This window comes from Rhipicephalus sanguineus, chromosome 7 (assembly GCF_013339695.2).
Source record: "Rhipicephalus sanguineus isolate Rsan-2018 chromosome 7, BIME_Rsan_1.4, whole genome shotgun sequence".
Taxonomy (NCBI): Eukaryota; Metazoa; Arthropoda; class Arachnida; order Ixodida; family Ixodidae; genus Rhipicephalus; species Rhipicephalus sanguineus.
The window spans coordinates 11468820-11540908 of NC_051182.1; the positions used below are offsets into that span (position 1 = coordinate 11468820).

The 72089-nt window shown below is 48.7% G+C and overlaps 1 long non-coding RNA gene across 1 annotated transcript; it reads right to left on the reverse strand.

The window, feature by feature from the left end:
• Positions 1-13399: 13399 nt before the first annotated feature.
• LOC125759234 (uncharacterized) lies at positions 13400-16568 on the reverse strand. The gene is made up of 6 exons (XR_007416810.1): positions 16441-16568; positions 15589-15707; positions 14085-14202; positions 13691-13786; positions 13507-13578; positions 13400-13440 (listed from the first exon to the last, which is right to left on the reverse strand). It is a non-coding gene; the product is annotated as an uncharacterized LOC125759234 (long non-coding RNA).
• Positions 16569-72089: the final 55521 nt, after the last annotated feature.

Sequence of the window (72089 nt, forward strand, 5' to 3'; positions counted from 1 at the left end):
GCTACAGTTTTTGGACATCAAGTTGCTCTTTAAGGCAGATCACGTGTGTTGGCGGTATAGTCCACGAGCCAAGAAACCACTGCTAAATTTCGCGTCTAGTCACTCAAAAGTAATAAAAAATGCGATAGCATCCTCATGCTTAAGATCTTCGTTGTTCCGGTCATGCGTACACGAGGTTGGTTCCAGCTTTCAGGACCAGCTAAGCAGGCTCAGGGCAGCTGGGTACCCAGCCATTTGCTGAACACTATGTGCAAAAAACTCATCCCAGTGATAAAAGGCACGGAAAGAATTCCCAGAAGGTTACAAAATGAAAAAAGGAAGCTTGCAGTTCTCCCATATGTTCATAGGTTGTCCCATGGCTTGAAGAATGTAGCAGCGAGATACGGTGTAACCTCGGTGTTTACAGCACCCAACAAGCTGTCAAAGTTGTGCCCACGACTCCGAAAGATGGTGGAGTCCGGCACTACGCAGAGTAAGAACAGCTGCCAGATGAAACACAGCCACCATTACAGGTCTTGCAAAACAGCAGTGGTATACCAGATTCCGTTCAGCTGTGGCAGATCTTATGTTGGGCAATCTGGAAGATGCATAAACACCAGGTTGAGGGAGCATGACTCTGCATTACGTAGTTCAGGACGAACACATCTGGTGGATCACTGCAGGTCCTGTGGGTGCGCACCAATGTTTACAGACACAAAGATTCTGTCAACTCACAGGAAAAAAATTAACAGGGAGTTGATTGAAGCTTTCCATATAAGAAACATGGGAGAAAAGTGCGTTAGCCAAGCTTCTGTCACAATGTCTGATAAAGAATTCGACTTCTTGAAAGGCACGTGCAACAATCCGTCTACAAATGCGTGAACAAAAAAAGGTTTTTGCTTCTTATCATGACGTAGCGCTGAATAGGTTTTCTTTAGTTTTTTCCGTGTGTTCCTGGGTCCAACGGTGGAGGGCGTTTGTTATACGTGAAGATAAAAGTACAGTTCGTTGTTCAAAATAAATCAGTTGTGAGTTTGCGCCTGTGTTGTCTGCCTCTTTTTTTCCTTGTGTCCGTGTACGTTTTGCGCAAAAGAAGTCATGGACATATACATGCCACAGTCTTGGTGCTCTTACGGTCGTTTCGTTAACTTGATATATACCAAAATTGATACGGCGTGACAAGAGTGTATGACGAACATGACTGACAGGTCCTAACGTGCAAATCATGACACGCATGTCATGTACAGCATGATATACGTGCCACGCTCATGGTGCGCTCGCGGCCGTTTCGCTAGCTTGATATATGCCAACATTGGTACTGTGCGACGTTACTCTGTAAAGAACATACATAACATGAGTTAACATGAAAATCATGACATGCATGTCATGAACGACATGATATTGACGCAACCTACATTCAAAGTACGCGTGCCCGACGTTTCCTACAACCTTTCTAGTTGTGAACGGAAAGAGAAAGAGGATTACCGGTGGATGCCATGGGCTCTGACAACACAGGCGCGTGCGAACGGACGGGATTCGAGAAGAAGAAGAGGTGTGAGACTCTGGTAGAAAAACGGTGTTCTATAGAGACATTCTTGTTGTAACTATTTGTTTGCAGGGCACAAGTTCGCCCGAATTAAAAGTGTTTTCTTAAACTGTGCGTGACAAATCTGGTGGAGGTGCGGGGTATGAACCCAAGCTCTTCTGAAGTTGGAGGAAGCAACCCGGAGCCAAGGAGACTCGGATCCATCGAGCTGACTCCTGTTCACCAGCGCAGCAGTCGTCGCCTACGTGGTGAGGACCCCGAGTTTTCTCCTTTGGATTCTACAAGAACAGCAGCAGCTGTTCACGGAGACGCTACCGAGATGGCTTCTCAGACGATGCCAGCACAGATTGTAGTGGATCCGCCGATGACGCCCGAACCTTTCCACGGTGACGCATACGAAGACGCAGAGGACTGGCTCGGACGCTTTGAGCGCGTCGCGAGGGTCAACGGCTGGGATGAGGAGCGCAAGCTACAACGTGTTTACTTCGCGTTGGAAGATTCCGCCAGAACGTGGTTCGCAAATCACGAGACAGCCATCTTGTCCTGGGATGACTTCCGACGGGAGCTGCTTGCTACGTACCCAAGTACAGATCGCAGGGAGAGAGCCGAAGCCGCTCTCCAAGCAAGAAACCAGCGGAATAATGAAAGTGTGGCCATGTATGTAGAGGACATGTCCCGTTTCTTCCACCGAGCAGATCCCAACATGAGCGAGGACAAAAAGCTTCGTCATCTGATGAGAGGCGTGAAACAGGAACTCTTTGCCGGTTTGGTTCGGAGTCCACCGTCCACCGTCGCTGAGTTCCTTTCTGAGGCGGCCACAATGGAAAGAACACTTCAACAACGAGCGAGGATGTACAATCGGGATCTGGGCATTGCCTCCGTAGACGCAGTGCCGACTGTATTCGGAAACAGCGTGGAGTTCTTACGTGAACTGGTGCGATCTGTAGTGCGAGAGGAGCTCCAGAGGCAGCGGCTCGACCATCGCGCTCCAGCTGTATCGTCACAGGCCGACGTGGTGCGCGAGGAAGTCAGACTGGCGGTTCGAGATCCCCAGCCCATTCGGGAACCTCAGCACTATGCCCAGCCAGAAGCGCCACCACAGCGACCGCAGAGAGTCTCATACGCCGATGCACTACTGCAAGGACCTCCGGTGCGTATGGACGTCGCAGCCACTTCTGTGTACAGCACTACGCCTCCGAACACGCTCCCGCCACCCGATAGGAGACCAAGGAAGACTGATATATGGCGCACTCCTGACAGAGTACCTCTTTGCTACCACTGCGGAGAGGCGGGTCATCTATAGCGAATGTGCCGATATCGCCAAGGAGGGCTTCGTGGTTTCGCGGCAAATGCACCTCGTCCTCGAAACGGTGAGCGTCCCGTCGAAATAGAACAGTATTTGTCATTTTGTCAACTCAACAGTATTTGTCAACTCGTCAAAGCCAGCATGACCTTCAGCAACATCAGCCTCGTTCCACAGCGCTTTTGAGATATCGGTCGCCGACGGTCGGTCATCAGTCTCTCGCACTCCAAGGCGCCGTTCACAAAGCCCGCGTCGGGAAAACTAGTCAGCGACCTTTGGAGGTAAGGCCGCTGCCGACGCTAAAGCAGAAGAACCTCCATCGCTGACTCCGAACGACGACGACGGACTAAAAAGCCGCTACAGTAACTATGATGTCGCTTCCGACTTGGGTGTATTTGTTGACGGCTACGAAGTGATACAGGTGCAGATTACTCAGTAATCAGTAGCGAGCTTGCTAGAACACTGAACAAGGTACTAACTCCTTGGAATAGACCGCAAGTTCGCACCGCAGGGGGACACCTCATCGATCCAAAGGGAATGTGCACTGCTAGAATCGGCATAAGAGGTTTCACATACGTCGCAAGTTTCATTGTACTGCCTGAATGCTCTAGAGACTTGATCATTGGTATGGACTTCCTACAGGCTAACGGCACTGTGATTAACTTGCCGGAAGCATGCGTCTCATTCTCAGCAAGGCTCGCCATCCCAACATACAACACCGAAGAAAAAGTCAACGACCTCTGTATCGCGGACGACGACGTGGTGATACCTCCAAGGTCCAGCATAGCTGTCACAGTAAGCAGCAATGCGTTCAGTGACTATAAAGGGCTTGCAGACAGCAATGCCGGACTCATAGTCGAAAAAGGTATCTGCATGGCGAGAGGCCTTGTCGAGCTTAGTGGCGGATGTGCTAACGTTTTGCTCACCAACTTTGGGAATGAAGTACGACACCTTGCGAAAGGAACCGTCATTGCGAGCATACATGACTTGTGGAGATAGGTTTGCACTAGGCGTACCTACGAGCGCGACCGTGCAGGGACGCGACGTTCTCCACTGCCGCTGCGTGCGACGACGCTGCGGCCGGGTTCGTCGTTTTCTCCGACACGGCGCAGAAACCACGCACGAGGCAGGGTAACAGCAACAACGGGTTTATTAACCCAAGATGCAGCACAGTACGACACTCACGGGCTTGCAGGCCGTATAGGGAACTCCGCAAGACCGAGCAAGTACGCTTGCCAGCGGCGCTAAGACTACCACACAAAGGGCAGCGGTCGAGCACACGAACGAGAAGCCGCCTGCTAGAGCAGCGCGTCAACCTCTCGTGCTAGCCTGAGAGCATCTCTGACGCGGGCAAGCCCGCGCCAGACAGAAGCGAGCTCAAGGGGGAAAGGGGGGTTGTCACTGGCGGCCAATGAGGAACGGCGTTGCGCAGTGACGCAAGCTAGCTTGGTGGCGTGAGCATGTGAGCATGTCGAGGCATGCCCGGACGCGTGCCCGCGCGCCGGGAAGCGACGCATGGCTGGCGCTGCCGCCGCGGTCGCCATACCGCCGATTAACGGCGGTCCCCGGCGCTCGAGCCGCGCGAGCCCAACACACGCGCTAGCTGGGGAACGAGGCGCCAAAGGGGTGGGCGCGCTCGATTCCCACAGACTACACCCACGTTACGGACCTCAACACTTCCGAGGACTCATCACCTGGTTTCCAAGATGAGGAGTCTGTCCTCGGATTCATTGACATCGAGCCAGGACTACTACCAAGCCAGAGGGAACAGATAGAGAACTTTGTAAGGAAATTCGCCGCATGCTTTTCTATGTCATTTAAGGTCCGACGTACGCCTGTTACCAAACATCGTATCATTGTGGACGAATCAGTCAGGCCTATACACCACCACCCTTACAGGGTGTCATAAAAAGAGAGAGAAGCCATCGGGAATCAAGTCAGGGGAAATGCTCAGAGACGACGTAATTCAGCCATCGGCGAGTCCATGGGCGTCGCCTGTGGTGCTTGTAAAGAAAAAAGACCAGTCCTTGCGCTTCTGTATAGATTACCGAAGGTTGAACTCCGTCACTAAGCGCGATGTTTATCCACTTCCAAGAATTGACGACACTTTGGATAGGCTACGAGATGCGAAGTTCTTTTCCTCCCTAGACCTAAAAATTGGGTACTGGCAGATAGAAGTGGACGAACGAGATCGCGAGAAGACGGCATTCGTGACACCTGACGGGCTATATGAATTCAAGGTACTTCCATTCGGCCTTTGTTCAGCTCCCGCAACGTTCCAGCGGATGATGGACAGTGTGCTGTCCGGACTGAAGTGGCAGTCCTGTCTCGTTTATCTTGATGATGTTGTGGTTTTTTCTGCTACGTTCGATCAGCATGTGGAACGACTGCGAGCTGTGCTGAAAGCTATCAGTTCAGCAGATCTGACGATAAAGCCACAGAAATGTCATTTCGGCTTCCACGAGCTCCTTTTCCTCGGACATGTCATTAGTGCTGAAGGCATTCGCCCGGATCCTGAGAAGACAGCCGCAGTAGAAAAATTTCCAAAACCAACGGACAAAAAGGCAGTTAGACGGTTCCTGGGCCTCTGCGCTTATTACAGACGCTCTGTTCAAAATTTCTCGAAGATTGCGGAACCACTAACGCGGCTGACGAAGGAAGACACCCCTTTCATTTGGCTGAAGGAACAAGAGGATGCCTTCAGTGAACTGCGACAGCGTCTTCAGAGTCATCCAGTTCTTGCACATTTTGATGAGGAAGCTGAAACGGATATTCACACAGACGCAAGCAACTTGGGTCTCGGGGCCGTCCTCATTCAATGGCAGGAAGGAGTAGAACGGGTCATTGCATACGCTAGTCGCACACTATCGAAGGCTGAGATAAACTACTCGACGACAGAAAAAGAATGTCTTGCGGTAGTGTGGGCCATCAGTAAATTTCGGCCATACTTATATGGCAGACCTTTTCGAGCCATTAGCGACCACCATTCACTGTGTTGGCTGGCGAATCTCAAAGACCCGTCTGGACGTCTAGCCAGATGGAGCCTACGGCTGCAGGAGTATGATATAACGGTCGTATACAAGTCCGGGCACAAGCACAGTGATGCTGACTGTTTGTCGCGCGCACCGATTGAATCTAGTGGCCCTACTTCCACAGAAAACGAACAAGACTTCCCTTTTTTGGGAGCTGTGACTACGTCGCAGATGGCAAAACATCAGCAATCTGACCCTGAGTTAGTTATGCTAATGAAATACTTAGAGGGACAACCTGTTGATGTTCCACGTGTTTTTTCCCGTGGCTTGTCGTCATTCGTCACCAGAAATGACGTCTTGTACAAACGAAACTTTGAGCACAATACAGAGACATTCCTGCCTGTCGTCCCTTCAGTGTTACGACCCGAGATCTTGGAAGCGTACCACGATGACCCATCAGCAGGACACTTAGGAGTGACCAGAACATTAGCACGCATTCGCACGAAATATTACTGGCCGAAATTACTGAATTCTGTGCAGCACTATGTAAGAACTTGCCGGGATTGCCAAGGGCGTAAAACACCACCGCTGAAACCAGCAGGTCTCCTCCAACCTATAGAGCCACCTGAAGCCCCATTTGCACAAGTGGGAATGGACTTACTCGGCCCATTTCCTACGTCGACGTCAGGGAAGCGATGGATCATCGTCGCCACGGACTATTTAACTCGATATGCCGAGACAGCGTCTCTTGTGAGGGGAACTGCTGCTGAAGTAGCCGAATTCTTCGTGACGAACATTGTACTGCGGCATGGCGCTCCTACAGTGCTGATAACAGACCGAGGAACCGCATTCACGGCTGATTTGACAAAGTCCATTATGAGATTGACGCACACCAGTCACAGAAAAAACAACAGCGTATCATCCCAAGCAAATGGACTGACCGAAACGGCTCAACAGAACGTTGACTGATATGTTGTCGATGTACGGGACATAGAGCATCGAACTTGGGATAAAATATTACCGTATGCAACGTTCGCGTACAATACCGCTGTACAGGAGACGACTCGCATGACACCGTTCAACTTGTTTTTGGCAGAAACTGTTACCACGCCCCTAGATGCAATGCTGCCTGTTGATCAAAATTCTGACAACGACCAAAATACCATTGACTTCACGCAAAGAGCTGAGAAGCAAGACAGCTTGCGCGACATCACATCCAGCAGCAACAAGAAGCCGACGCCCGTCGTTATAATTTACGACGAAGAGACGTCAAGTATGCTCCTGGAGACAAGACAAAGTATGGGTGTGGACTCCAGTACGTGTACGTGGGCTCTCCGAAAAACTACTCAGACGTTATTTTGGCCCCTATAAAGTACTTCGCCAGCTTGGTCCTCTCAACTACGAAGTTGTCCCAGAAGAGCCAGTAGCATCATCGAGGCGGCGGCATCGCACAGAAATTGTGTATCTCGTCCGAATGAAGCCGTACTACGACAGACAGTGATCAATCAGACGCCACTGCTGGACGATGTCTACTTTCGTCAACAGCATCATGAATGCTACCCTGGAAACTACCTCACAGCAAGCATCGGGACGATGCATTCTCAGAAAGGGGGTAATGACGCAACCTACATTCAAAGTACGCGCGCCGGACGTTTCCTACAACCTTTCTAGTTGTCCACGGAAAGAGAAAGAGGATTACCGGTGGATGCCATGGGCTCTGACAACACAGGCGCGTGCGAACGGACGGGACTCGAGAAGAAGTGTGAGACTCTGGTAGAAAAACGGTGTTCTATAGAGACATTCTTGTTGTGACTATATGTTTGCAGGGCACAAGTTCGCCCGAATTAAAAGTGTTTTCTTAAACTGTGCGTGACAATATACATGCCACAGTCTTGGTGCTCTTACGGCCGTTTCGTTAACTTGATATATACCAAAATTGATACGGCGTGACAAGAGTGTATGACGAACATGACTGACAGGTCCTAACGTGCAAATCATGACACGCATGTCATGTACAGCATGATATACGTGCCACGCTCATGGTGCGCTCGCGGCCGTTTCGCTAGCTTGATATATGCCAACATTGGTACTGTGCGACGTTACTGTGTAAAGAACATAAATAACATGAGTTAACATGAAAATCATGACACGCATGTCATGTACAGCATGACTTACGTGCCACGCTCATGGTGCGCTGGCGGCCGTTTCACTAGCTTGATATATACCAAAATTGGTGTCTTGCGACATGACTTATGACGAACATAAAGAGCACAAGTTAACAAGAAAACCATGACACGTATGTCATGTACAGCATGACTTATGTGCCACGCTCATGGTGCGCTGGCGGCCGTTTTGCTGGCTTGATCTACCCCGAAATTGGTATTGCGTGACGTTACCGTGTAACGAACATAAATAACAGGAGTTAACATGAAAGTCATGACACGCATGTCATGTACAGCATGACTTACATGCCACGCTCATGGTGCACTAGCGGCCGTTTCGCTAGCTTGATCTACCCCGGAATTGGTATTGCGCGACGTGACTGTGTGACGAACGTAAATAACACGACTTAACATGATAATCATGAGAAGCATGTCATGTACAGCATGACTTACGTGCCGCGCTCATGGTGCGCTGGCGGCAGTTTCGCTAGCTTTATCTACCCCGAAATTGGTATTGCGCGACGTCACTGTGTGACGAACCTAAATAACCCGACTTAACATGAAAATCATGATACGCATGTCATGTACAGCATGACTTACATGCCGCGCTCATGGTGCGCCGGCAGCCGTTTCGCTAGCTTGATCTACCCCGGAATTGGTATTGCGCGACGTGACTGTGTGACGAACATAAATAACACGAGTTAACATGAAAATCATGACACGCATGTCATGTACAGCATGACTTACGTGCCATGCTCATGGTGCGCTGGCGGCCGTTTCGCTAGCTTGGTCTACCCCAAAATTGGTATTGCGCGACGTTACTGTGTAACGAACATAAATAACATGAGTGGCACGCATTTTCCTCAATGACAGACAAGACGATGTATGCAGCTCTTTGCTGGCTGCTTCGCATTACAACGATTCCCACAATACGTGGGACCTGGCGGCTTTTTTTTATTTCGAGCGATAGTGGTTACGGACACCGACGGCGGCCGACAACTACGGCGCCAAAAACGGCCGCTGAAATGATCTCATAACAGCTTTTGCTGTAATACTGAAGAAAGTGCCGACTCCTTGGAAGGGACCACAAGTTCGTACAGCAGGAGGGCACCTCATCGACCCGACTGGAATATGCACCGAAAGAATAGGAATTCGGGGTTTCACGTACGTTGCCAGCTTTAATGTGCTGACCGAACGCTGAAGAGACTTGATTATCGGCATGGATTTCTTACGAGCCAACGGCGCTGTGATCAACTTGCGAGAATCTTGTGCATAGAGTAATATAGAAAAGGTTAAGAGAGGACACTCCCGTAGGCCCCTGCGGCTGATTTGGGTTCGCAGCGCACCAAACGGAAGTGGGGAATCCTAACAGCCGCCTCAGAGATCGGAAGTCGCAAAAAAATAATTAAAAATGCCGATCTCAGAGGCCATTATTTAGCTATAGGTAAAATTACACGGCCCCCGAGACCACTTTTATTCGTGTGATTGTCTCGGAGGTCATATATATATATATATATATATATATATTTTTTTTTTACGCGTTATTTGCATGCATAAGAAGCTTCGTGTAAGCCACACCGCCAGAGCGGCGAGCACACAATGCCATTGTTTATGCAGACATGACAATCGTTGGGAGAGACGAAACATTTTATTTCAAGTCACATTCTCGGTAAGCACGTACAAAAGATGGGTGCACTACACAAAGCAAGACAGCTGCCACGTGTTGAGAAATTGCACAGTAGGAATAAATAGGCGATGGCGATATTTAGAAAATTCCCACAATACAATAAAAGTGCAGAAGACAGCATTAGCATCACAGAGGACTACAATAAGCTTTCGAAGTCCAACCTTTCTTATTAGGTATACAAGCAGCTATCGCGCACAGTGCAAAACAAATCATTCCGCCCCCCATTTTTTTTTAAGTAGTTTCACATTTTTCACAAAGCAACATGCAATTTCAATGCATCTCGCACAAACATCACACTAGGAGGTTTTCTAAGCCTCACACTTATATCACATAAAACCCACATCCTTTGGTTTAAGACTTAAACTTGTCAAGCTGCAAGCCAGAAACTGAGGACTGAAAGCGAACTTTGTCCAAGTTGCGGTTAACAAATCTGACATGCCAACACAAGCGTATTCGACAGTACATCTTCAGAAACCTAGCATGGCAATCCAGTGAACAAAGGTGGAAATTTGAGGATGACAGTTTAGCAGACAAGATAGAGCAGATGCCATGGCAATGAACCACACTTTCAACAATGGAAAGAAAGGCAGATTCCAATTCCTGGAACATTTCAAACGCTCTGGCAGACGGAACAGTCAAATTTCCAAACAACTTGCCAGGTACATGATAAGCTTTCAGCATCATAAAATACTGGTGTTCCTGCCTCAAATCATTTTCATCATCCTTCAGAAATGCCGAACAATGGCAATTCTCAGGGCACTTTTCAAGAAACTTCTTAATAAGAAACCCTGCGACGTAGTAAGATGCTGCATCATCGACAGCATGCGACTGGTTCAGTGAAGCAAGCAGACTTATATCCTCAAGTGGAGGGAAGTCATCCGAGCAAGGTGGCTGAACATGATCTGCAAGCGATGGCTTGTGGAATGAAAATGGCGAGAGCTCTTGAAGAAGTACACGTCTGTCCTCCTCAACGTTTCCTTTATCTGAAAGTTTCATAATTCTTTGGATCATAATGTGCTTTAGACCACTTATAAAATGGGGAACAGTGGGGTTCATGTTGCATCCTTGCCTTTGTCGAATGCTTCCAAACATGTTTTCTAAAGGGTCCTGTTGTAGCCGCCTGGTGAGGAGGAATCTGAAGTTGTACTTATTCGAGAGCTCTTCCCAGAGCATCAGGATTGCTCTAATAGTGACCTGCCACCCTGTGATCGTATGTGGCTGCCGCCTGCCTTCAAAGTTCCAAGTAGCAACCCATGGAGCAGCTGCCTCAAGGAAGTCGAGCACTTCAGACTGCCCTTTAATAATTGCATACCTCATCTTCTGAGCATTCTTTTTTGGACTCGAACTGTTCAAAGCATCAAACAGCATGTCCATCCTGTCACAAAAATTGGCCGTGGCCAGCGCAGATTCTGGCAGTTCTTTAACGTACACAAGTGCAGTAATTGCAATGGAAACGGATGCACTAAGAACCTGGGTCGCCCGCTTCACTTTCATATTGCTGAATGGTTTCTGATAGATATGTCTTTCCGTTAATTTTGGTGCCAATCGAAGCCTTAGCTCATGGGTTGAATGATACAACTTGGTAATGTGTGCCCAGTCTACAACCTCCTGTCCAATATGAAGTTTGTGCATCTGCAGGTTGTTCCGCGTAGTTTTCACAAGATGTGGTACATCGAAAATGAAAAAGATGCGGTTTCCATCAACAGTGAAAAATGGTTTTGCCACAGATACTCCCAGCTGCCTCGACAAGCTCACATTTGATGCTCCCTGGTCACATATTAAGGCTTTTATCGATATTCCGATTTCTTGCAACTGCTTAATCAGTGACATTAATAGGTTGTGCAAGTGTGAAAATGATGCAGAGGCGTGGGCTACTGTGTAAGCTACTGGCTGAACCCATCTCTTAGAGATTCCAGAAAGCAGGACCACCATAGCCCGGTCTGCGATTGTTGAAGTTCGCTCAACACCATTGTCTGTGAAGCCCTGCACAACATCTTGGGTCACATCATAAGCCAAATTTTTTTTAAGCATCATCTCATCAAAAATTAAAGCGCACACTCTGTCGCGCTTGCTCCACGACTTAGTCGACAACCCAATGGATTGAACTATCCCTGGAATTATTCCCGGCAGCATTCTTACATTTGAGAGCCATCTCCTTATGGAACGTTCACTAGGCAGTGTTAGGAACGATGACAAAAAGCGATACGCTCTTGCACCACAGAAATGCAACTGCAAAGCAAATTTTTTCATCCACCGAGTAAAACGTTTACCCCTGCTTTTTCCTCTCAGCTGAACGTGACTTTTTAAGAGCTGAAACATTTCATCAGTGACAAAAGGTTTGACAACATCGAACGCTTCTTCAGTTGTGCGGGGAGTCTTCACCTGCCGTTTCCGTAGTCGTTCAATAGTCTTCTTGTACTTGCACACCCTCCCTTGAAGCCGCTTGATGATTTCTTTTGGCCGGCGAGACTTTGCCGCAAAGGTGGATGAAGTGCCTGCAGAAGCTAGAAAAAGAAAAAACAGTATTTTACTGCAAAGTAAACTTACATTATTAGAGAATAACTGATGTTGCTTCGTTCACAAAGGGTGCTTATGTTATAAGCAGGCCAATTTTATTTTCTAAAGAAAACCTAGCAGTACAACATTGTACAGTTATTGCTATGAAAAGCCTGCTTTGCTGTAGCTATAAACAGTCAGTGCTTTACGGAACGCATCCTACAAAAGGGACTCTAATTTACTGCAAAGCTGTTTAGGAGAGCCGCCGGCACACAAAAATTATATGTTTAAGATGTACCGTTGGGATAGTTATCAAGATGACATGTATTATCACACATTTGAAACAATAAATCTTGCAACAGTAGGCAAGCACTAAAGTTCAAGTATCCGTGCCGAAGGACAGATCCTTGTTTGTACTCATTCCCAGCTTGTAATGCAACCGTAGAAGTAAGTACAGGTGTCGCAACAGACTTAATATATATGGTCCGTCAGATGGCTCACCCATGAATCTCAAAAGCACAGTGCTGTGTTCACCATAATAGCAAAAAATAATGAATGTCACATCATTGGGCTCTTTTGATTTATAACACTTTTGTAAGCTACTTTCATAACTCACTAGGAGCTGCATTTACGATGCAGCTCCTGGATAAATTAGTGTCGATGGCCACTATGTTAGTTACCTTAACTTTTAGCTGCTTTGTGTGCTGTATATGCAGCAAGGCCAAGCACTCTGCAACACATGCCTTTAGGCTTTTCAATAACAACTGCAGAGATTTTATGCCCCGAAACTATTATGATTATGACGGACACTGCACTTTGCCATATAGCTGCTCAGCCCATGCCCGTGAGGCAAGACTACGTTAGAGATGGTTGCCCAACAAACATAAAAAGAAATAACGCTCTTACTAGGTGGGGCCGAGGAACAAGCGCTCTCCTTTTCGCCGTCACTTTCGTCACTGCTGGTTGGACTTGACTCTGCAAGCAGATTAACAAGGACAGCAATAAGATACTAAGCAATTGGTGCCATTAAACCGCATCTCACCATTGACAGTAGGGCATGGAATCTCCGCAGCACCCTTCACAGGTTGCTTGTGGCTGTCGACTGGGGTCCCTTCTGCAATAACACAAAAGAACGAACTGTTGAACAGAAACACCTTTCCTCTAACCATTTTCCTGCCATCAGATAAAGTCTGAATTAACACAAAAGAGAACGACAGACGACTTACCAGGCAGTGCCAGGGAACAGGAGCTCTCCTTTACACTCTCACTCTTGTCACCACCGACTGGACTTTCTTCTGCAATGACATCAACGAAAGACACCAATGAGATACCGAGCAAACTGTGCCAGAAAAACTCCTTACCATGGGCAGTAGAGCAAGGAGTCTCCGCAGCACCCTTCACAGGTTGCTTGTGGCTGTCGACTAGGGTCCCTTCTGCAATAACACAAAAGAACGAACTGTTGAACAGAAACACCTTTCCTCTAACCATTTTCCTGCCATCAGATAAAGTCTGAATTAACACAAAAGAGAACGACAGACGACTTACCAGGCAGTGCCAGGGAACAGGAGCTCTCCTTTACACTCTCACTCTCGTCACCCCCGACTAGACTGGATGTTCTCCTGGAAGCCGCTTTGGTTACCCCTAAAAAAAACTTTGCATTAATAGAGGCCTCCCATCAATCAAATTAGCACCATAAGACATGCTCATGCACCCACACAAAATAAGGACACCTAGTTCAGATGTGAATTAGTAAGACCAGACTTATGAGCAGCTCTGAAACAGTGGTTTAAGGTAAGGGATACTTCTTACGCAATTGCATTCACTGCATCTGCCACACCGTGCCTACTGGCAGCATGATCAAGCACTACATGCACTTATGGACAAGTTGGATTAGCACTATGCAACTTGACAGCTACCATCAGAAAACGAGAAATGTTACCTTGACCCTGTGAACCATAAGGTGGGAAAGGTTCACTGCAGTCATGAATGAAGGATCTCCGGGTCAGACCTCATGTCAACAAAGCTCTCACATGCCACAAATGGACTGGTAGACTGGGCTGGACAGAATAAATGCCAGCAGTATAGAATAAGGTATAGAATAAAGTAGACGGCACGCAATGGCCATGTATTTGTTTACATGGTTTGAATGCTTAACGAAATGAACACAGCTCACAAATAACAACAAAGTGAGTTAACACAGGACAGACTGCTAGACAATCGCTGAAGGCGATGCATTGAAAAACACAGAGATAAGTACAACACACATAACACACACCTTGCGATTTAGCAACAGTGTTTTATAGAGAAAATAGCCTCTGCCTAAAGTAACCAGAAGGTTACGACACAGTGCACAGAGTTAGTACAAAAAAAACACAACTTTGGACAGTTGTGTGCACACGCATTTCTCAAACAGTTTACCCTGCGCTATCATCATCTGCCAGCGAGTCAATGGGGGGGCAGAAGGAAGAGCGGTTTTTTTAAGCTTTGTTCGCCCAGGGTCCATAAAGCACTGTGGCTCAAAGTGCTCACTGCACAGGCGGTAGACGGCATACAGCTGCGAGGCTGGCTTAGAAAGCAGGTCTTGACGATCAGCATACTGCAACCAGACCTTTGCCCTGGGGGTGGGGGGAGTTCTGCTTAAGAGGGAAGTCCAACTCCAATGCGCACTCATGATGAAAGCACTTAAGGCAACAGATAGAACACCAGCAATGGCCAATAGCTGCAAGTCATGTATATCCAACAGAGTTTAACGCATTGGGAACTACATTTTTTAAAACAAACTCAATTAAGCTGCCACTGACTTGTGCAACATCGTAAAACTTATCATAAACTCTCACTCTCTCTTCGTTCTCTTTACAGTGGAGCTGTTTAAGCTATCATTAAGTTGTGCTCAGTCATGCAAAACTCCTCGGAAGGATAAGCACCACAGGAATCTGGCAAGCTCTACTACCAAATACAACTGGTGCGAGTGTCAAACAAAAACGACCATGTGAAAATGAGATAGAACGCAGACAGGAATGAAAGGAAAAGGCATGAAAAGGTGACAAAGACACAGAGTGAAAAACAAATAAAGAGAAAAAGAAACAGAGGGACAGAGAAAATGAAGAAATACATAGCAAGAATGAGCCCAGAGAGATACAGAAAGGGAAAACTAGGTAGAGAGAGAAAGAGATAGGGACAGAAAAAGATGCAAGAAACAGAAAAAGAAAGGAGAAACGAGGAAGGCCGCCCAGCTCCGCGACACCTCCAGTGCGAAGTTTTCAGAGTTTTGAGAGTGAAAAGGGGCCACTCGATTTAGGCGAATGAAGAATATGCATGTATGACCATCCAAACACTAACTAGCTGAACGGCAAAATAGTGCGAAAGATACAAACATACTTTGATAGTTAGTTAATGACAACCACAACTTCAAAATTACATCTTGGAAATGTGCAAAGGGCTACCTGTCGTCTCGCGGAATCCTGAACCACTTAGTACCACGCTCTCTCCCTGTCCTGCCGTTGTTGTTGCACCACGCAGCGCAGCAGTAGCTGCCGTAGTACTTGACTCCGGACGGCATGACCTGAAAAAAGAGAAAAAGTTGACCGTATTTTCTCTGGCCTTCGCACAAATTGTCTCCGACGCACTTCTCAGCGCCCTTTCGCGAAAAACAGTCCCAGCAGTTGCCGCAGTGAAAACAAAGCAACCTTCGGTACGAGAATATTACGTCGTAGCCACGGCCAACGAACACTGTTCTCATTTCTCAAGTTCTCTCTAATTTGGCTCTTAACATAGGCGTCAAGCAAACTGCGAATACCACAAATAACGATTCAAAGCATAACTGCACTCTTTCACACATTTGCACACCCATGCAGTGAATTAGAACTGCGTGTAACGGCATTGTATGCACAAAGAAAACCTTACGACGCAAGCGGCGACTCATTTTTGGCGCCAAGAAACGATTTCTTCGCTAACGTGCTGCGTAGCATTTCAAGTAGCTATTTCTTAATGCAAAGCAATTCACGAGCACCATACGCGAAGCACAAAGAAGCTTTCGGCGCTAAAACACAAATTGCGTCAAATGTCAACTTAAAGCTGTAGAGACAAATACATTGCAAAGTAATGAAGGGAAAAGCTGCGTAGCATTTCAAGTAGCTATTTCTTAATGCAAAGCAATTCACGAGCACCATACGCGAAGCACAAAGAAGCTTTCGGCGCTAAAACACAAATTGCGTCAAATGTCAACTTAAAGCTGTAGAGACAAATACATTGCAAAGTAATGAAGGGAAAAAAGAACCTAATGAAGGCGTTCTTACCAAGCAGCCGCCAAGCAGAGTAACTTCCCGGCAGACGATCCCAGCGAATTATCCGCGGAGCAGGTAGAGCCAATTTTATATGCGTCGCCGCGTCGTCTTGCCGGCAAATCTGACCATATATGGTCATGACAGCTACCAATCGATGATTTCGAACTGTCCAATCGCAGACGATAAAGACGGATTTAGAGCCGCACTGCGAGCCAGCGGAAGCCACTGCCGCAGCCACATAATCTGACAAAGACAAGTAGATGTATCGTGAACCAGAAAAGGTACTGCAGTAGATAACTAGTACGCGCGTTCTCTTGGAAACAGGGAGTGACGTGCTGCCGTCTAACGGCTGGCGAGAAGCTGCGTAGCTCCGCCGTTTATAGGCTCGTGTGTCCACTCTTGTCATTTTCTGTTACTCTATGTCTTGTGTCTCATTCTCGACTAGGAACGCTATCGCTATCTTGGACACTGAACAAAACGTATATGACCTTTGTATTGCGGATGACGACGTCATGGTACCGCCGAGGTTGAGCATATCTGTCGCAGTAACCAACAAAGCATTCAGTGACTTCGAAGGATTTGCTGATAGCAACACCGCACTGATACTTCAAAAAGGGATCTGCATGGCACGAGGCCTTGTTCAGCTACATGAGGGATGTACCAATGTTCTCCTTACCAACTTTGGAAATGAGGTGCAACACATTGCAAAGGGAACCGTCATCGCCAGTCTGAATGATTTCGTCCAGGTTACGGAGCTGCAGACTTCTGAAACCACGAAATCTGATTTACAAGACGTGGACTCTGTCCTTGCTGCCATCGACATCGAACCAGGACTACTACTTTGTCAAAAAGAGCTAATAGGGAGCCTTGTAAGGGAATTCGCCGAATGTTTCTCGACGTCATCTAAAGTCCGACGAACACCTATCGCCAAACATCGCATCATTGTCGACGAGTCCGTGAGGCCTATATACCAGCATCCCTACCGAGTGTCACCAAAATAACGAGAAGCTGTTGGAAATCAGGTTAAAGAGATGCTCAAGGACGACGTGATCCAGCCGTCGGCAAGTCCCTGGGCGTCGCCTGTTGTCCTTGTGAAGAAAAAAGACCAGACTTTACGTTTCAGCATTGATTTCCGGAAACTGAATGCCGTCACCAAATGGGATGTTTATCCGCTTCCAAGAATCGATGACACTTTCGATAGGCTACGAGATGCCAAGTACGTTTCCTCACTGGACCTTAAAAGTGGATATTGGCAGATAGAAGATGACGAAAGAGATCGCAAAAAGACGGCGTTTGTGACCCCGGACGGTTTATACGATTTCAAGGTACTTCCCTTTGGTCTTTGTTCAGCTCCCGCCACATTCCAGCGAATGATGGACACAGTGCTCTCCGGTCTGAAATAGCAGTCTTGCCTGGTTTATCTTGACGAAGTTGTAGTCTTCTCTGCCACCTTCGAGCAACACATGGAAAGACTGCGGGCTGTGCTCACCGCTATCAAGTCAGCAGATTTGACGATAAAGCCGCAGAAATGTCATTTCGGCTTCCGTGAGCTCCTTTTCCTCGGCCATGTCATCAGTGCGGAAGGCGTCCGCCCAGACCCTGGGAAGACTGAGGCCGTGGCAAAATTTCCGAAGCCAACGGATAAAAAGGCTGTTAGGCGATTTTCGGGTCTCTGCGCCTATTACAGAAGATTCGTCAAAAAAATTTTCACGAATTGCTGAACCGCTAACGCGACTGACGAAAGAAGACATGCCTTTCGTATGGCTTGGCGAACAGGAGGATGCCTTCAGCGAACTACGGAAGTGCCTTCAAAGCCATCCAGTCCTTGCGCATTTTGACGAGAAAGCAGAAACAGATATCCGCACAGACGCAAGCAATTTAGGTCTCGTGGCCGTACTCATCCAATGGCAAAACGGACAAGAACGCGTCATTGCCTACGCCAGTCGCACTCTTTCGAAAGCTGAGATGAACTAATCGGCGACAGAAAAAGAATGCCTCGCCGTGACATGGGCTATCGCCAAGTTTCGGCCATATTTATATGGTAGGCCTTTTCGAGCTATAAGCGACCATCATTCATTATGCTGGCTGGCTAATCTCAAGGACCCATGTGGATGGCTTGCAAGATGGAGCCTGCGATTGCAGGAATACGATGTCACGATTGTGTATAAGTCCGGTCGCAAGCCCAGTGATGCTGATTGCTTGTCACGTGCTCCGATTCAACCCGCTGCCTCTACTTCTACCGAGGACGGACAGGATTTTGCATTCTTGGGAGCTGTGACAACATCAGAGATGGCACATCATCAGAAATCCGACCCGGACTGATCAAGTACTTACATGGGCAGTCTGTCGATGTTCCACGAGCTTTTGCCCGCGGCTTGTCGGCGTTCGTCCTCCGAAACAACGTCCTGTACAAAAGGAAATTTGAAAACAATACAGCGACATTCCTACTCGTCGTGCCTTCACTTCTACGACCAGAGGTTTTGGAGGCTTGCCACGACGGTCCATCCGCAGGGCACTTAGGAGTAAGCAGGACGCTGGCACGCATCCGCACTAAACACTACTGGCCGAAGTTGCTCAGCTCTGTACAACACTATGTTAGAACTTGCCGGGACTGCCAGAGACGTAAAACCCCACCGCTGAAACCAGCAGGTCTTCTACAACCGATAGAACCACCAGAGGCCCCATTCGCGCAAGTGGGAATGGACTTACTTGGCCCATTTCCTACGTCGTCGTCGGGGAAGCGGTGGATCATAGTCGCGACCGACTATCTAACTCGATATGCCGAGACAGCGTCTCTTGTTAGAGGAACCGCCGTTGAAGTCGCCGAATTCTTCGTCAGCAACATCGTACTGCGGCATGGCGCTCCTACAGTGCTAATCACAGACCGAGGAACCGCATTTGCGGCCGATATGACAAAGTCTATTATGAGATTGACGCACACTAGTCATAGGAAAACGACGGCATATCATCCACAAGCGAATGGACTTGCTGAACGACTGAACAGAACGTTGGCTGATGTGTTGTCGATGTACGTGGACATAGAGCACCGTACATGGGATAAAATATTACCCTATGCGACATTCGCCTGTAACACCGCACTGCAAGAGACAACTCGAATGACGCCATTCCAACTTGTGTTTGGCCGGACGGTCACCACACCTTTAGATGCAATGTTACCTATTGATGAGACGTCCTAGAATGACTATGATGTCAACGATTATATACAAAGAGCAGAAGAAGCAAGACAGCTGGCGGGACATCGTATTCACCAACAACAGAAAGCCGACACGCATCGATATATTCTACGACGAAGACACGTCCAGTACGCACCGGGAGACAGAGTATGGGTGTGGATTCGCGTACGGATACGTGGCCTATGGGAAAAGCTGCTTCACCGCTATTTCGGCCCATACAGAGTGCTCCGCCGCCTTGGCTCGTTGAACTACGAAGTTATTCGAGTGGGACAAGAAATGTCAAAACGACGGCGGCATCGCACAGAAATTGTGCATGTCGTCAGGATGAAACCCTTTTACGACAGACAATGAACCATCGAGGACACAACGCTGCTGGACGATAACTGCATCCACGAAGAGGTGTTATGATTGACAGCCTGGCAACCAGTTTGTCGCGAGCATCAGGACGATGCACTCTGGAAAGGGGGGCAATGACACAAGATGACTTCAAGCTACGCGTGCTGGCCGATTCCTACGCCCTCGAAAGTGTTTTCGGCATACGTGCGAGCCAAAGCAAAAGTGTGGCGGAGAGCACGTGCCTGCGACCCAGGGAATAGCCGCTGCGCGCGACCCATGCGGAACACAAGAAGAAGGAGAAGAAGAAAAGGTGGCGATTAAAAAGAAGAAGAGGACTGTTCTTGGGACTGCTAGGAGAATTCCTTTTATTTGTTTCCTTATCGGGCACAAGTTCGGTTACTGGTGGCATCGGTTACTCCTGGCAGAGGAGCCCGTTGGAGTTTACAAACTCCAGGAGGCTGAGGAGGGCTGGAACGTATGGTCGTGCCGGGTCGAGCAGGTCGCTCATGGTGGTGCGCGGAAGTCCGTGGCACCGATAGACAGTGGTGACCGCAGCGCGCTCCTTGTCCAGGGCAGGAGCATAACATGTGGTCCAGTGTCTCTGTGTCTCCGCACCTACTGCAGGCCAGCGAGGAAATGTGGCCCTTGGCATGTAGCCTGGCCGCAGTACACACACATCCTGTGCGAAGACGTAGTAGCGTGGAGCGGTCTCGGGGTGATAGACCTCTCTATGGGAGGGGCCTGGGCGGCCGGTTGGCAACCACCATGGCGTGCTGGTGTGTTGCAGTCAGGAGCTTCTTAAGCCTGGGCTTGGTGTAGTGTGATGCTGCAATCGCCCCTGTGAGAGGGACTGCAGGGTGGTCCCTACTGAAATTGGCCGACGGCCGATGGTTGGCAAACAAATGGGCAGCGCTCGGCAACCGGTATTGTTGGCCGACCAATGGCAGCCCAAAGTGAGGCCCTGATTGGCAATCAATTACGCTGGTTATTAGTTGGCCGAAGACGTTCAGCCAACGGTCGGCAAATGATAGGGAAAGAGTCGGCACCCAATGCTCGGGTGACCAAACGTGGTCCTCCGTAGGGCCTTGCTTTGCTACCTACCACGTTGGCCAGGTACTATGAGCCAGCGACAAGCCGACATTGCTTTATATCTGTGTGCGCAATGTTTTTTTCCTACACCGCGCGCATTATTTCTCAGTCAGCGAAAATATATTGTATGAGCGTTAAGCGTCGCCTGTCACTTTTTGCACTACATTATTCGCACAAAATTATTTGATTCAGCTGTGCACCGTCTGAGGTCTTCAAGGTCGGCCTACGGCCTTGGGCCTATGTTAGCAGCCAATGGTGTAAGGCCATTAACCAATACCAACCTCGCCCCAACTCTGTCGGCCAAACTCGGGCCATGGCCGGCCAGGTCGGCCATGCCCGTTGGGCCAGCATAGAGCCCAGGTCGTTTTTTCAGTTGGGGTGGGCGTCCCTTGCGAGGGCGTCCGCCTCCTCGTTGCCGTCAATCCCCAGATGAGAGGGTAGCCAGTGGAAAGAGATGGACACCCCTGCCGTAGCGAGTGCTGCGTACTTTGTTCTCAGCCGGCTAAATGTGAGGCTCTGAGGTTGAAGGTCTGCCAGGATTTGGAGAGCTGGTCTTTAGTCGCATAGGACTGCCACAGGTGTCTCCGGGAGGTTCTCCGCCAGGAGGTCTGCCGCCAGGTTCAGCCCCACCAGTACGGCTGCTGTGTAGCTCGCCCGGAAAGCTAGTCTGTACTGTCTGCTGCTGCCCCAAGGCCGTATGGTGCAGACAGCCGCTGCAGACACGTCTGACAGCACAGAGCCATCTGTGACGATGAGCAGCCTACCGTCAAGTTGCCCCTCGAGATTGGAGGCAGCCGCTTGTCGTAGCGCCGCCGTTGCTCTGTGGCGCTTAGAGGTCCCACCGAGAGACGTAGGACCTCTGGGGGTGGCTGCACTGGGAGTGGTGTTGGCACTGGGACCGGTTGCTCAGTGATCACCTCCTCGTACAGCTGGCAGTGGACCCCATACGGGACCGCTGCTGGTTACCCAGTCGGGAGAGCAACGCATCACCATGCGGGGCACGGTGGAGACGGTCAATGTGTCCTAGGGCACGCTGTAGCATGAGAAGTTGCAGTGGCCACTCACCCGCCTCTGCCAGTGTAGCTGTGATCGGCAATGTCTTGGGGAGCCCCAGGATGGTTCTCATCGCTCGCCTGTGCGGCATCTCGAGTTGGCGCATCCTGACTAGGGACAGCAGGACCAATGGCAGGGCATGCAGTAGGATTGAGGTTGCTGCTGCCTAGTTCAACCGTAGGGCCCACTTGAATGTGTAGCACTGTCCTCGCTGCTGGAGTCTGGTCACCGCTCGCTGGACCCGGCGGACCTTGGCGGAGATGGCCTTGGCTGCAGGAATCCAAGGAAGAAGGTGGTCGATGGTGATGCAGAGGTAGGTCACCTCCCGCCTCTATGGAATGGTGGTACTGCCGATGTCGAGCTGCTGTACCCGCTTACGCGCCGAGGCCAGTGGGTGAACCATCAGTGCCTCCGTCTTCCCAGGAGACACGGCCAAGCCAATGCCGCCAAGGATAATGAAGACAGCATCCAGGGCCTTTTGCAGCGAGCTTCAGATGGCCACCAAGAATCTTCTTAATCCACTTACCCAGAGTGCCACATCGTCTACATAGATGGAGCACCACACTGGGAAGCGGTCATGACTGGTAGTGCCGCCGTCAGCCCCGCCAGCGCCAGGTTGAAAAAAACATGGTTGATCCCTCCGTCATAGGAATCTCAATAACACGAAAGTAAAGCGTGCCCTTACAGAAGTAACTGAATGCTTACTGTACATTGATATAAGGGGAGCTTCTAAAATGTATTTTGATGTCCGGCAGCTAATGGCACCGTTTAACGTGTATGCACCCACTTTGATGATTGGTGGTATATCTCCATCCCGACGACTAACGTCCATGTTAAATGATTAAACAAAGCCTTGTGGTAGCTGTAGTAGTCAGCGGTGAAAGCGTAATCAAAGAAGGAGGTGTGATAGCCAGAAGAGCGTCGCATATTGGACGCAAAACTTGGTCGCCATCCCGCGGCATGTTAAAATGTGATTGAACATGACCGGAATAGAGAGAAACGCAAAGCGCGTCGTGCCGCCCCGGTAGCCCGGCCGCGACTTTTCTCAGGGCGAGCGCGTCAGCGGGGAACGTGGTGTTAAAGCCAGGTGTGGCAGGCGCGCGTCGCAGAGCTATTTTTGGTTTGGATTAGCGTGATGCTATGAGCGAGGCCGACGCTTTTACCCCACTTGGGCCAATGTCGCCACCTCGCGGTGTGTAAAGGCATTGACAAAATTGAAATTTATTGAAAACGCGCCGAATAGGACGGACGTGTAACGCGTTGCTGGCGCTAATCGCGGAAGCCATAGTAATGACGAATTACTTTACCTTACCGCTCCCAGAGGGCAACACCACCCCGCCGACCGGGAGAGTGGTAGATATAAAAGGCTCGTTTGTAAAGCCTCTATAGTCTGTGACTATGGCGCAGTGGATAGAGTGCCCGGCATCTGTTGTTGCGGATCGAGCAGTCGTGGGTTCGATGCTCGGTGACGGAATCTTTTTTCTTTGCCAGCTATTAGTGTACCTTTTTTCGACGTCATTTCCGTGACGGAAATACGTCACTGAAGTCTTGGTGGACCCCGGCATAAAACACTTTCGTGTTAATAAAGCTGGCTCAGAAGCGCTCCCTGTGAGACTCTGGAGGTGGTGTCTCTGGGTTGGCTGTACACCGTGCCCACTCGTACCTGGAATGAACGGCCCGCCAAGAAAGCCGAGACAAATGACCGGAGGCAGCTCGTGATGCCAAGGCTGTCTAGTGCTGCCTCAACCGCAGAATGGGGCAGCCGGACATCTAGGAGTAGCAGCATGGTGACTTCTCTGCTGTCCCGGGCGTTCTCCAGGGTGGCCACCACGTCTGCAATGGATGTTCGTGGATTGCTGCCATGCCCCTGCCTGCTGGCAGATGGCTCGAAGTGGGTGTTCTGCTGGCAGCATGGCGCTGGCTATCTGCATGGTAAGACAGCTGCTGTCAGCTGGTCTATTGCGGGCTGCGCTGGGGGGGAGGCAGAAGTAGCAGCAGGCTGAGCCTCTGGAACAGCGGCTGCAGGCAGGAGCACAGGAGCGGCGGTAGTGCCAGGCTGGGGCTCGGGGCAGCAGCAGTGAAGATCGCAGGTGCAGTAGGAGGCAGGGCCGTGGCTGCAGGGGGTGGCTCGTAGCGAGTGCGTGGTGCTGGGGTTGGCCTTGCAGGGAGGGTGTGGCCCTTCACCACACTCGCGTATGTGCGGGCCTCCCTGGTCTCAATTTCAATTTATTTCCATAAGAATAGAGGAAGGCCCGAACAAAACGTGGCAATTCCCACTTGACGAAGATTCGGGCGCCCTCTACAAGGCATACAGCACAGAGACATATAATACGCAGATGTACATATAGCGTATTCAGTATCACAGGAAATACAGAGAATTTGAATGTAGAAGTTCAACAATACTGCTATAATCGCTACATATATCAAGAAAGAAAATAAGTACAAATATAGCTTTGAAACATGACAAAACCATTCGTGAAATTGTGCCTCATATCATTTGAAGTTATCTGTGTTACATCAGTAGGTAATAAAGCATTTGATCTTATTATTTTATTACAAACCAATTGCGTAGATCCTTTCTTGTGATGTTAGTAATATTATTTCCTTGTTGAAAGAACATATTTAACAATACGGGAAGTGTATATCGAACGCTTTGCTCACCGTATTTGGTTCTTGAAAAGGGCACTTGCCAGAATTCATTGTTACGCGTAGCATACAGGGGTGTTCTGGTTTTTAATTCCGCTAGGGCAAGTAATACTTGTTAATTATTCCTTAAACACTGTTTGTATCTTGTAGACAGGGTGTACGAGTAAAGGCTCGGCATGGAGATAAAATTGAACCGAATGAACAGTTCCTTTGTATGCGCATCGTATGGTACACCAGCTATTTGTAGAATAGCCTTTTTGAAGTGTATGCGGGTGATTTAAATTAGACGATGTTTTTGTGGCCCAGACTAAAAAGCAGTAGTTTAAGTTGGACATAAATAATGCGTTATAAATTTTAATTTTTATATTTGACGATAGTGTACGTAGTTTTGCCATAAAACCAACGCATTGCGAAAGTTGCTTGGTTACATGATTGACATTATGTCCCAGAGCATATGCTTATGGAAGTATACACCCAATGTTTTTATGCACTCTACAACCTCAATAGCGGACTGTCCAAGAATGATTTCATGTGTCAAGTCGAGATAGTTTCGGTGAAAAACGCACTGCTTTTGTTTTAGTGACATTAATATGTAAAGGAATTAAGATCACTCTATGTGCTTGAAATTTTGAGGCAGTTATTAGCATCTGACTGGAGAGTTTCGAGCTCTGTATTAGTAAACAGAAGAGTTACATCATCTGCATATATAACGTACTTTGATTTGGTACCAACTTTATTACTATCGTTAACGTATAGATTAAACAGGAGTGACCCTAGAATACTCCCCTGAGGTACTCCTGTGCTTGTAGTTTTTAGAGATGACCTGCTATCACCTATCCGCACACACCGTCTGCGGTGCTGCATGTAGGAAGTCAATAGCGAGAGTGGCATACCTCTGATTCCATAGCGATCAAGCTTCTCTAGTAGTGTGGCATAATTTAACCCATCGAACACTTTCAAAAAATCTATGTATACACTAATGACCAACTGCTTCTTATCAAACGCATGTAGAATTATTTTTTTCTGGGTTAAAAGAGCGAGTTCAGTGGATCTTCCTTTGCGGAATACATGCTGACATTTATTAATCAAATCAAATTTATTTACGAAACTTGAAATTCTTGCGTACATGAACTTTTCCAGTCCTTTAGAGAATACTGGGAGTATCGAAATGGGATGATAACTGCTGAGGTTGTTTTTGTCCTCCCCTTTGAAAATGAGCTTGACTTTTTAAAACTGCATTTTTCGTGGAAATGTGCCCGTAGAAAAAGCTAAGTTATAAATATGGGCAAGAGGATGTGCGGTTAAGTCTGCCGTGTGCTTTACCGGCTTTAATTTGTAAGTCGTCAATGTCCTGAGCCGAGCTATTTTTAAACGAAAAAAAAAATATGCATATATGTTTCCTTGGCATTACGAAGAAATGAGGTAGCTTGATTTCTGTGTTGCTTGAATGTCTCCCAGTCTTCAGGGTTACGTGTACTTAAGAATTTTTTAAATAGCCTACCTTTCTTTAAAATTAATTTGAGGCAATGATTCGTAATCCAAGGTTTACGAGGTCGCTTCAATTTTTTATTGTGATGACGGGAAAACATTCATGATATTGTTTCGAGAATAAATGAATGAATCGTATGCTTCGTCAGATGTTGTGGCGTCGTACACTTGATTTCAGTTAACATTTTTTACGTTAGCACGAAAACATTTAAGTGTACCAGGTGTGATATTTTGTATTTTCCGACTATATGGTGTACCTCTGTTGATTCCCTTGTAATCAAATTTACAAAGTAAAAATATAGGCGGATGGTCGCTGACATGTGATGCAACAACTCCGCTTACAGTTGCAAATCAGTTCTGCGGAAACCGCAAGGAGGCGGAAGGGTTAAGAAAGGGAAAATAGACAACCACCCGTTGGTTGGAATCCCTTGCGGGATTCCGCAGAACTGATTTGCAATATGTCTTCAGTTGCTTCGAGTTGTCGATGAATTCACCCTCGCGCTGCCAATTGCTAGCTTCCTCGTTAGCTTAATTGGTAGAGCGACCACCCTGGAAAGGCGTTGGTCCCGGGTTCGAGCCCCGGACCAGGACAAATTTTTTGGCGACTAAGAGGCTAGAACTCCGTATGGATTTCCTTGTGGCTTCGTGCTACCAACGGGCGGTTGCCTATTTTCCCTTTCTTAACTCCGCTTACAGTATCACTAGGAGTGAGATTAGTTATAAAGAGGTCTATTATGGTGCTTGTGTGCATGGTCATACGTGTTGGCGTATTAATAAAGTTATTGAAACCTTGTGAGACTAATACAGTATAAAATTTATGCGACACAGATGGATTTGACATATCGGTGTTGCAGTCGCCACGTAAAATAAGTGTTAGATCATTTTGATTCACATAGTGAAGTAACGCTTCAATATATTCCATGAAACAAGGCATATTTCCGTCTGGAGGGTGGTACATTACATAAAAGACACGAGTTTTAGACTTGACAGCAAGACTTTCTACATGAGACGAAGCAAGAGAAAACTGGGGGTAATATCACATTGAATACCTTTTTTACATGCATCAATAACCCACGACCTGGTCGGCCATCTCCATGTATAAAAAAATGTTGAGTAATTTATGTCTCTATTGGCATCACTTTGAGACGTGAACCATGTCTCTGTCAGCATTATGATATCGAAACAAAATTTAAAGCCCCGCAAGACACTGTGCAACTGCTTTAATATTTTCCGCGCAGACTGCATGTTTAGATGAAAACACAGTCCTTTTATATTCTCAGTGGCATATGTGCGATTCACGTCGTCAAAGTTTAACGCCATTTTAGAATCAGCGTTCCTTAATCGCGTGTAAATCAAGCTTATTCGATCTTTTCTAGGTCATTAGAGGTGCGCACATGTATGACACGCGACTGCTCATCCTTCCGTGCGAATATTTTTCCATCCTTAGTCACCACAAACGTCCATACTGAAGCACGTTTCTTTGAATTGTCATGCCCAGCAAACGCCTCAACGCTGGGCAGAGGTGCTTGTTCAGAAACGCAGGTGTGTTAGATGCATTGCCCAAATCGGATGTTGAAAGACGGGTCTTTTTGGCTTTTAGCAGAAAGGAGTCACGTTTTCCTCGGTTCCTAAACTGAACTACAATGTTTGGGCAGGCCTGATCGTTTCGTGTCCTCACTATGTGTACAGTTTCGATGTCATCTGGTGTCACAGGTTCGCTCACACGTGCTCCTATTTGGCATACAATGTCTTTAAGATTTTCCTTTTCTTTCTCATCAACTCCCTTAATCTCACTATTGTAGTTAGGAGAGTGCTGCTCGCTAGCTGTCAACCTAAGTTCCTATTCCTCAAGCTCTTGTTTCATGCGTTTGCAGTCAGCTGTCAATTCTTCATTTGACTTCTTTAGCCCCTCATTTTCTTTTACAAGAGTAGCATTCTGTTGCATTACGACCTTAGAACCTCTCATTAAAGTCCTCTAGACTTTTTTCAAAGTCCCTCAATTGCTTCCTGATATTGCGTTCAAGTTTCGACTTGAATTCGTTAATTTCCTTCTTCAGTTTTTTCTCTTATATCTGCACCACGAGGAGACATCACAAAATCCACCAAACAGAAATAAACTAACTGACACTTCTTGACAGCAGCATGGCTAAACAAAAATCTAGGGCAGCAAGGCTGCAGCAAAACTTCCGAAATAACCAACCTGCGTAAAAATGCGGAGACAAACTAAGCGTTTGTTCTTCCTGGTCGCCTCGCTGCCGCCAAGTGGCCAGGGCAGGTGGTGGCTCCGGGCTTATAAAGCAGTTTTAGCACCTGCGCTGTGTTTCAGGATACGCCTCTTGCACGACGATGTCGAGAGCAGAGGCACGTGGATAGGCAGATGGACACAGCAGAAATCTGCGCTGCGATGATTCGGTTGGAGGCGCGGATAGTAGACTATCTGCGTAAAAATGCGCAGACAAACTAAGCGTTTGTGCTTCCTGGTCGCCTCGCTGCCGCCAAGTCCCTCCTCCCTCACTGCCGTGGTGATCGCTCGTCTGGAGAGGGCGGTCGTTGTAGAGGTCATGATGGTAACCACCCGCCTCTGCTTCTGCTAACGGGAACAGTCTGGTGTGTCAGTGGGGTGAGGGCTACCGCAGTTGATGCACCGGGGCCGCTGGCACTCTGCCTCTCCCGGGTGGGTCGGGCCGCAGCGGATGCAGCTCTCCGGCCAGCTGCACGTCTCCCGACAAGGCCGTACCGTCCACACTGTCTTGCATTGGAGCGGTCGGCGCCTGGCTGGCCGCACAGGGTAGCGTGCCCTGTAGAGTGTCACCTGTTCTGGGGGAACTGGGCCCTCGAAGCGCAATGTGACTGTACGGCCCTCTCTCATTGCTGACAGTATAGGCACCGCAGACAGGGGGCCGGGCAGCAGACTCTCATCAGCAAGTTACCGTCCACGCCGTGAACGAACCCCACACTGGACCGGTGGTCTGCAGGCTCCCTGGCAGTCACTGGAATGCCCTGTAGCTCCGTGAGAGCCAGGTGTTGTTTCAGACACCCCCTGAAAGTGACGTCCACCGCCACGATGTTGCGGTGTTGGTTGACCCGGATGGCAGCCACACCCGGGCGTGACGAGAGTGCTTGGACCAGGCTGAATCGTGGGAAGCTATGGAAGGAACAGGTAGAGCACCATCCCCACCATCTAAGGGTCCACAGGCAGAGTAGCAGAAGCGAGATCCCTGGCGCGTCTGCGGGTAGCCTTGGTCTGCACTGGTCGGGAGCCCTCTTTGTCTTCTGCCTGGTTCGCAGGCTGAGTGGTAGGTGCCGGCGCCGAGGCTGGTGCAGGCAGTGACCTCCCTGTGCTGGCCGAGCCAGTGGAACGTGCGCGCGGTCCCTCGGAAGGTGAAGAGGCAGCAGAGGTACTATGGGGACGAGTGACAGCCTTTTGCTTACGCCTCTTCTTGTTCTTCCTCAGAGGGTTCGCGGAGGAAGAGATGTATGCCGGGGTCTTCAGGGAGGCACCGAGGGGGTGGGGGGCGCGGTCGTGTCCACAAATGGGAAGACTGACTCAAGAGCGAGGAGTGAGGAGGACGGTTAGTTCCCTTGACAACGGTTTGCACACGGAACGTATATCTCTGCACACGGCCTGCATCTCCCGCGCAGTCGATCCCTTCGTAGACTAACTGGTTTGCACATGGCACGCATCGCTCTGTAGTTGCTCCTCAACGGTCTATCCGTTCATCGCGCGCTTATTGGGCTCCATTACTCCTCTTTCGGGTAATTTTGTACACAGAAAGAAACGCGCATGCGCGTCCACAATTGCAGCACATGCAGCGAAGTATGATCTTCTCAGCTGCGTTGATAGTCTGTAAATAGCGGCACTCGCTGACCCCGAAATAAAGCAAGAGAGATCATAAGTGACGAACACAACGCGCACTCGACGCTCCGGTGAGCGATACTGCAGAAGAAAGGGCGGCTCGGAAGACTGACCCAATAAAAGCGCTGAAACGTCCGTCAGATTTACACGATTGTTACTGCCAGTTAATATCGTGAAGGTTACTGGTTTAGCAAGTTTAAGACCTCATAATTTATTGCACAATATTAGCACCCTCAAATTAACCTTTTCTCGCATTATTTTCTTGATCACAGCAGTAAGCGGGCCGACGCGCCGCCGCTTGTCATCTGTGCAAAATGCGTTCACCGAATTCCTGTCCCCCCTCAGGTCACCGCCGCGTGCAGCCAGCTCCACGACGCAATAGAAAGGGGAGTTTCGGAATAAAGGGGCGCATCTGGGCGAGAGCTAAGCTTAGACCGTTGAAAGAAGCATTCGTGGGATTCACGATCACTGCTTCGCGTACGCTGCTGAACCGTGCTGCAAACAAGGGCCACAGAAAAAACTTATTTTCTTCCTTTCAACCTCCACCCGAGGGAGCAAATGAGCCGTTCGTCCTCCCGTTAGTCTTTTCCGAGGTAGGTCTAGTCCTCCGAATCTGCACGCGACACGTACTTCGCCGCAGGTGGTCTTCTCGCGGACTAACAGTATTTGAGGACTAAAGCTGACGTTACTCGCCCCTTGAGCCGGTTTTTTTTTTCTTAGAGTGTACCATGCCTCCAGGATCGGCCAACCTATGATCAAGTGACAACGTCATGTGGTGACGTCTTTGTGTGACGTCGCGCTAAGTGATGCCACAGTGACCTCACTATGACGCCATTATGACGCCATACATTTTGTGATCTGTGACGTTATTATGAAGTGAATGAATGAATGAGTAAATGTTCCATATTCAATTCAAGTTTGATAAACAATTCAAGTTTGATATTTTCATACATCAAATTATGTTTTTCTACTAACAGTGGGCACTTGAATTCGACTGGAGAAAAAAGAAAGGAAGTACATAACTTGTATTAAACACAGAAATTTGGTTATTAGCGGCATACAGAACTGTAGCATGAATCTTGTGGATGCAAGTATGAAATATAGCTTAATAAAGAGAACAAGGGTATTGCAACATCTTTCAAAGGAAGCACAAAACACAAAGTGCAATATATATACAAGATGGAAAATTACAACCCAAAGGAACAGTCAACTCAAACAGAGAAAAACACTTCAAAGTAGTATTTCTTCAGGGATCTGGAAAAGTTCTGGGTATTCTTTATATAATGCGGTATGCCATTCCAAATTTTCACTCCGTAGGGATCGTAGGGTGACGTCAACACATGATAATTTTTTAGTAATACTATGCAGCCAATTAGGCCTGCACCAGCTACCACTATTGCCAACATTCTTGAGATGGGCGAATGAAGCACACACATAAGCGCTCGACACTCCGTGACTTTTAAATGTTAATGTTGTGGTAAAATCGCATAATCAGTCCACGAGGTACTTTATGGTTCCATACAGTTAATGACAACATTTTCCCAAGAAGACTTTTTAAAGGCTAGTTTGATTGTTTTTGCCTTAAGGGAATGAGAGCTAAAGTAATGTGCGTGTGGTTTGCTGCTACATACGAAATTGTTTTGAGCTAGCTGATAATTACTCTATATCATGTCCCATTTGAAATTACTTGTGCATACTCCTACAAATTATTGTGCGGCACTCGCAGACTTGATGTAAAGATTTAATTTAGCGCGAGCATCTTTATGATGAGAAATCTTCACGCTAGATCTCTCTTAAATAATTAGAAAGAAGCAGTTCTTTATATTTATTTTTGAAAGCATATTTCGTTTCACCCATTTTTATGGTCTTCCTCATTACAGATAATCCGGTGGAGAGTATTGTCAGGATATTGGGATTCACACTGAGCCTCCTCCTATTTCCTTCGATGTTTTATGCGATTGACAGGGTAAGTACAGGTTTCTTGGCTGCTTAGAGGTTATTTGAAGTAGGCAGCTAAAAAAGGGACGTTTTTGCATATATTTTAAATGCAAAGCATTTCTCAGCGAACTTCTGCGAGTTTGAGCGTATCTATCTATCTATCTATCTATCTATCTATCTATCTATCTATCTATCTATCTATCTATCTATCTATCTATCTATCTATCTATCTATCTATCTATCTATCTATCTATCTATCTATCTATCTATCTATCTATCTATCTATCTATCTATATATCTATCTATCTATCTATCTATCTATCTATCTATCTATCTATCTATTATCTATCTAGCTATCTATCTATCTATCTATCTATCTATCTATCTATCTATCTATCTATCTTCTATCTATCTAGCCGCCTACGACTTTGTGCTCTCCTGGGCGTTTCGTTAATCGGATGTATACCAAAATTGGTATGGAATAACATGACCGTATTACGAACATAAATGACAGGTCATAACATGAAAATCATGATATGCATGTCATGAACCGCATGATTTACATTCGACGGCCTTGGGGCTCTTGCGGCCATTCCGTTAGTTTCATATATACCAAAACTGGTATGACGTGACAAGAGTTCATGGCGAACATAATGACAGGTCCTAACGTGCAAATCATGACACGCATGTCATGTGCGGCATGATATACATGACATGGTCTCGGGGCGCTCGCGGCCGTTTAAATGAATGGATATATACGAAAACTGATATGACGCGACATTTCGACATGACGAACATAACTGACTTGTGGTAACATGAAAATCATGACCCGCGCGTCATGCACGTCATGATTTCCATGCCACGCTCATGACGCACTCGCGGCCGTTTCGCTAGGTTGATATACACCAAAATTGGTATTGCGCGATGTGACTGTATGAAGAACATGAATAACAGGTGGTAACATGAAAAACATGACAGGCATGTCATGTAAGTCATGATTTACATGCCACGCTCATGGTGCATTCGCGGCCGTTTCGCTGGCTTGATATACACCAAAATTGGTATTGCGCGACGCGACTGTATGAGGAACGTAAATTAGAGGTGGTAACATGAAAATCATGACACGCGTGTCATGCAGGACATAATTTACGTGCCACGCTCATGACGCACTCGCGGCCGTTTCGCTAGGTTGATATACACCAAAACTGGTATTGCGCGGTGTGACTATATGAAGAACATGAATAACAGGTGGTAATATGAAAACCATGACATGCATGTCATGTATGTCATGATTTACATGCTACGCTCATTGTCCGATCGCGGCCGTTTCGCTAGCTTGATATGCACCAAAATGGGCATTGCGTGACGCGAATGTATGACGAACATAACTGAAAGGTGGTAACATGATAACCATGACATGCATGTCATGTGTGGCATGATTTACATGCCACGCTCATGGTTGACTCGCGGCCATTTCGCTCCTTCGATATACGCCAAAATTGGTATTGTGCGATGTGACTGTATGACGAACATAAATGGCAGGTCCTAAAATGCGAATTACGTTATGCATGTCATGTACGGTATGATTTACATGACACGGTTATGGTGCGCTTCCGGCCGTTTAGATAACTGGATATATACCAAAATTGGTATCGCATGACAGGAGTGCGTGATGAACATAATTGACCGGTCATGCAGTGTATATACCAGAATATACGTTTCATTGGCATGGTATATACCACATTGTACATGCACGCGTGCATGGCAAACATGCAATATATGGTGAACTAGATGCCATGGCATGAATGATTTCATTTGGCTCAAAAATAAACAAAGATGTATGCAGCTCCTTGCTGGCTGCTTCGCATTACATCGATTCCCACAGTGCGTGGGATCTGCCGGATTTTTTGTTATTGTGATGCATCTTGAGTATGCAAGGAGTGCTCACAACAAAGCCTTATGTTCTAAAAGATGAAACATACTGCGTATGCATGTACCCATAACGAACGAACGAACGAACGACCTAGCGACCGACCGACCGGCCGAACGAAAGAACGAACGAGCGAACGAGCGAGCGAGCCAGCGAGCGAACGAACGTACGTACGTACGTACGTTTACTATTTCCGCAGAACTTTACAGAAAAGAGAAGTGAAGGTAGAGCCCATCAAGGCTTCTACCTTCGTAGGAAAGACCGCCTCAGACGGTCTTTCCAGCCATGGATAGTGCTCCCATAGGAGGTGTCCGTGCGCTCACCGGTGGCGCTCAGCCTAGGTCCGCCCATTGAAACATCCGCCGCAGAACAACTTGAACAGCAGCGCGTGCTCGCTCGTGCGGACGCACAAGGGGCATGCCAGCGAGGAGTAGCAAACCCCGGAAGATGGAAGCGCAGAGTTAACAGAAAGATCACACCCCTGCCGGGCTAGAAACGCAACGGGAAACGCGACGTGCGTAGTGTCACCCATCTAGCGCGGCCTCTACATAAAAAGTCAGTTTCACCGCAAAGGCGAAGGAATGAATGCGATAGCAACAAATTGCAGTGTTATACGAAGGGAGGCTGGCAGCTAACTGTTTTGTGTGCGATCTCGCGTAGCTACAAAACGCTCGTGTAAGAGAATACGGCCGCTTCAGGGAGAGATGCTCTGTCCGCATAGGCACTTCGCGTTCAGACCGCAGCACGTAGAAGGGTATACGAGCCGCCCGCTGTGATGGCTGTCGAGATAGCGCGCGCGCCAGCGATCGCGACCGCGCCCTTAGAATCAAAGTTGAAAGTTGCTGGTCGCGCGACAACCCCCACCTCGCGTCTTTTCACGCTCGCAAAAGACGGGCGGGGAGTTTTCTGCCTGCTTCGGCGGCAGGGCACCCGAGCGGGGTGATGTTATCGCATGCACCCTCCGAGCGACGGAAATGGGCCGGCTCGTATGACCTCGGCTTCGGCCGCGTTCGTCGACCCCGCTCGCGAGCTTTTACCCGCGGTAGAACATACGATGCGCGGGGGATCTTATTAATTTGGACTTCATGCGGAACATGACGGCAACGGCAACGGCAAAAACCCGTCGAGAGTGTCCATATAATTGCTATCACAATAAAAAAAAAGACAGGGCCTGCTGCGTCGCGTCGCCATCAATGGGCGAGCGCGTCTCGGCTGAGTTGACAGTTGCGGCCGCTGTTTTCAGTTAGGACGCCACCGCTCTGGTACGCAAGGCAGACGCCGGTTCGTGCTACATTGTGCTCGCCTCAGGATTTATGCGTGTTCGTGTGCTTTTTCGTGTGCTTTCTTTTGTGATCGTGTGTGTGAGCAGCTTGCCTCATGTTTCCTGAGTTTGAGTACGGTTTTTTAGGGGCGAAGCTCCTTAAGGCGGCACCCGTTCGTCCCTCGTAGTCGTCGTCATCGTAGTAGTCCGTAACAAGTCTTACGCTTTGACCTCCAAGGTGGTGCCGGTGGGAGATTTCTCCTGTGCGTTGTTGAACAATAAAAAATTCGCAGCGTGCGCGTTAACTAAAAGCCGAATTCCTCTGTCTCTCATTCCCCATTAGCAGCCATTGGCATGTTCCAGTAGGAAACGTTAGTAGAAGTAGAAGTGTAAGTGTTAGCTAAAAGCCGACTTCTTCTGTCTCTCATTCCCATTAACAGGCATTGTTTACCTCCAAGGTAGTGCGTGGTGAGATTTCTCCTGTGCGTGATTAAACAATAAAATTTTGTTCAAAACGCCGTTGATTGATGAAATAAACCAACGAAAGACGCCAGATGTTTTGTAAAAGCAGAACGAAAGAACGCCAGATGTTTTTCTTAAAGTGTAGTAGTAGTAGTTGTATGTAGCCACCTCGCCCGATCGTCAACGGGCGAGGTGGACCGGCAACGGCGCGAGGACCCCTGCCGTACGAGAGTTAAATCACACTAAAAGACATACTTTGCGGGCGATACACTCTAGTGAGCTTTCAACTTTTCGTCTTAATGTACATGATAAAGAAATTATTTCTACGAAAAACGCAAGGCACACCTTGAGCAATATATTTGGTTTTGGGACGCTAAATGGAACCATGAGGCGATGCGAAGCCGGAGCACTTGCACGATCGCGTTCCGTTGGCTTTCGTTGGGCATGCTACCGACCCTCGCGTCGTGGAACGCGCGTCCTGTCTTCCCTCTAGCCTTGCCTTTAATTCGCACAGGGCGAGCGGGGAATGCGGTCGCTCTTGGCGCTCTTTCGCTCGGGAGCGGACTTCTTCCTTGCATTTCACCGATCACAAGTGATTATGAAGGGACCACGTAACCAACAGTACAATAAAAGTTTGATGTTAATATATACACGATGTTTCGCTCTCTTTATATTATGTACTGGGCGCATTTCACGGAAGAATTTCACGGTTTACAGATGATTCCCTCCGTAGCTTCGCCCCACTCATCATCATTCACCCCGTGGATATGCTGTGATTTTTTTGGTGTGCGCGTGTGTGGCAGACGGTTTTTTTCTAGCGGTGTGATGCCGCGAAGCAATTTTGTGCTGCTGTGCAACTCGAACGCGAGAAGAGACACTGCTCTAAAGTGCCACGAATTCCCCTGCGATCTACATCGTCGGGAAGCGTGCCTGAAGAATATTTCACGCCAAAGACCGTCAGGGAAAGGAAGCAAGTGGGAGCCAAGCGACAAGTCGCTGGTATGTTCATTACATTTAGCAGATAATGACTACGAAAATAACACAAAATTAGGCTCATGCCTCCGACTGCGGTCCCGACTGTTTCCCGGTTGTCCGCATTGAAAGGGAAGGGAAGTGTGCGTGAGGGTTGCCCTTGGTGAGAAAGAAGTTAGATACCTAGATTCAATACTGCCGCGTTAATAGCGTTTAATTTTTGTGGACTGCTATGCAGGTTTTTATATAGATGAGTTGTTCTTTTTATCGGATGTTCTTACAAATGTATTTCTTCAATTTTTTCTTATTCAATTTTTTCTTTTTCTTCAAATTTTTCTTATTTCTTCAATTCGTCATGAATTGTTAGTTGTGGAGATCTGATTTGCTCTGCTACGCAGATCATATGGAGTGTCATGTGACTAGGTCAGCTGTTGTATATATGTGTGCGTAGTCTTTCAATCAATTTCATTTGCGAGTTCAACGCCTGTATCGTGTTTTCTTCCTTAGTGCTTGTCCATTTTTAGCGCTGTTTTTCCTTCACAATGATGAATCACCAACTAGCCCAAGTTTCTCTTCTAGTGTCCGCACTACATGCAAAAAAAGAACACGCAGCCCAGGAAACACCGGCGAACGAATCCAGCTGATGACACAATAGCTTGGGCAGGCGATTGTGAAAGCTCAGGAATACTCAGGATTAGACATGTGCGCCGGACCCAGTATCACCGGCGGCGGCGCGCCGGTGTTTCCACCTCCGGCGGCGGCGCGTGAACGGCGCGAGGTTCATCGGACCGGTGGCGGCACGGCGCGGGGGGAGGGCGAAGCAGTGAATGCGATAAGTACACGCTGTAATGTTACATAAACGAGGGCTAGCAGCCAACTCTCTTTGCTCCGATCTCACTTAACTCTACAAAACGCTGGTGTATGGCAATACGGCCGCTCCTGTGAGAGAAGCGGTTTTCGGTCAGTTTGTCGTATCAGTGGTCCGAGCGCGAAGCAGTGAGATCACAGCGCTCACAGCGCGTAGAAGTTATACGAGCCGTTCGCTGGGCGATGTCTGCCGAAATAGCGCGCGTGCCAGCGCTCTCGACTGCGTCCTTATAGTCAAAGTTCACAGTTGCTGCTCGAGTTACGCAGTCCCTTTCCTCAGACATCCCTTCCTGCTCCTTTGCCCAGCAAATTACGGGCGGGGCGTTTCCTTCTGCTTGAGGAGCAATCGATGGCAGGCCTCGCACGCGGGTTGATGTTATTCCGTGTGACGGAGATGGCCAGCTTGTTTCATCTCTGCTTTAGCCATGTTCCTTGACAACGCTCGCGAGCTTTTACTCGCGGGTAGAACATATATAATGCGCATAGTGATGTTATTGATTTGGAGTTTATACAGAACATGACGGCGACGGCGAAAACCTGTCTTGAGTGTCCATACAATTGATAAAAAAATATACAGAAACCGTCGAATCGGGCTGGCCTTTTTCCTGGAAAGCTGCATGGTCTCCGCTGTAAAGAGTGCGTCCGTTGGAAGAATCATAAAATGCGGCACCTTTTCCATTGGTTTCGTTCTCGCCTTCAATACCCTTCTTACAGGGGACATCTCCTCGCCACTTATTTCTTAATAAAGCACGCGTACAATGTCAGCACTAAGCGTTGAACCTATCATGATTTCGCGCATGTCGGCTACAGTCTGTTACCTCTGCATGCGCGGTCGCAAACCCACAAAATGGAGAGAAATCAGTTAATCGCGCACGGTAGTCGTGCGAGAGAAGCAAGAGCTTTTCTCGCACGACTATCGTGCGTGGGTGCACAGTAAAGCAGTATGAGAGACAATTCACAACTATTATTTCTCGTATATGGACCAATCTAGAGTATGTACCCTGATTATGTGACGTGAATCACTGTTCTGGCATCACGAAGTGCACCAAAAGACAAGGAACGCCAAGAGAGAATAACGCGCTCGTTGTTTTTGTTTTTTGTTGTATTTTCAGAGGCTGTTAGGGGCCCTTTATAAAAACAGGGCGTGCAAACATAGACACAGGAGAGCATTCAAGAAACCAGAAATACCGTTAGCAACTGAAAAATCACACAGCGGCGGAACGGAAGGTAGACACAAATATTTATCTGCGCATTCCATACCTATCAATCAAGTGCGAGTAGTGGTCTACGTGAGAGATAGCTGTTCACTCTCTCGACTTTTCTCTTATGTCCGTGTTTCCACGTCATGTCTTTTTAACATGAATACCTACTAACTAGCTCGGCTATATTCTAAGTTTGCCATTCTCTTTACTTCTGTATTTATTTATCGATTTACTCGAGTAAGAATGAAAGGAAAAAATCCCGCCATCTCCCCGTAAGGGAACCCTGTGTAGTATGCGAAGCAGCCATGAGTCGACTGAGATTTCTGTAAATGTTTTATTTTCTTCACCACTGTTCATCGTCCTTCTATTCGAGGTTCTCCTGATGGTGTTACTCGTCATATATGACTTTAAGCTCAGGGGAACGTTTTCCCTTGAGTATAACGGCTTCATGGTCCGTAAAGTATAAAGTTAATGACTCTTGCTGCAAAGGTTGTAGCTTGAAGTTTGAGAATGCGATGTCAACGCGCCCGTTTCGCTTCGGCTTCGCGAGCAAGCTGTTGTAACTTTGCGTTTCTTTGCCTCCCTTTCTTTTCCCCCCTCCGTTATCGCCGCTGTTTCCTTTCAAATTCAGAAGAGGCGACCAACGCGGCTGCTCCAGAACAGAGCTCTGTAGCTGACGACTCTGTTCGCGTTGACAGATTTATGGACCGAGGGGCGGCGACTCGGGAGAGAGGAGGGAGAGGGAAGGCGCGTACATGAGCGCGAAGAGGCACCCGAGATTTTTGGGGCGGTTGCAATCAGAGGAAAAGACGGCAGGCCTGGTCTTTCTATTCAACGCTGCCCAGCCCCTTTATACTTCTCGTTGAAAGCAGTTTAAAAGCGCCTTTTTGTTTCTCTTGTTCCTGTGAACATAAAATAAACAGTTTTATATTAAGGAACGGCTCATCGACTGTTTTTGTGCGACATGATTTGGTGCCGAAAGCCGGGAATGGACTAATCATCCATCGAACAGCATCGACCGTTCCTGGCAACGACGCAGACAATGATCCCTTGGACAGCTATGGAGATCCTTAAGAAAAAGAGGAAAGTGATGAGGTCGCAAGTGACGCGCTTCACCAACGACGCAGACAAGATCCTGAACAGCGCTTCTGCCGTCGACCTCGAAGAGGTGAGTGTTCTCATAGATCGTCTGCGGTTAGCCGAACGTCAACTCAAAGACGCAGACGCTGCGATACAGCCTCACCTTAGAGAGGAAGACGCAGAAACGGAATTCGAAACTGTTCAAGAATACAGCGATAATCTAGCGACGTACGTCGGGTGACTTGGATATCGAAGGAAATGTGTCCAAAGGGAACCGGTGACCCAGGAGGCCCCAGCCGTTCGAAATCAAAGAACGAAGCTTCCTTGGAACTATTGAAGTTCGACTGCAAGAGGAGGAACTTGCAACCATTTTGGGAACAATTTGATATTGCCATTATTAAGAATCAAGAACTGAGCAACATAGACCGATTCAATTACCTGAAATCGCTGCTCACTGGGGAAGCTGCCGCAGCAATTGCCGGTCTTCAGGCGACTTCGCAGTGCTACGCAGACGCCATCGACATCCTTCAGAAGCGCTTCGGGGACTCCTCCGCCTTGGTTCAAGATCACTTGCAAGGCCTGATCGACATATGTCCGGTGAATTCCGCGAAAAATGTGCGCGAATTGCGGCGTATGCTCGATTCCGTCCAAGTCCACATTCGTGGTTTGAAGGCCTTGGGTGTCGGAGAGGAATCCTACGAGGCAATGCTCTACCCGGTGCTGCTGCGGGCACTGCCAAGGGAGTTGGTGCTCAGCTATCATCGATCTCAGGCGGAGGCGCAGCAGGAACCGGGTACTTCATTCACGGATGGTGGCTCTTCATCAGCCGGATCGGCAACTGAACATCGGACGGTGCTCACCACTTGCTCCGCTTCTTCAGTTTGGAGTTGGACAGCCGGGAAAAGACACGAGATCATCGGCCTGACAGTTCACTGGGTAAGCCTGCATTGTCTTTCGATCGTCAGAATGTAAGGCCCCAGCAAGTGAATTGTCCACCATCGTCCGCTGCGGCTCTGCATGAACCAACCTTTAAAGTCGCATGCGAGATTTGCGGATCCACGGGTCATCAGAGTCAGGACTGCAACTCCAGCTTGGAACTGGCGGAGAAAAAGGCGATTCTTTCCTCTAAAGGAGTGTGCTTCCGCTGCACGAAAAGGGGGCACATTGCAAAACAGTGCAAGGTCAGAATCGTATGCAAAAGGTGCAGCCGCCGACATGCCACGTCAATGTGCAATCCCGCATTTGCAAATGCCCAGAAGGACACGAATGCCAAGAGTATAGCAAATGAGCATGTGAGCCTGCACGCATCAGAAGCGGACGTTATTGACACAACTCAAACGGTATTGATGCCAACTGTCGCAGCATGGAATAAGGGAAAGAAAACGAAGAAAGTTTCGCGGATCCTTCTTGACAGCGGCAGCCAAAGAACGTTTATTACCGAAGAGTGCTCGCGAAAGCTTGGTTGCAGGCTCCTTGGAACAGAAGTTGTCACCATTGGTGTTTTTGGGGGACAACAAAAACAGGACAGTTACCGCAAAGTAGAAGTACGTGTCCTTCCAAATGATGCTACTAAAGAGGAGTACGTATTTGATGCTCTAGAGGTGCCATCAATATGCGAGCAAATCATCCCTTGCCCCGACGAGCAAATGAAGGCGACACTGCGTGAACTGTCACTGCCCCTAGGCGATGATCCGATGGAGCAAGACGTCACAGTCGACGTGCTCATCGGTTCCAATAACTTTTGGGAATGCCTGACAAGAAGAACGAAAAAACTGAGCAGCAAATTGACAGCCATCGAAACGAAACTGTCTTTGGCTGGGCGGTGCAGGGGCCAACCGTGTCGAACTGCAAGGCAGTTAACTGTGCCCAAGCAGTCGTATTAAGAGCTTCGGTGGCTGACCAGCAAACGGAGCCCATCCTCCGACTATTCTGGGAGCTTGAGGGCATTGGCGTGTCTGATAAACCGACAGAGTCCCCAGATATGCACTTGATGGAGGGCTTTACCAAAGACATTAAGATGGTTGACGGGCGATATGAAGTTAAGCTTCCATGGAAAGAGAATGTGGAGTTATCAAATAATTGCTCCGTGGCAGAAAGACGGTTCCGCCTTTTGAGCAAGAGGCTTCCTAAGCCACCCGGCCTTATGGGCGAGTACGACGCTGAAATGCGACGGTTGCTGGCCGAGGGAATAGCAGAGCCAGCTGCGGATGAGTCAGTCAGCGATGGTCATCCCATTTATTAAATGCCCCATCAGCCAGTTCTTCGACAGCGGAGCAGCACAAACTTGAGGATCGTGTTTGATGCCTCGTCACACGGTGTCGACGCAAGGTCACTATACAAAAATTTGGAAAGTGGCCCAAATCTAAATCCCGACCTCGTGAGGCTATTGCTCAACTTTCGATGTCATCGCATAGCGCTGGTCGCCGATATCAAGAAAGCGTTTTTGCAGCTGAGTGTGGCTCCGGAGCACAGGGATGCCTTGCGGTTCTTGTGGTACGCCAGCAGTCCCGAGCAGGGAAACCCTCTGCCAGAGGTTCAAACATTCAGAATGGCTAGAGTCCCATTCGGAATAACATCGAGTCCATTCCTCTTGGCGGCCACTCTACAGTATCACTTGGAAAAAATGAAACAGGATTACCCCGAAACGGCTGACCTCCTAAAGAACAGCATTTATGTAGATGACCTAGCTGATCTGTGGAGCTGAGACTGTCGAGCAGGCGGTAAAAAATTTGCGAGGAAACGAAAGACATTTTCCTTGCTGCATCGATGAGTTTGCACAAATGGGGATCAAATAGCAAAGAAATGATGGAGCTATTCAGTAATGATGACATTCCCGAAAAACCCCTTGGGCAACCAGCAAATCTCCTAAAGGTTCTTGGCCTTACATGGCAAGCGAACGAGGATGTCCTCACCTTTGCTCCTGACGCTGTCATCGACTTCGCGAAAGCAAGGATAAACACTAAGCGTTTTGTCTTGCAAACGACGGCGAGGCTGTACGGTCCTCTTGGATTCCTGTCACCGTACACGATAAGGGCGAAATGTATGTTTCAGGAGATTGGGAGCAGAACATCAAATGGGACCGGTCTTTACCTGATGACGTGCTACCGAATTTGACTAAGTGGTGCGAGGAGCTTCCCGTACTGCAAACAATCAAGATGAACAGAGCTTACGATTCTGAAATTGAGGGAACCCCAGAGCCCAGGACGCTGACCGTGTTTGCTGACGCAAGCACGAAGGCTTACGGAGCTGTGGTGTACTTGTGCAGTGAGAGCACAACCGGACGGCGCACATCCAGCCTCGTCATTTCGAAGTGCAGGGTAGCTCCCGTGAAAACTGTCACATTGGCGCGACTGGAATTAATGGCCACCTTGCTCGCCTCAAGGCTTTTTCAGTTTGTGACCAGTAATCTGAAGATCGAATTTCACGAAGCTCATTTTTGGACGGCCTCCATGATTGCGCTGAGCTGGATCCGAGGGGATGCATCGAGATGGAAAGAGTTCGTCCGAAACCGCGTCACCGAGATTCAACAGAACACCGACAGAGCGGCGTGGCGGCACTGCCCTGGAAAAATGAATCCAGCGGACCTGATGACCCGCGGACTAACAGCTGGTCAACTTAAGTCGAGCCACTGGTGGTGGAACGGTCCACTGTGGATGACGCAAGGACAGGCCGCGTGGCCTATCGAACATCAATCTGGAAGCTTCGCGCCTGAGGAGTTGGAGCAGAAAAAAGAGGTGCAGGTGCTGAATAGTGCGGTCAACGACGAGGACGAATTGCTTGACCTTGCCAGGTTTAGATCTGCAACTAGAGTGGATCGGGTGACCGCGTGGGTTCTGCGGTTTGTGAAGAATCTGCGTTCGAGAATCGAGACATGCGGTCCATTAACAGTCGAGGAGATCGAGCGCGCTCACATTCTTTGGCTAAAGAAAGCGCAAAACTCTGCCTTTTCCAACGAACTTCGGAGCACAGCAAATGGATCCATGCTGCCAAGCAACTCTCTGCTGAAAGACTTCACGCTGTGGACAGACAGAGATGGCCTGCTTCGGATACGAGGACGTCTTTGTTCGCAGAATGTGACACATAACGAGCGACACCCTGTTTTACTGCCGGGGCAACACAGATACACAGTGCTTATTGTGCAGCGCACTCATCATCAACTTCTCCACGCAGGCGTCAGATACTCTAGTGCAGTTGCGTGATAGGTATTGGATCCTTCGTGGACGTCAGATTGTGAAAAGTGTTGTGCGTGCGTGTGTGGTGTGTAGGCGGTGCAGTGCTACTAACATCGAGCCGTCGACGGGTCTTCTTCCACCTGATCGAACGACTCAGGCTGACCCCTTCGAAGTGATCGGTGTTGACTTTGCCGGCCCCCTCTATGTCAAGGAGAGGGCGGTGCAAGTGAAGGCGTACATTGTACTCTTCACGTGCGCGGTGACTAGAGCAGTTCATCTTCAACTCGTGCCGGACATGACTACGGAGAGTTTCTTGTGGGCTTTCCGTCGGTTTTTGGCGCGTAGAGGGCTGTGCAAAATAGTTCACTCAGATAATGCCCTGGCCTTCAAACGCGCGTCGAAAGAACTAGCCGTTCTTTGGAAGACCCTGCGGCACCCTGACACTTTGGCTTGTTTCGCCCGTTCCAACATAGAGTGGAGATTCATTGTCGAGCACGCCCCATGGTGGGGAGGCTTCTATGAACGACTGGTTCGCAGTGTGAAAACGGCGCTCAAGAAAGTAATCGGACGCCGATGTCTCGGCTTCACTGAGCTGTGGACCGTCCTAACAGAAGTTGAAGCGGTCATAAATTCTAGGCCCCTCACCCACGTGCACGACGACCCCAACGACGCCCCCCCCCCCTTACACCGGCCAGCTTCCTGACCGGGAAGCGGCTAACTGTTTTGCCAGCCATTGGTAACCGAGCGCTCGAACCGGACGCGAGTTCTTTGCGAATGCTGTGGAAAAACAGAAAGCAAACACTCAACGCATTCTGGCAGGTCTGGCACAGCGAATATCTGAAACAGCTCCGCTCGGCGTATGCAACGAAGCAGGCAAAGGGGAGGGAGCCGTGGGTCGGCGACGTGGTGCTCGTACAGAATCTCCCGCGACTACTGTGGAATGCCGGTGTCATTGTTTCGCTGTTTCCCGGTCGAGACGGGGCAATACGATCCTGTGAAGTCAGGACGCCGCAGGGCAAGCGTGTAAGGCGCCCCGTTCAGCGACTGTACCCTCTGGAAATGTCCGAACTGTAGAATGAGCAGGCTCATTCGGCGGGGCAGTGTTGTAACTTTGCGTTTCTTTGTCTCCCTTTCTTTTCCCCCCTCCGTTATCGCCGCTGTTTCCTTTCAAATTCAGAAGAGGCGACCAACGCGGCTGCTCCAGAACAGAGCTCTGTAGCTGACGACTCTGTTCGGGTTGACAGATTTATGGACCGAGGGGCGGCGAATCGGGAGAGAGGAGGGGGAGGGAGGGCGCGTACATGAGCGCGAAGAGGCACCTGGGATTTTTGGGGCGGTTGCAATCAGAGGAAAAGACGACAGGCTGGGTCTTTCTATTGAACGCTGCCCAGCCCCTTTATATTCCTCGTTGAAAGCAGTTTAAAAGCGCCTTTTTGTTTCTCTTGTTCCCGTGTACATAAAATAAACAGTTTTATATTAAGGAAGACGCTCATCGACTGTTTTTGTGCGACACACGCCGCGCCGGATCGTCTGGGGCACTGGCTACGTCGACGCGACGCCGGGGAGACAGGCCTCGTTCATAAGCTGCTTCGCATCTAGGGGTACCTTGCATTATTTATGGCGTAGTGGGTACCTTGCATGAATGACGATGATTTATGGCGTATTGGGTACCTTGCATGATTTATGGCGTAGTGGATACCTTGCATGAATGACGATGATTTATGGCGAAGTGGGTACCTTGCACGATTTATGGGGTATACCTTGCATGATTTATACCAGAGCACGCGCCGCAGTGGATCGAGCGCTCTATCGCACGTCCACCTGTCAGACAAATATTCTTTCTGCACACCACGCGCGAGCTCTCCGCTCGTGCGAAAACTTCGTTCTCTTGTCACGTGGTCGTGACGTCGACGAAGACAACAGGCAGCACGTCCGAGATGAAACTGTTTATTTGGCCGAACTTGTGGCCGAGAAACTGAGAACTAAACTACAGCAATACACGCTGTACAATGATAGCGGCGAACAGGGCGTCGTCTGTCGATCAACTGACAAGCGGTCAAGCGCGTCGGCTTTTATACAGGCGCTATGGAACTTTCCAGCAATATCGCTGGTGGTGGCGTTAATAATCGACAAAGCTGGAACATTCGCGTGCGACGCGCAATCTTAACAAAGCGATCTACTAAAATCGTGAAGCTTCTCGAACACCGCTTCGCGGCCAGCGTCGAGCGTTGATAACTGTCCTTGCTGGTCAAACTCGAACACATCAAAATAAAAGAAGAAGCGGGCGTGGCATTGCCCCCCTCTGAAAAAGCATCGTCCCGATGCTTGCAACAGAACATGGAAAGGAAAAAAAAAACAAGTGCATACACAAATAAATTACAATAACAAAGGAAAAAGTAGAGTCCCCAGGTTCGCTAACGCGCAAAAAACGGCTTAAGGCGCACGACATGGACGACTTCAGGTCGTGCGCGGCGTCGCTGGGAGTTCGTAATACCGTCCGGGATGACCTCGTAGTCAAGAGCGCCGAGGCGTCGAAGCACCTTGTATGGGCCGAAGTATCGCCGAAGAAGTTTTTCACTGAGCCCACGTCGGCGTATCGGCGTCCAGACCCACACACAATCACCGGGTTGGTATTCCATGGGGCGTCGTCGAAGATTATAGTGACGGCTGTCGACCCTCTGCTGGTTCTTGATGCGCAGGCGGGCGAGCTGTCGAGCTTCTTCGGCGCGTTGCAAATAGGCGGCAACGTCGAGATCGTCTTCGTCGGTGGCGGTTGGTAGCATGGCGTCGAGCGTCGTTGCCGGGCTCCTTCCGTAGACCAGCTTGTACGGCGTCATTTGCGTCGTTTCTTGCATGGCCGTGTTGTATGCGAAGGTCACATACGGAAGGATGGCATCCCACGTCTTGTGTTCGACGTCGACATACATGGCCAGCATGTCGGCGATGGTCTTGTTTAGCCGCTCGGTGAGGGCATTGGTCTGTGGGTGGTACGCTGTGGTCCGGCGGTGGCTTGTTTGGCTGTATCTCAGTATTGCCTGAGTTAGGTCAGCAGTAAACGCCGTACCTCTATCGGTGATGAGGACCTCTGGGGCGCCATGACGCAGGAGGATGTTCTCAACGAAGAACTTCGCTACCTCGGCGGCACTGCCTCTGGGTAGGGCCCTTGTCTCGGCGTAGCGGGTGAGGTAGTCGGTAGCTACGACGATCCATTTGTTTCCGGTATTGGACGTCGGGAACGGCCCCAGTAAGTCCATCCCAATTTGCTGGAACGGCCGTCGAGGTGGCTCGATAGGCTGCAGAAGTCCGGCTGGCCTAGTCGGCGGTGTCTTGCGTCGCTGACAGTCCCGGCAGGTCTTCACGTAGCGAGTTACGTCGGCGACAAGGCGCGGCCAGTAGTACTTTTCCTGTGTTCTTGCGAGCGTCCGAGAAACACCCAGGTGTCCAGACGTCGGGTCGTCATGCAGAGCCTGGAGGACCTCTGGTCTCAATGTAGAGGGCACTACGAGAAGGGAATCGGCTCGAAGCGGCGAGAAGTTCTTCTTAAGGAGAACACCGTTGCGCAAGAAAAACGACGTCAGTCCTCGCGTGAATACCTTGGGAACAACGGTGGTCCTGCCCTCGAGGTATTCCACAAGGCCCATGAGTTCTGGGTCCGCTCGCTGTCGTTCGGCGAAGTCTTCGGCACTTATGGTTCCCAAGAAGAAGTCATCCTCCATGTCGTCCTGCGGCGGTGGGTCGACGGGGGCGCGGGACAGGCAGTCAGCGTCGGAGTGTTTTCTTCCGGACTTGTAAACGACGGTTATGTCAAATTCTTGAAGTCGTAGGCTCCACCGTGCGAGGCGACCTGAAGGGTCCTTCAAGTTAGCTAGCCAACACAAGGCGTGGTGGTCGCTCACAACTTTGAAGGGCCGGCCGTAGAGGTAGGGGCGAAACTTCGATGTAGCCCAGATGATGGCCAGGCACTCCTTTTCTGTTGTGGAGTAGTTGATTTCTGCCTTTGATAGCGACCGGCTAGCATAACTGATGACCCTTTCGAATCCGTCGGTCTTTTGCACAAGGACGGCGCCGAGTCCTACGCTGCTTGCGTCGGTGTGGATTTCCGTATCGGCGTATTCGTCGAAATGCGCAAGTATGGGAGGCGTCTGCAGGCGTCGTTTCAATTCTTGAAATGCTTGAACTTGCGACGTTTCCCACCTAAATTCGACGTCGGCCTTCGTGAGTTGCGTCAGTGGCTCGGCGATCCGTGAAAATTCCTTGACGAAACGTCTGTAATAGGCGCACAAGCCGAGAAAACGGCGTACGGCCCTCTTGTCGGTGGGCCTCGGGAAGTCAGCGATGGCAGCTGTTTTCCGCGGGTCCGGGCGAACACCATCCTTGCTGATCACGTGACCCAAGAACAAGAGCTCCTCGTACGCGAAGCGGCACTTTTCAGGCTTCAAGGTGAGTCCGGAGGTCTTGATTGCTTGAAGTACAACTTCAAGGCGCCGAAGGTGTTCGTCGAAGTTTGAGGAAAACACAACGACGTCGTCCAAGTACACGAGGCACGTCTGCCACTTCAAGCCGGCCAGTACTGTATCCATAACCCGTTGAAAAGTCGCAGGTGCCGAGCAAAGACCAAATGGCATGACCTTGAACTCGAACAGGCCGTCTGGTGTTATAAAAGCAGTCTTTTCTCGGTCTCTCTCGTCGACTTCTATTTGCCAGTACCCGTCTTGAGGTCCATCGACGAAAAGTACTTTGCGTTGTGTAATCGATCCAGGGTGTCGTCTATCCGGGGAAGGCGATACACGTCCTTCTTCGTGACTTTGTTCAGGCGACGATAATCCACGCAAAAACGTAGAGTCCCATCCTTCTTCTTCACTAGCACCACCGGGGATGCCCACGGACTCTTCGACGGCTGGATGATGTCGTCGCGTAGCATTTCGTCGACCTGTTTCTTCACGGCCTCGCGTTCTCGCGTCGAAACTCTGTACGGGCTCTGACGGAGTGGTCTGGCGCTTTCCTCTGTTATGATGCGATGTTTTGCCACGGGAGTCTGCCTAATTCTTGACGACGACGAAAAGCAGTCCTTGTATTGCAAGAGCAGGGTTTTGAGCTGTTCTTGTTTGTGCTTCTGAAGGCTGGGATTGATGTCGAAAGCTGGTGGCGGCGCTTTATTCGTCGGAGTAGGCTTGGGAGAATCGGTGAGGCCGAAAGCATTGCTCGCTTCTACGATTTCTTCGATGTAGGCGACCGTCGTGCCTTTGCTCACGTGCTTGTACTCGTTGCTGAAATTCGTGAGCATAACTGTTGCTTTCCCTGCCCGCAGCTCTGCTACTCCTCTTGCGACGCAAATCTTGCGGTTAATCAAGTGGTGCTGGTCGCCTTCAACAACGCCTTCGAGGTCTGCTGATTTCTGAGTGCCGACGGAAATGACGCTGGAGCGAGGGGGAATGGTGACCTGGACTTCCAGCACATTCAAGGCGTGCTTTCTTGGCGGAGTGTGCGGCGGTAGTGCCTTTTCCGTGGACAGTGTTATTGACTTAGACCTCAGGTCGATGATTGCACCATGAAGGCCTAAGAAGTCCATACCAAGGATGACATCTCTCGAGCAACGCGGCGGGATAAGTTCGCGGGATAAATCCGGTTGTTAATGGTGAGTCTCGCTGTGCAGATTCCCTCCGGCGTTACGAGGTGACCTCCAGCTGTCCGGATTTCGGGGCCTTCCCAGGCTGTCCTAACTTTCTTCAGCTTCGTGGCGAACGGTCCACTGATGACAGAATAGTCGGCTCCGGTGTCGACGAGGGCTGTGACGCTGTGGCCGTCGATAAGAACGTCGAGGTCGCTAGTTCGTCGTCTTGCGTTGCAGTTAGGTCGTGGCGTCGGGTCACGGCTACGTCGGTTTGTTCCGCTGTTTCCACGTTGCGTCGTCAGGTCTACTTCGGTCCGCGAGGTTTCGTCGTCAGGGGTTCGCGTCGTGTCCTGAAGCCTTCGTCGTGGCGGCGGCGTCGGCGGCGTCGGCGGCGGAGGGTCTTCGGTATTTCGTCGTACAGCAACCGCACCTACATCGGTTGCTGCCCTTAGTTTTCCGGATGCGGGCTAGGTGACCGGCCCCGGGTTGGGCCAGTGTATGGTCGATGTTGGGGAGAGGCGTAGCGGCCTGGCGACGGCGATCGGGAAGGTCCTCGGGGGGTCCACTGCGCTCCTGCCAGATAGTCGGCGATGTCACGTGGTCGTTCACCCTGCTGTGGACGCGGCGCGTCGACGGCGAACCCACGCAGTCCGATCTGTCGATAATGGCAGCGGCGGTAGGTGTGGCCGGCTTCTCCGCAGTGGTAGCAGAGTGGACGATGGTCGGGGGCGCGCCAAACGTCGGTCTTCCTCGGCGTGTATCGCTGACCGGCTGGCGGGCGGTATGACGTCGGTGGTGGCGGCGGTGGTGCCTGGCGGCGGAACTGCTGGTGCGGCGCGGCGTCTTGACGTGGGCGAGGAGGGGGGGCGTTACGTCGGGCTGCAGCAGCATAGCTCATTGCTTGCAGCTGCGGCGGTGCCGGCTGAGGAACACCCAGTGACTGTTGGATTTCCTCGCGTACAACGTCCGCAATCGACGTCACTTCGGGCTGTGCAAAAGGTGCAAGCTTTCGCAGCTCCTCTCGCACGATGGCTCAGATCGTTTCGCGCAAGTCGTCGGAGCCGAGGGCATGAACTGCTGCGCTGTCTTGGAATGCGCGGCGATTGTACTGTCGGGTTCGCATTTCCAGCGTCTTCTCGATGGTTGTGGCCTCGGAAACAAATTCCTGGACTGTCTTGGGTGGGTTCCGCATGAGCCCAGCGAAGAGCTCCTGCTTAACTCCTCGCATGAGAAGGCGAACTTTTCTTTCTTCGGGCATGGTAGGGTCTGCGTGGCGAAACAGCCTGGTCATCTCTTCCGTGAAGAGCGCCACGTTTTCGTTCGGCATCTGCACGCGGGTCTCGAGCAGAGCCTCAGCCCTCTCTTTGCGGACGACGCTCGTGAATGTGGTGAGGAACCTGTCGCGAAAAATGCCCCACGTTGTCAGGCTTCGCTCTTGGTTCTCGAACCAGGTCCGAGCGGCGTCTTCCAAAGCGAAATAGACATGCCGTAGCTTGTCTTCGCTGGTCCAGGCATTAAAAACGGTGATTCGGTCGTAGGCTTCGAGCCAGCTTTCCGGGTCTTCGAACGACGATCCGCGGAAAGTTGGCGGCTCCTTGGGCGTCCGGAGAAGGATCGGTGCGGGCGGCATAGCGTCTGTCATGGTTGCTGTGGTCGAGGTCAGGATCTTTGTTTGCCGGGTCTTTTCAGGTAGAGGCCCGTGCTCTGGCGGTAGACCTTGTTGCCTGCGGCTTGCTCGACGATCCGGGTTTTCTTTGCCGTCGTCCTCCTCGCGGCTTGGGCTTGAGTCAGCGCTTCGCGGGGGCGTCCGGATCATGGAAGCAGCAGCACCTCCACCAGATGTCACGTGGTCGTGACGTCGACGAAGACAACAGGCAGCACGTCCGAGATGAAATTGTTTATTTGGCCGAACTTGTGGCCGAGAAACTGAGAACTAGAACTACAACAATACACGCTGTACAATGATAGCGGTGAACAGGGCGTCGTCCGTCGATCAACTGACAAGCGGTCAAGCGCGTCGGCTTTTATACAGGCGCTATGGAACTTTCCAGCAATATCGCTGGTGGTGGCGTTATCTCTCGACAAAGCTGGAACATTCGCGTGCGACGCGCAATCTTAACAAAGCGATCTACTAAAATCGTGAAGCTTCTCGAACACCGCTTCGCGGCCAGCGTCGAGCGTTGATAACTGTCCTTGCTGGTCAAACTCGAACACATCAAAATAAAAGAAGAAGCGGGCGTGGCACTCTTCTTTCTTCATACATCTAGTGGCACACGGCGCACTGGTCACGCCGGGGGGACAGGCCTCGTTCATAAGCTGCTTCGCATCTAAAAGTGTACTAACGCACCGAGATATATATGTTACTTATCTATTTTATTTATTTATGCACATTGTACTAGGTCCAAGACTCCAAGAATATGCTAACCAGTGAGTTGGGTCGTCGCCCTTTAATGCTGGAGGACGCGGCAGCGTTAAGGTCAGGCAATACTCGTGATATTTCTGGAGAAGAAAAAGATACTGCAACTTTAGGAGAGCTGTTCTCGATGCGTTCACCCAAAGGAGATGTCCAGAGTCCATTTCGGCAGAGCACGTTCAGTGATTCGAAAAAGCGGTGAGCCGTGTTGTCACCTCGCTCTTGACCACGTCTCCGCACCAAACCCACCAGCACATTCCTAGCGTAGGAAGAGAGTGAACGAAATGCACAACAGGAACTTTTCAAGTCTGAATTTGCATATGAATGTGTCCCAGATGTTTGAGAACGATGCAGGGAATGCGTACCGACCTTACAGCTGCGTTAGATAAGCGGCCGCATTAAACCTAAATCGATGGCTAACACGATCAAAAGCCATGTGCACCGAAAATCGGATCTCTGAGGGCTGCGTTCGTTGCATTGAAGCGCATTCCGTCCCTATCATTTGTCTCGAGAGTGTTTGAAAGCTTTGTGATGTCATGATGGCGCTGCAGAAGAAGAACCGGAAACAGAGGGCGCGCTTCTCGCCGAGCTCCCGCTATTCAATGGCCGCTGAAATGGACAGTTCATTACATGGACACATCGAGAAGAGCTCCTCCGGCGAAGTGCTGTATTTTATTTCCAGATTCCCTCTTCGAATTACAAGAAAACACTAACGGCGGCGCGCCGCAATAACCACATTTGATGTTGCGCATCTCCTGGAACAGCCAAACAAAGCAGTGAACAGATTGAAAAAGTAAGTTGCTCGTCAAAAAGAACAGTTGAAACAATTGTAGGCCGATAGAGATGAAATGAAGGGATGTCTTTTAACTCACGATTATTCGTAATAGCGCACTTTTAATTTCAGCTGAGTCAAGCGGGCAGCCTTCATGGGGAATATTGAGGCCCACTCTACAAATGATTGGCACTCCTAGGGCAAACTGTTCACATATGTGGGGTAATCGGCACTTCTAATGGCTTTGGTATTCAACCTGTAATTTGCAACTATAAAATGCGTTATTTACGGCTTGATTAGAGTCACTGTCGCGTGTACCAATGCATCTGTGGAAGCCCTTCTCCATGAACGGCCGTCCGGAGCAGTGGCTCCAGAGCGGGCGCGAGGAGAACTAGGCCCGAGACGCCGTTTCAACACCACGCAGCATGCCGCACCTATTTTTAAAAGACGATAGTCTTTCTTGGGATACTTGAACGCAGAAGTTTTGGCCTGTCTTTCTGTCTGTCTGTCTGTCACACGATTCAGTCACCCGGCCAAAGTTTAAGCACTTGCTGAACGCCCAGCCATCTTGAACTGGTAGCTGCGTTCATTATTTTGAGCATTGTCGATCGAAAAGCAAATATTACGCATATCTGAGGCGCAACATCAATACGTAAGTGTTAGGTGGTGTGTTAATTTACAGAAAATACATATGTGCGTAATTCTAAAGATCCTAGTGTTTCTTAGGCTGCGCTGAAAATGCGACGCTATGCAAGAAGAAGCCTTTTGCTGACGATATGGTGCTGCCACCTGGCAGTTTCCCTGGGTTCCGCACAAGCTCATGTTTCCCGACGCCACTGCCAGATGGCGTCCGTATCTCACGCAGCGCCTCCTCTATTTTATCAATGCCAGACAGCGCATCCTCTATGTTGAATCGGCCGCATCTGGCTGGCAGCCAGATGCAGCCGATTCAACATAGAGGATGCGCTGTCTGAGGCAAGGCAAGCCATAAATGGCCGCTTGATGAAAAAATTGGTACGAGAACAGCATCGCGGATGGCCGCAGATGACACCAGGACTCGTAGTACAGCCGGCAGAAGACTATCATCTTTCGACGACATTTGCAAGAAGCACGCAGATCGCAGATGCGCGGCCAATTTTTTTTTAACAAGACAGTGTTTTATGCCGGGGTCCACCAAGACTTCAGTGACGTATTTCCGTCACGGAAATGAAGTCGAAAAAATTTACACGATCAGAGGCAAAAAAAGCTCCGTCAACGGGCATCGAACCCACGACCGCTCGGTCAGCAACAACAGATGCCGGGCACGCTATCCAGTGCCTGCGCCACGGCCTTTTTTTTCCTTTATTTCCGGTTGTACACCACATAAACGGGGACAACAGAATTATGTTACAAGACACCACAAACAGGTAGGCACGCATCTACCGTCAACCACTGGATAACCAACATTGTGATTTAAAATTCTTTCATATTAAGCAGGGGTTGTGCCCTAGCCAACCATGAAGGAACGCATTCTTTTGTTTTTTCTACCTCGAGAAATTGGGGCATACTTTCTTGAAAATACTGTCTTGCCGGTCTTCTGTCCGGGTCACAGTAAAATCCAGCCATTCGTGAGCACCATATACTGTGCAAGCGAATCATCATGATTAGGTCAAAAGGTAGTCCGTCCTCATTGTCTATTGCTGAATACCGAATTCCATGAGGGTCTAACGAAAATTCTTTTTGTATTGTCCTCTGCAACACGTCCCAAAAGTACACCCCCTCTAAACAGTGCAGAAAGACGTGGTCAATTGTTTCAGGTTGGTTACAAATTAAGCAGTCGGAGCCCCGTGGCACATAGAAACCTCGCTCCTCTAAAAAGTTTTTTACTGGTAGTGTTCCTCTGTGCAATTTCCCCCGTGGCATATAGAAACTTCGCTCCTCTAAAAAGTTTTTTACTGGTAGTGTTCCTCTGTGCAATTTCAAGAAGAAAGATTTTGCATTTTGAGCTACTTCCATCTTTTTAACTCGCTTAAGTACATTCTGACCCTTGCCAGCAGCATATAGCGCTGTGTACATTGGGATGGGCAGCACAAGGTAACGTACATCCTTATAAAGATTTTTCTTTCCAACAGAAAAAAGGTACTAGGTTGAAAAGCGGACGCTCGAAAAACGCACACTTGCCACAACTTCCTTCACATAGCCTTGTACTGCAACTTTCATCTCTTGAGTGCTGACAACAAACTCTAGCAACAGTCGACCAAGTCTTATTTGGCGCACTGTTAACAGGAAGGGGTGGCTTGCCTCACGGAAAAAGAAAAACGTATTTACCAACTGTTTTATGAACAGATGTGCCAGTCCAAGGCCGCCACTCTTTACCCGTCTGAACAAGTTTGTACGACTGCACCTTTCCCAGTTGGACCCCCACACAAATGTCGCAAACACCCTATGCATTAGAATAACAGAGAGCTGAGCTAGTTGGTAAGTATTCATTCTAAAAAGACAGGGCGTGCAAACACGGACACAAGAAAGAAGTCAGGCGTTTGTGGTGTCCTGACTTCTTTCTTGTGTCCGTGTTTGCACGCCCTGTTATTTTAGAATGAACCCTACGCATTTTCTGCACGTTGACCCTTGAAAAGTACATCACTTGCATCACGTACCATAGCTTAGACAAAAAAAAAACCAGTTGCATACGGTAGCCCTAGCAAACATACAGATAATTTGTCCTCCACTCACTCGCTTTCTCACTCATTTCTTTTGTTTGCTGCTGCCAAACACTTATCAGTACTTTTGTATAACTTCAGCGGAACTGCAAGATACTTTACTGGCGTTTTGGTCCACTTAATGTTAGCAAAAAAATCAGGCGTTGAAGGCCACGTGCCATGCCAAAACCCTAGGCACTTTCCCCAGTTTATGTGACTTTCCTGTAATTTCAGCGAAGGTTTTAGGAACTTTTAGTGATTCTTCAATGCCTTCATAGAAGTACTACATATCGCAACATCATCAGCATACGCGAGTAGTTTTACCTCTGACCATTGTAACTGAAACCCACTAACAACATTGTTCTGGAGTATTGACAGACAATGTTTCGATGTAGATGCTAAACAACAGTGGACTGACAGGGCAGCCTTGACAAACGGAACGCTCAATTTTAATGGCCCAGTGTCTTGTTGATTATTAGTCATGTACTACCGATCCTATATGCCAGGGCGACACCGTCAGCAATAATTTTACCAACATTAATGTGTTCCAATACTGCAAACAAAATAACATGGGCGCCACAATCAAACGCCTTCTCCAGATGCAGCTGGAGTACGGCTACACGAGCTTGAATCATGTCAACACACTCCAGAATAACCGCAATCTATGAATATTTGTTACTATGGAACGACATTTGATTCCGCACGTTTGGTGTGGACCGACAATATCTTTTATTACTGACGGAAGTCTAGCCGCCAAAATTTTCATTACAATCTTGTAGTCTATATTTGTCAATGCGATTGGTCTGTACGCTGTGACGTGCCTAATTTTTCATACCCTTGTTACACAGGCAAGTTAACCGCAGTTACGACCAACCACGGTTAACCGCATTGAACCGCGGTTAGCGCCAACCACGGTTCGCCGATGTTACACGGCACACAAGCGTCCTCGGTTAAAGCGGACTTGCTTTGGCGTGAGTGGCTCTGCGCCGTTTTGTTACCTGGATATATGCCAAAATTGGTATGGCATGACACGAGTGCGTGATGAACATATAAGACATTGTATATACCAGAATATACGTTTCCCTAGCATGGTATATACCAGGTTGTGCATGCATGCGTGCATGGCAAACATACGATATATGGTGAACTAGATGCCATGGCATGAATGACTTCATTTGCCTGAAAGACAAACAAGTCGATGTATGCAGCTCTTTGCTGGCTGCTTCGCATTACATCGATTCCCACAGTGCGTGGTATCTGCCGGATTTTTTCAATGGGATTCCTTCGAGCGTTCGCTTTTTCCAATCCTAACGCTCTTTGGTGGGCGTCTCTCCAACAGCTAAGCCTCAGCCCTAGCGTGAACGAGTGCACCGCGATAGCGTTCCTCGTCATGCAATTCAAGTTTCTGCTTAATATTGCGTATGTCACTTTTAAACGCTCCCGGCTCTTGACACTCCAAGTCTATTAACCTTTCGAAGGTAGTTCTCAGTTCTTTCCTTTCTTTCTCTTTTGATAACTCATTGCACAAGAACGATCGATGGCTTTTATTTTTATACGCTGCTTGAACTCTTCCCATTGTCCTGCAAGTTTAACTTCACCATTGGTTTTGATGTCTTTGATGCAGTTCAGTACCTGATTCAAAAAACATTCGTCGGTTCTTAAATTGGAATTCATCTTCCACGCATCCCACGAAAAACTTCCACTTTTTTTCTCCCATATCACACTTAACTAAACAATGATTGCTGAAGGAAATGGGATAGACAGCATAGGTCTTACAGTGCGTGATTATTTCAATAGACACGTAAATGCGGTCTAGGCGAGCGTGGCTATTACCCTGAAAATGTGTGAAACGCACTTCTCGCGTCCCCTCCATACAGCCACTCACCTCTTCTAAATCATATTCTGTAATTATATCGGCTAGCACCCTGCTACTGTTGTCGCTCATAACGCGTCCGTTTGATCGGTCTCGCGCATTAAGGACGCAGTTAAAATCACCAATTAATACAAGCTGCCTATCCAAACTTAAGAGATCTTGTAACTTCGAAAAAATAGCGTGCGTTCCTCACAAGAACTTGATGCAGCATAAACACAATGGGCCACTGATGTTAACTTAAAACAAGATCACAAGAAATTAATCTACCAGACGGACATGAGAAGATGTTTTGCCCTGCAAGACCCGGTAACTTCTTGATAAACAAGACACAGCCTGCAGACGTTCCTACTGCATGGCTTACAATGGCGTAGTAACGCGCCGTAAGCCTTAGCATCATGCCTCGGGTCCCCCCTTCACCGTCTACTTTTGTGTCTCGTACAGCTAGTACATCCAGATCGGGATCCACCAGCACCTTGTTTCATCCACCAGCAGCTTGATCGTGATCCACCAATTGGCTCTATTTCCGCTTGGCAGCCAGACGTCTAACATTTAGTGTTGCCAATCTAAGAGTCGGTATAAAAGCCATGTCTACCTAGTGAAGAAGTTAGCCCGGAGCATGATGCTTACCTTCACCGTTTAGCACATAGCTAGACGTCTCCGGAGCCTCCAGGTGGACCGGTGCCATTGGAGGGTGGTGGCGTCTTATGTTTCTCCACAGTCGGGTTGACGCAGTCTTATGCTGCTGCGTCTGAAAGAAGACGCGTTCGTAGGAGGCCCATCCACATGCTTTCCACTCGACGCCTCGATCCCTCCTGCAGACGATTCGTGGGGTCTTTTACCAGGGCTCCAACATTGGTGTTCTCGTTCTTCACTGTAAGGTGTTCGGTCGATTCCATCGGCTCGGGTGCCTCCGTTGGGGTACTTGCGCAGCCGTCCTCTGTTTGGCAGGCTAGCTCATGTACAGTGCCGTCCACTGTTAGGGTGAACGCGGCTCAGCGTGGCTGCGCTCCAGAGAGCGCCAGTGTGGCCGACGCGGCCGCGCATCGAAGCGTAGCGGCGCATGCGCTCGCGGACGCACGAGAGATACTTTGCGTCGTCTGCTATCACTCGAGCGCGCCGCTCCGTAGTTGCCAGGCACCGGTATTGCTTGGTTGTAGTAGAGTGTACTAGAATATTTTCTAGTACACTCTAGTTGTAGTACAGCAAAAGCGGCGCACTCGTGTGCGCCTACGCACTGGCGCAGCTTCGTTTCGATGCGGGGCCCCGCCGTATGCACTGGCGCTCCGCAGAGCGCTGCCACGCTGTGCCGAGTGGACGCCACTGTACAGTCGCTCCAGGCTCGTTCTCGGCTTGCGCCATTGGCCCATCTCCACCGATCAATGCGGCGGTACATCCTGAAGTATCTGAGGTCGCTAGGTCAGCAGCCCCTTTTCGCAGCATCTTCAGCCTCTGTCGCGTCCATCACCAGTTGTGCTGTGTCTCCACCTTCGGCGAACCCAATTGCAGATGCGTACGTACGCATGCACTCATCTTCACCGTGGCCGAACCGACGACAGCGCGAGCAGCGGGGTACGTTGCACTCCCTTCTGACATTGCGGTACCTTGGCAGCGCAAACACTGCATTGGCCGACCAGGTGCAACTACGAGAGCTAGTTCACAAGCTACCCTAATTTGATGCGGAGATCTTGAACCTTCACGCCGCTCTTGAGCTTGAGCAGCGCGGACCGAGTGGTCGACCCCTTGTCGCTGACTTCTTGGACACGCCAACGCTCCCGGGTTACTTGAATGACCTTCCCAAAGGCTGCCAACGCCGTTCGTACGTCTTTCTCGGCGACGCCATAGAGCAACTAATGAAGACGCAGCCGCACCTGCTGGTCTTGGGGGTCCACGATGATGCAGCATCGCCGCTTAACCTTCAGCTCCTTCACGTCCAGCAAGCCTTTCGTAGCGTCTGCGTTGCTCCTGGTGACAGCCCAGACATATGCTTTATCTGGTAGGCCCCCAGGCTAACATATCTGGCAGCAGATTATGAGCGCAAATCAGCTCAGCCGACAGGAGGGGACAGAAGAGAGGACACAGAGCGCTGACTCAGCGCTTTGTGTCCTCTCTTCTGTCCCATCCTGTCGGCTGCGCTGATTTGCACTCATAATCATGTTGTATCAACACGCCCAATCCTACAGCCTTCTGGCAGCAGTCCTGTAGGGCCAAGCGCGTCTCGGCAAAGTTCCACTCGATATGGCGTTCCACGCACATCACCATGTAAAAACACGGTGTCTTGCGTGACGGGTCCCTTTGGCAGTGGAGGCAAATAATCTGGTACCCTGCGTCTTCATCTTCGTTCATGCTGTTTCCGCGGCTAGTCTGTGCCGCAAACGCCCGCTCCATCGGAGCACATGATTCCTGCGTCCGACGCGCGTGAGTGCCGACTATAGTGAGCTAGACATGTTGGTTCTAGTTCACTATAGTGCCGACGAAAGATACTGCGCCATGGTCACAGACTCCAGAGGCTTACAAACGCGCCTTTTATAACTACCACTCTCCGGTCGGCGGGGTGCTGTTGCCCTCTGGGAGCGTTAAAGTGCCGCGGGATGGCGACCAAGATCTGCGTCCAATATGCGACGCTCTTCTGGCTATCACACCTCGTACTCTGATTACGCTTTCACCGTTAACTACTACAACTACCAGAAGGGTTTGTTTAATCATTTAACATGGACGTTAGTCGTCGGGATGGAGATGTACCACCAATCATCAAAGTGGGTGCATCCACGTTTAAACTGTTCTATAGCTGCCAGACATCAATATACATTGTACAAGCTCTCTTATAGCAATGTACAGTAAACATTCAGTTACTTCTGTAAGGGCACGCTTTACTTTCGTGTTATTCCGATGCCTATGACGGAGGGATCAACCATCTTTTTATGTAGCGGCCGTGCCTCTAGTCTGGCCGTGCTTTCTCACAGTTCGAGCGGGGAACGTTGTGTGATAGCCAGGCGAGCGTTGCAGAGCTATTTTATTATGGATGGATGCGATTAGCGAGGCTTCGGCTAAAGCCGCCGCCTCGCAGTGTAGGCGTTGACAAAATTCCACTTTTGAAAACGCACCTAACTTGACGGCCGTAGCGACGGCGCAACGGCGCGCTGCTGGAACTAATCGCGGAGGTCATGAATTAGTGAAGTTAACCAGCACGAAGGACAAATATGAAAAACACAAGTACAACAGGACCATTGTAGAAAAGAAATAAAGGCCGACCACAATAAAAACACTAAAACAAACAAGACGTTTCGGCTCCCGCACGAGAGCCCTGTTCATAATCATTGTGAACAAGGCTCCCGTGCGGGAGCCGGAACATCTTGTTTGTTTTAAAGTGTTTTTATTGTGGTCGCCGTTTGTTCCTTTTCTGCAATGCCGCCTCCCGACCAGACGAGATTCCCTCAAACCCTGGATTTCACAACAGGACCAGTGCAGGATCAGCACTGGTCCTGGTGTACTTGTGTCTTTCGTCTTTGTCCTTCGTGCTGGTTAACGTCGAAAATGTCGCACCAACTTACCTAGATAAGAACACTCCTAAGCCACGCATTACTACACTCTACCGCTCCCAGACGGCGACACCACCTCGCGAATCAAGAGCACTGTAAGAGGGAAGTGTGAGAGATAAAAGGCGCGCTCGATAAGCCTTCTGCATGTGTGACCATGGCGCAGTGGTTAGAGCGACCGTCACCTTTCATTGTGCTCCGAGTGGTCGACTCCCGCCTACGGAAGTTTTTTCTTTATGTTTTTTTTTCTTTGCCATCTGATCGTGTGCATTTTGCTGACGTATTTCTGTGACGGAAATATGTCATGAAAGTCTTGGTGGACCCCGGCATAAAACACTTTCGTGTTAAAAAACCCTTAGCAATTGAAATTATTGTTACCCATACAACAGAAGTTGATACACTTAAGCCAACAAAAAAACCGCGAAGGCTAGAAAGATCTAGACAATGGAATCCAGAATTAACAAGAGAACATAAAAATGTTCAATAATGATTGGCAAACGATATCCGCGTGACCTTCATTTGAGTGAAATCTAAACAGAAATGACTCATCAAAACAGATCAGTTTTTTATGTGAACATAGTAGCCTCGGTTTCTAATGTCGACCAGATAGGAGGCGGTGTAGATGAGAAAGTTACAATTTGAACACCTAGCACAAAAAGGAAAGCGCGCGAAGAGCGCATTTGTGCGCGGTCATGGAGTTGAGACACGGAGAGGAGAGTTCGCCAATAGGAGCTCGCGATGGTGTCGAAGTTCGAAGGAGTGTAACAGAGATTTGCACAGCGGTCGTCTTCCTCTAAATCTCATGCCGGGTTTGGTATGATGGAATAGCGATGATATGCATTGCGAGACTAGAAGAATCATGAAACGAGGGAAAATGAACCGGAAACGTGAGACGTCAATAGTAATACTTGAGAAATAACTGGTAATCGGCACACAATGGCGATATACAGAAAGCAATAGCATGTCGGAGGAAAGCACCAGCGTTGCTGTTTAGCCCGCCTTCACGATGTGGAGCAGCAACCACTTATTCCTCGCGTGTCCTTACGCTCCTTCCTCCTGGTTACAGCACTGGCTGTGTTTGGAGCATATAACACCTTGCGTCTTTAAACACTGATTTAAAGAATACAAGCTCTTTGTTCATATGTGTAAATAAAGCCTACTTGCTCACTTGGAAAAATCTGCGCGAACACGACGAATACACAAGACGAGAAGGACACAGTACGAGTGCTGTCTAACAACTGAAGTTTATTGAAACAAAAACGAACGCACGAAAACCAACACCATGCTGCGCAGGCATACTCGCCCACCTCTTACCAACTCACCCACCTCTCTAGCCTACTTGCTCGAACGCCCACCTGTGTCAGGCATTCATGCTAAAGATCCTTCCGCTACCCCTACGGGGTCTCACACCGCAGTTTGGCGGACTTGAAAAAAAAGAAACGCTAGCTCAGATTCGGCGCTATATTTTCTTCGTCCATGCCTCTTGAAGTGTTAGATGTAGCCAGAAAACCGGACATTTTCGTCTAGTTTCCTGGATATAGCCAGCATTTAGCCAGGACCTGAGTGCAGTGTGCAAGGTGTGCATACCATTGGGTGAGCAACAGTATTGGTGTGAGGCATTGAAGACAAGCACGCCCAGTGAAGTTCTGTAGAAACGGGCCTAAGCTTTAGGATTAAATAAAGCCACTCAGCGTGAGCTGGGGAAGGGGGCTATACGCTGAAATGAGTACGTCATTGGCAGTGTGAGATTTGAGTGTGCAAGAGTTCGCCTGGCAATACATGCGAGCATATGTGCGAGTGTGAATGTTACCCTGAAGCTATACTTAATGCTTCCCTTGACGTAAATCTGTGAGGCTTTCTATAATTCTGGCTTGTATGAGCGCAAAAAAAACGCCTTAGCAAACAATGTTATGCCAATTGCGACAAGTTGAGAATGCCTTCAATCGGAAGCTGAGCGTCACGACTGCATTCGATTTTACTGACCATTAAGATAGCTGTCTTAGTCTTATCGTAGTGAGCTTTTTGTCTCGAAAAACAGGCCAAAATTTACGTCGTTTCCATAGGCTCCCATTGTACGATCTTTACCTGCTCTGGAAACAAAGTTGAAGCTTACCACAACCTGACCTCTGCAGTCGTCCGGTCCGTTTTGGTTCCGAGAAGCGCTTTGTGGTCTGCGTTTTTACCATTCGCCCTCTGCGCAGAATTATTCGCGAAAAACTCGCTCATTCCATTGAAAACACGTTAGCTTCCCGCGGCGGCCGCAAGGGGCGCTGGTTGTTATGTGTCCAAAAGTTGGTGGAACAAAGAAATCCGGGAGGCGATCGAGAAGCGACATGAGGCATCACGGGAGCACAGACAGGCAAAAAAGGAGAAGCGGCCACAAGACGAAGTCAACCAAATATGGGAAATATATTTAGAGCAAATATCCATTGTGCAGAAATTAGTCGAGGCAAAAATTAAAGGTGAAAGTGAACGCTAGATGACAGAGATTCGCGAAAAGAAGAAGGCCGCGCCTAGGATATTTTGGAGCCACCTAAAAGCGCTGGGTAGGAAGTCTGTCACAATGCAACAACATATGGTAGATGAAGGAGGAAATAAATTGAAGGATATGAAGCGCTAGGTTACATCCGAAAGATAAGAGCCGATTCGTTTAAAAAGGTCCCCCAGGGGATTCCCCCGTTGAGTAAAAGTACGCAAAGGAGTGCAACCGACGAAGATGTAGTACTAGAGAATTTCAATTGGAAGAAGGCTGAAGGAAAAATTCCTAAGCGCACTACTCCGGGCTTAGATGGGGTTCCCGTCAGCCTCATTAACGAACTCGGACATAACACCAAAGAAGCACTGCTGAAAGCCGTAGAAAAGTGCTTACAGGAGAGGGAAATACCAGACAGTTGGCGAAAAAGTCAAATGAACTTAATCTATAAGGCAAGGGAGAAAAGGATAACATTCGCTCGTATAGACCGCTACAATTACATCGGTGCTATACAGGTTGGCGATGCAGGCAGTAAAATAAAAATAGAAGCGTGGGTAGAACAAAATGATATTTTGGGAGAACTTCAGAATGGATTTCGAATCGACAGGCGGTTAGACGATAATCTGTTTGTTCTTACCCAGTGTATAGAAATATCTAAAATAGAAAACAGGCCCTTATACGTAGCTTATCTAGATATCACCGGGGCGTATGACAACGTTAATCAGGAAATTTTGTGGGATATATTGAAGGAAGTGGGCATAGGTGACGACTGTGTACAGCTTTTGAGGGAAATATACCGAGAAAATACAGTTTGTATCGAATGGGAAGGAATAAGTCGCAAGGACAGCGTTGAAATTAGCAAGGGGCTGAGACAGGGATGCCCTTGTCCCGCTGTTATTCATGCTGTACATGCGAGGATGGAAAAAGCGCCAGAAGGTAGCAACATTGGATTAATTTGTCACACAAACAGGGCGGGCGTGATGATTTAGCACAAGCTTCCAGGATTATTTTATGCTGACGATATTGTCTTATTGCTGACACTCGAGAGGATATACAGCAGCTGGTGGATATATGCGGAAGGGCATAGGAAGCTCTAGGACTAGGATTCAGTGTAACAAAATGTGGATTGATGGTATTCAATGATCACGGAGACCATACGGTCTTAATACAGGGCCAAAAAATACTGAGGGTAAGCGAGTACACGTACCTCGGAGTATGGGTAAAGAGGGGATAGATATATGGAGGTACAAGAGAAAGCATCGGTAGCAAAGGGAAAGAGAATGCTGCAATTATGAAGCACAGAGCTTTATGGGGGATACAATAGGTACGAGGTGCTTCGAGGGCTGTGGAAGGGTGTGATGGTTCCGGGGCTTACATTTGGGAACTCAGTGGTGTGCATGAAGTCAGATGTACAATCAGGAATGCATGTAAATCAAAGGACGGTGGGCCGCCTCGCGTTGGGCGCTCACGGGAAGACGACAAAATGAGGCGGTAAAGGGTGATATGGGATGGACAGGCTTTGAAGTGAGGGACGCGCAGAGCAAATGAGATTCGAAGAGAGGCTGAGGAAAATGAAGAAGAGTAGATGGGCAGAGAAGGTTTTCAGGTATTTGTATAGAAAAAGCGTTGACACGCAGTGGAGAAAAGAACTAGGAGGCTCACCAGTAAATATACGGCTGGCAGTGCGGGCGATATGGCAACAAGGAGCATTAAGCGGAAAGGTCAGAGAGGCGGAGAGGACTTATTGGATGGCAGAAGCCGGCTCTGAGTAACTACCGAAAGGGAAAAACCGAAATAAAGAGGGAAAGGTTTTATGATAATTCAAGGGGAAGCGCTTTACTGTTTGAAGCAAGGTCGGGCTGCCTTAGAAACGCGTAGTTATAAAGCGAGATGCAGTAACGAAGAAGAACAATGTACATGCTGCGTGGGAACTAGGAAACGATGGAACATGTACTGATTGAATGTGGCGATATTCACCCAGGGATACGTGTGGGCACGAGTCTACATGAAGCCTTGGGTTTTAGGGACAACAATGGAAAGCTGAACACGCCCGCGATAGAAATAAGTAAGAGACGGTTAGAGTATTGGTGGCAGAAAAGTAGAGATAAAGTACAAAAATAAATAATTGGGGAAAAAAAAAGGTCATTCTGCCTTAAGAGGCAGAGAGATGGACCGTGAATTTATATTTTTGGTATAATAACATAGATTTAATCAATGTAGATAAGGCATTAGGACAACATGAAACAAGGAAGTTTTTTTTTCTTTCTTTTTTTTTTCGCCTTCGAGCCTGGTGGCAGACATGTCACCGCCCCGTTATAAAGGGGACGCTAGCATCCATCCATCCAGGAATGTCTGAACAGGTCATTATCGCCGGTGACTCAAATTTAGTCCGATTGCGCAGCGGCAATCAAGGAGAGGGTGAAAGGCGATAAGAGAGTGTCGATAGGGACGTTCCCAGGACATACGCTGGGGTCAGTCGTGAGGCAAGCGAGTGAAAAACTCGCAGCCAAAGCTAACAGACGTAACCTCCCGGTAATTGCGGGAGGGCTCAATGACGTCTTGAACAAAGAATCGTCAGGACTAGCGACGACCATGGTGAAAGGGGTCGAGGACATGCGCGCTGTGTCCCCCCAGGTGAAAATTGTAGTACGCACAGTACCGGAAGTACCAGTGCGCAACGGCAACTTATAAAGAGCGGTTGTCGGCGCAAACTGAGAGATATGGCGAATTAGTCGAGAGAAGGGTTTCGAGGTAGTGGATATAAACAGGGAGGTGCACAGGTGGGGTGGTTTCCAAAGAGACAGAATTCACTTCGATAAGAGGCTTGGTAATGAGGTGGGCTGGTGACTGGCAGGACGCGCAGTAGTTTTTTGCGGGGCACACAGGCCCTTCGGAGTCCAGCGTAGCTAGTAAGAGGGAAAACAACCAGGAGGACGCTTTGACAGGTAGTATTGCGAAAAACCAGAAAAAATGTAAAAGAAAAAGGGAGAGGCGCGTGCTGCAATTAGTTACATAAACATGCATGATGGCAGAAAAAACGCAAAATGGTTAGAGATTGAGGAGCAGGTAAACAAAGAACAGACAGGCGTTTATGCGGTTACAGAAACACACCTTAGACACTTGGAGGAGCCACAACATATTGAAAATTATGTTTGGGAAGGGTGTAACAGGATTATATCAGAAAGTAAAGGTGGGGGTGTAGGAACGCTAATTCACCGCGGCGCCAAATGGGTTAGAGTGAAACAGACGTGTTCAGGGCACCTCTGGGTTTTGGGCACAGTAGGTGGAAAGGAAACGTGGTAGGGGTAGCCTACTTGTGGGCGGGGAATAACTACCGAAAAGAATCAGAAGATAGTGGATTGCATGAGTGCGGATTTTAAGGAATTCGGTAATGGGGCCAAAATCATCCTTCTAGGGGACATGAATGCCCACATACATGATCTTGACGAATATTCAGACAAGAATGGGAAGTTATTACTAGATCTCTGCGAGCAAAATAGTCTGGAGATGGTTAACACGGGGCCTAAATGTGACGGCCAGATCACGTGGGAAGTCGGAAACAAACAATCAAGTATTGATTACTGTCTCATGTAGGAAGGAATTTATCACAAACTGAGAGAAATGAGAATAGACGAGGAAGGGATTAAAAGCTTGGGTAGTGATCATAAACGAATAACATTACAAATGGGATATAAAACTGGAAATCAGAGCAAAGAATCAAAGTCTGGCAGCTCGTATTGAATGACAAACAAATAATAAATATGGCCGCAAGAGTCGAGGAAGAAGTAGGCAAAACACCAGACAAGGACTGGGAGTACAGTGAGCTATTAGATGTAATGACGAAAGAGATAGGGAGAGAGAAGAAAACTATTAGCTGGAAAGGAAAGAAGAAGCCAAAAAGTTGGTGGACCAGGGAAATCCGGGAAGCGATCGAGAAGCGACGCGAAGCATCACGGGAGCATAGAAAGGCAAAAAGGAGAAGCGGCCGCAGCACGAAGTCAAGAAAATATGGGAAATATATTTAGACAAAAAAATCGTTGTACAGAAATTGGTCGAGGCAAAAATTAAAGGCTAAAGTGAACGTTTGGTGACTGAGATTCACGAAAAAAAGGAGGCCGCGCCTAGGATATTTTGGAGCCACATAAAGGCGCTAGGTAGGAAGTCTGTCACAATGCAACAATTAGTGTAGATGAAGGAGGAAATCAATTGGAAGGGTACGAAGCGCTAGGTTACATCCGAAAGGTAACAGCCGATTCGTTTAAAAAGAGCGTCCAGGGGATTACCCCGGTGAGTAAAAGTGTGGCGGAGAGAGCAACAGAGAAAGAGCTGGTACTTGAGAACTTCAACTGGAAAAAGGCCGAAGTCAATACTCCAAAGCGCACTGCCGCGGGTTTAGATGGGGTTCCCGTTAGCCTCATAAACGAACTAGGACATAACACTAAAGAAGCATTGTTGATAGCCGTAGAAAAATGCTTAAAGGACAGACAAATACCGGACAGTTGGCGGAAAAGCAGAATGAATTTAATCTATAAAGGCAAGGGAGAAAAGGAACATTCGCTCGCATAGACCAAACCATTACATTGGTACAACACAGGTTGGCGATGCAAGCAGTAAAAATGAAAATAAAAACATGGGCAGAACATAACGATATTTTCGGAGAACTTCAGAACGGATTTGGAGTCGACAGGCGGTTAGACGATAACCTGTTTGTTCTCACTCACTGTACAGAAATATCTAAATAGAAAATAGGCCATTTAATCGCTCTTCAGACATCACTGGGGCATAAGACAATGTTAATCAGAAATTTGTGGGATATTGAAAGAAGCGGGCATAGGGGACGACTGCATACAGCTCTTGAGGGAGATATTCCGAGAAAATACAGTTTGCATGGAATAGGAAGGAATGAGTAGCAAAGAGAACGTTGAGATTAGCAAGGGGCTGAGACAGGGATGTCCTTTGTCCCCGCTGTTATTCATGCTTTACATGGTGAGTATGAAAAAAGCACTAGAAGGTAGCAACATTGCTTTAATTTGTCACACAAACAGGGCGGCGTGATGATTGAGCAGAAGCTTCCAGGTTTATTTTATGCTGACGATATCGTCTTATTTGCCGACAGTCGAGATGATATACAGCGGCTGGCGGATATATGCGGAAGGGAAGGTGAAGCTCTTGGAATAAGATTTAGTGTAACAAAGTGTGGATTGATGGTATTCAATGATGCCTATGATCAGACGGTGTCAATACAAGGCCAAGAAATACCGAGGCCAAGCGAATACAAGTACCTTGGAGTATGGGTAAATGAGAATGATAGGTACATGGAGGCACAGGAAAAAGCCTCGGCAGCAAAAGGAAAGAGAAATGCTGCAATAATATAGCACAGAGCGTTGTGGGGATACAAAAATACAGCAGATCCCACCACTGTGGTAATTGATGTAATGCGAACCAGCCGGCAGAGAGCTGCTACATCGCCTTGTTCGTCTTGGAGACGAGTGAAGTCAACCATGTCATGGCATCTAGTTCACTATATAGCATGTTTGACATGCATGCATGCATGTACAATCCAGTATATGCCATGCTAATGAAACGTATGTTCTGGAATATACAATGCATGACCTGTCATTTATGTTCATGACACTAGTGTCACGCCATACAAATTTTGGCATATATCCCGTTAAGAAAGCGGCCGGAAGCGCACCATGACAGTGTTATGTAAATTATGGCGTACATGACATGCATGTCATGATATTCATATTAGAGCACTGCACGGGCCGGCCCAGCCCGCGGGCTGGGCTCGGGCTTGAAAGTTCGGGCCCGGGCCGGGCCCGGGCTTGAAGCTGCGGGCCTGGGCCGGGCCCGGGCTTGAGGCTGCGAGCCGGCCCGGACTCGGGCCCACTCATAAGGCCTAAGTCGGGCCTTCGAGCACAAGCAAACGTGTGCACTGCATGGTCTTAGGCATTCTGTTCCAAGCTGAAGTGACACGTGCAAAGATCTGGCGCTTAGTAGAGCTTAGAAGGGTGAAACCTTTTATCTGGAATAGCCTCAAGTATGGTGTGTAGCAGCTTGATTATTTAATTATATGTACATAGCGATTACGTTTCCGTGACCAAGTTAGAGTATGAACGATTTACATTTCATCTGTTTTGGGGCTGTTCTTCATATATAACGTCAACGTTTTTATCTTGCGGCAAGAAATTATTAATCGAGCCTCGTTTAAACAATTGTGTAATTTGTTTCCAAGCGTGTAGAAAATAGCATTAAAGAAAATGTCCGGGTATGCTTCTCTCCGCTTTTCATGTTAGTTGTACATTCTTTTAAATAAATTTTGTTTCGATGTTTTATTTTCACTAAACTGTTATTGTAATGACTTGCCATGTGCCATAGAGGCAACATTTCATTTATATTCCTTGGTATTATTCCCGCCAAAACCATGATAATATTACGAGGCACGCCGTAATGGGGACCGGATTAATTTCGACCACCTGGAGTTCTTTAACGTTCACCTAACGATAAGTACACGGGTGTTCTTGCATTTCGCCCCCAGCAAAATGCGGCCTCCGTGGCCGCGGGAATCGGACCCGCATCCTGGGACTTAACAGCGAAACAGCTTAACCGCTGAGCTACCACCGCGGGCAAAGCAACATTTCGATGCATGTCCACACCGGATTTTCCGCGCGATCGCCCGCTACAACGCGCAAGGTATCATTAATAATCATCATCAACAACTAATATCCTCTAGCCGACCCGGTCCGGGCTTGGTCATGAACACGTGCGCGCTGGATATGTTTAGTAATGAACGCCCGGGTCCGGGACGGGCCCGGGTTGGAACCACGGGCCCGGGCCGGGCTCGGGTTGGGTTCGGTCATGTACGCCCGCGCCCGGGCTAGGCCCGGGCTTGGAAAAACGGGCTCGGGCCGGGCCGGGGCTTTGAAAAGCGGGCTCGGGCTGGGCTCGGGCTCATAAAGCGGGCCCGGGCCGGGCCCGGGCCGAAAAATCAGGCCTGTGCAGTGCTCTAATTCATGTTACCACCTCATTTATGTTCGCCATACAGTCTCGTCGCGCAATACAAATTTAAGTGTATATCAAGCGAGCGAAATGGCCGTGAGGGCACCATGAGCGTGGCATGTAAATTACGTCATACATGACTTGCCTGTCATGATTTTCAAGTTTCCACCTCTCATTTACTTTCATCATAAAGTCGCGTCGCGCAATAACAATTTTGATGCATATCACGCTAGCGAAACGGCAACGATCGGGCAATGAGCATGGTATGTAAATCATGTCGTACATAACTTGCGTGTCATGATTTTCACGTTATCACTTCTGATTTACGTTCATCATACAGTCGCGTCGCGCAATACCAGTTTTGATGCATATCACGCTAGCGAAACGGCAACAATCGGACAATGAGCGCGGCATGTCAATAATGTCGTGCATGACTTGCATGTCATGATTTTGACATTATCACTTCTGATTTACGTTCATCATTCCGTTCCGTGTTCTTGCGCTACCAGTCGAAGTAATGCAACTTTACCAACCTGCCCAACTTGCCGCACTTATCAGTTCATCATACCGTCTCATCGCGTAATACCAATAATGGTGTATATCAAGCGAGCGAAATGGCCGCGAGGGCACCATGAGCGTGGCATGTAAATCATGTCGTACATAATTTGCATATCGTGATTTTCATGTTACCATGTGTCAGTTATGTTCGTCATACAGAAATGTTCATCATACCAGTTTTGGTATGTATCCATTCATTTAAACGGCCACGGGCGCCCCGAGACCATATAATCTAAATCATGCTGTACGTGGCATGCTTGTCATGATTTGCATATTAGGACCTGCCGATTGTGTTCGTCATACACTATTGTGACGCCATACCAATTTTGGTATATATAAAATTAACGAAACGGCCGCAAGAGCCCCAAGACCATGGCATGTAAATCATGCTGTTCATGACATGCATATCATGATTGTCATGTTATGACCTGGCATTTATGTTCGTAATACGGTCATGTTGTGTCATACCAATTTTGGTATACATCCCATTAATGAAACGGCCAGGAGAGCTCAAAGTCGTAGGCGGCTAGATAGATAGATAGATAGACAGATAGATAGACAGACAGATAGATAAATAGATAGATACGCTCAAAGTCGCACAAGTTCGCTAAGAAATGCTTTGCATTTAATAGGTACGAGGGGCTTCGAGGTCCGCGGAAACGTGTGATGGTTCCGGTGCATACTTTTGGGAACTCAGTGGTGTGCATGAGGGCAGAGGTGCAATCGGGAATGAATGTAAATTAAAGGACTGTGGGACGCCTCGCCTTGGGTGCTCTCGGGAAGACGACAAATGAGGCTGTAAAGGGCGATATGGGACGGGCAGGTTTTGAGGCGAGGGGAGCTCAGAGCAAAATGAGATTCGAAGAGAGGCTGGAAATATGAAGGAGAGTAGATGGGCAGAGAAGGTTTTCAGGTATTTGTATAGGAAGAGTGTGGACACACAGTGAAGAAAAAGAAATAAGAGGCTCACTTGTAAATATACGGCTGGTAGTGTAAGCAATATGTCAAAAACAGCGTTAAGCGAAAAGTCAGAGAGGCGGAGAGGATTTACTGGACGGCAGCTATGGAGAAAAAACCGGCTGTGAGTAACTATCGAAAGGGCGAAAATGAAATAAGGAGGGAGGCATTTTACGATAATTCAAGGGGAAGCGCTACACTGTTTGAAGAGAGATCGGGTTGCCTTAGAACACGTAGTTATAAAG